Raw genomic sequence first — 72,089 nt, 5'->3', positions numbered from 1 at the left:
CTTTGGCCTCTGTTAGGAATCATGCATTAGCATAACTAATCTGTCTTAATCTGGGATGTCTAGTAGTTAACTCATTCAGGGCACATTTTCAACCTCAATGACAAGTAGAAATTAAGGCTATTTTTTTTTTTGTCTGTCCTTGCTGCAAAACTTGTTTGAAATACTAGTATAGAACTTTCCCTATCCATCCTTCCCTTTCTCCCCTTTCTACCTTTTGAATGTTTTCATTTCTCTGGTACTTATTTTTTTTAATACTCAGCTATCCTGCTAATCTTATCTAATTAGATGTTTAAGCAACAATCTTGTCAAAGGATTCTTTTCAAAGGGTGAAAGGAAATTCTGGCTCTCAGGTGGCACATCTTTTGTCTCTCTCAGAAACACTTTGTGATGCTGGTGTGAGGAGTGCTCTTCGGTCTGATGGAATATGAGGTCCTCCTCCTGATCTTGTCTCCACTAGTTAGTGATATGGTCAACTGCGTTGCAATGTCTACTTTCTCTCTCTTTCTCCCTCCCCCTCCCTCCCTCCCTTCATCCCTCCCTCCTTTCCTCATGTTCTCTTTCCTTGCCATTTTCTTTTCAGCTGAATAAAATTCTCACTGAATTGTAAAACAAAAACTTTTTCTACAAACCCTTATGATGATAATGTAACCATTATTCTGAGGAACAACGAGCGAAATAATCAGTTTAGAGCCAAGAGCAAGTAAAGACTCAAAGGAGGTTTGCTGTAGACCACAGAGCTTCATTCTCTCTGAGTCTGTTACCTAGACTGGTGAAGTTACATCCTTCTCATGCCCACACGTGTGCCTGTGCATGCGTGCCTGTGTGCGTGCGTGTGTGCGTGCATGTGTGTGTGTAGCATGCAGCACTGAAGATCTTACTAGCAGACAACTCAGCTTAAATAGAGACATTGCCATGCTTGAGGAGACTGATCCATTAAGAACACCCAGAATGGCTGACTGCGTTGGAGACTGTGTACTCCAACCAGGGTCTGTTAGCTCATCAGACTCACGATCAATTGATCTCTTATCATGAGAACTGTATAGGGGCTCCACAAAGTATAGTGGAAAGACCCCTTGCTAAAGTGTGACGCTGGACTCTCTCTCACATGTTCATATTCTGAGTGATTTCATTTTTCTCAGCCAGTGGCTCTGTTCTGGGAAGCTGCAGTCTTGAGACTGTCAGATCTAGCTGGTAGAGCAGGCTACAAGAAACGAGCCTTGGAAGGCCATAACCAGGTCTCATTTTTATTAACAAAAGTAATTGAGGGAGCAAACACAGGAAGACTTAATTTTCACACTGGCTAGTATTTTAACCAGGCAGAAAGCAAAAGTGTTGGCATTCACGTGCTCACCCGTTTCCACACACAGGAAGAACAACACTAGGTATCAAAGAGGAAGGAACAAAGTCTGTAATTCTTGTTCTTAGATTTAGCAGGGTTTTGTTTTTCAAAGCATAAAAATTATAGTGAATTATGCGAGCGAGCTAGAAAGGTCTGGTTGTAAAACAATCCAGTAGAGCTAACTTTTACCAGGCCCCTCAAGTGCACCTCCATTATTTGTCAATTTACTCACTACGTGTACACGAGCATTAATTTTTTTTCTCTTCTCGAACTGTCCAGAGATTGGAAAATCTTCACGCTCTGAAAGCATTCCTTTCCTCATGCACCGATGCGTGCTGAATAGGGCTGTCCTTTTTCTAAATTAACATCTGCTTGCCTGTGCAATTTCCATGAGCAAATACGGGTATTTGCACACGCAAATGGAAGTGCATGGAAATAAAATGTGCCTGGTATTAGTGGGCCCACCCAGGGTTTGGCTTTTGGGAGTTAAAAGCCCTCTAAATGCTTCCTGGATTTCACTTAGCAAGCAGAATTTATCAGGCAAGGCAAGAAGTTATAATTCCATTAACTAAACATCCCTCGACAAAGAAGATAGATTTGTTTATTTACTTTTAATTGAAGGTATAAAACTTTTTAAAAGGTAACATTTTACTAGGATACAGTATAAGTTATGCTTGACTCTGAATTATTTACTAATTTGTTATGGGTTTAAGTGAAATCCTATCCTTCAATCTTTCCTCATTGATTGCTTAATAGTTGTGTATTTATGGAAGATAAAGGTAAGAGCTTGAACACACAAAACTGTGTTATCACATGATATGAGAAATATGGATGATTGCATGATTCTGTTAGGATTAGTAATGGTCAAATGTTTAAACATGTCTATTTTTGGAGAATCAAACAGTTCCCTATAGTCACAATCATACAGCCTTGGCTTAAAAAGTGACTTTATATCATATTGGAGCCCAGATCCTCTGAAAGTTGCTCCAATAAAGAGCCATGAATCTCGGTCCCTTATTTTCCATGACACAGAAGAACATCTTAAAATATATACTCCTCACCTCAGTTCTTTGCCCCAAAATTGTCTGTAGTTAACCTGTTCCTAAGCATAACTTAAGAATGTTCTCTTCCTTTCCTTGTTTTGCTATTTTGCACAACAGTTTGGCCTTCTTGCTTTTTTTTTCTTTTCTTTTCCTGTTTGGCCTTTCTTTCTTTCTTTCTTTCTTTCTTTCTTTCTTTCTTTCTTTCTTTCTTTCTTTCTTTCTTTCTTTCTTTTTCTTTTTTTGAGACAGGGTTTCTCTGTGTAGCCCTGGAACTCACTCTGTAGACCAGACTGGCCTTGAACTCAAAGGTCCTTCTGCCGCTGCCTCCTGAGTGCTGGGGTTAAAGGCATGTACCACCATTGCTGAATTGTGTTTTTGTCTTTAATGACTAGTTTTTAACGTAGAAAAAGGATACTTCTCAGAATGCCTAGTAACTTATGAAAGGCCCCCAAACCAACTCAACTATCTTAAATCATGAATGATAGATCAAATAATCCCCCCTCCCTTTTACCATCAGTAGAATCAGGGCAAGGTTGCATTTTCAAAGATGGCCACAATAGGACGCTCTGTCCTGCATGTTCTTGTAGAAGTTTGCCAGCACTGTCCCAAGAAGTGGAATACAGCTCTTTTCTTTTTGAAAAGTTTGTGGGTGCTTGTGACGGGCACACCGAGGTACATGGTAGTGTGTGATGTCTGAAGCCTTGTCAGAGAGGAGAGTGGAGCTCTTGCTCTGCATGCAATGTTACTTTTGGGATACACAGGCGCTGTGAAAGTGTCCAGTCCCTTTGATGTTTCCACAGGGCAAGGAGGAAACCAAAGGAGCCTAGGGCAAGGCATAGAGCGGGCAAGACATTCAGTCTCTCTCCTGCCCACACCTAAGTCAGCAGCCTTAGTCAAGGCAGTAAGCAGCAGCTTCCACCAGGCAGTGCATGAGGATGTCTCCGGATAACTGAGCCTCCAGCTCTCTTGTCTCACAGCCTTCGGCCATCTAGCAGGGGATTCATCCCAGATCAAAGAACAGCTATTCTCGGAGAACCCTATTGGAATCATAGGCTCACAGAATCTATTAACGTTATAAAAAGCACGTCTTCACTGCTAGGTGTTGGATTAATTCACTATACAACAATAGTAACCAGGACTATCAACAAGTTACCTGAGACAAATTATTCTAATTTAAATAACAAAACAGGCTCACTGATATTGTAGTGTTTATTTAGGATAACATGTAATGCTCATTTCCAAAACCCAATGATACATAATTCACCAGAGGGGGAGAAATTGTCATACATTACTCATTTTAAGATTAATATTCTCTACTTAAACATGTTACGACTTTAAAGTCTAGTTTTTGAAGATCAGAAGGTCATCCTAGTAAATTGGTCAGCCTGGGAATTCACTATACAGATCCCTCTGAAACAGATAATTTGAACTTGGCCAGATGGCCTGAGAATGGATGTTGACGTCAATCTCCCCTCCTTTTCCCTTCTGTCAGCCAGGACCTGCGTCATAAGATTGGTCCCTGCATTTGTACATAGTGTCCGTGTGTCAGAAGTGAGGAGTACATTGGTTTAGGTTTCCTCTCATCACAAGCCCGATCACAGGGCAAGTTTTTTATATGAGACATAACAAGAGTCTTCATGTTGCTCATGAGCCAGAATGAGAAATAGCCAGTAAGTCCTCTTTACTTAATATTTTGAAACTATGAAGTAGAGAGGCGCCTAAGGAGAGTGACAAAGGCCAGACCCACCACTGGAAAAGCCTTACGTGCCAACCTTGCACAGCCTCTGAAGGTGTTTAATTCCGCAGGTGTGTTCCATGGCATTCCACACATGTTTCATGAAAAGAGAAATGACAAGGGGAATACATATCTTGCAGGAAAAGAGAAGTGTGGAATAAAGGAACAAACTCTACCCCAGCATGATGCCTCATGAATCTGACTCCAGCAGCCAAAGCAGAGGCAAGTGCTATTCTAGGAGTTCTAGGTTATCCAAGACTACAAAGTGAGGTCTTGTTTCATGAAACCAAAGGTCGGGGAGCAGAGATCCTGTTTCATGAAATCAAAGGTCGAGGAGCAGAACTCAAACCAGCCAGCCAGCCAACCAGCCAACCAACCAAACAAAAACTAAGCTGCTTGTGAGTAGAGTTCTCTCAACAACAATCTCCCCAATTCTGAGAGGTATCCGCGGGGAGACACAAAACCCCTGTCAGTTCAGGGACATGATTATGTTAATTGTCAAGTGAGGAATGCAAGGCATTATAGGAGTCAGGAAAATACTGGAATGGTCATAAAAGTTCCTGCAACACACAGTGAGACTTGCACAAACGAGGAGGCGGTGACAGAGCATAGCCAAGTCCTATTCCAACTATGGGGCTTAGAGCCGTTTAAAACAGAGACCTTTTGGGAAGTTTGGGATGACGTCTATGAGACAACCTCCTTGCTTGTAAAGGGAAGGCCAAGTTCTAGGAAGCCAATTAAAAATCGATCTTATTTCTCTCTTCAGTACCCCGTGATATAATGTCTGGCTCACAACTGTGAGTATGCCTCCCGAAACAACAGACCTTTCACACAGCAGACCTGACCTTTTTACACGTGCCACACTTAATGGAAGGCTGTACAGGCTGTCAGGTGGACAGGGAAGGATGAACTTTACAGATAAGCCTTTGATGGTCTTCGCTCTTTATTAGATGAATGACAGTTGGGTGGTGCTGCAGAGAGGGGACTACAGCTTTGCTTCTACTTCCGCTTCCGTCAGGCTGTAGGCACAGCCTCTTTCTATGGAAGACAGACAGGTTTTGTCCAGATTCGGCTGGGTTTTTGTGGTCCTTAAGTTCCCACCTTGGTCAGGACGTTCTAAGATGCTCAACTAATACTTAGCCGAATTCATTTATGCTACTTCTTTTTCCTTCTGATGCCTGGTATTTCCCCTCCCAGTCTGACTGATTTCTCATCCTAATACAGTCTAACACACTAGTTCCATATACCAGCACAATGCGACTAACAGATGCAGTGATGCTGTTCGAATTGGTTGTAGTGGCAGTCAACTCTATTAAGTGGTTGTCATCTCCTAGGTCTCGTTTTAAGTATCTGACAAGCATATCCCTAATGCTTTTCCTATAAACTCTGGGGGATTAGCACCGGAATCCCAAGGAGGGGGTGGAAGCATGACAGGAAACTAGAAAGAGGAGAGTTCTGTGGCTCAGAGACAGGTTGTCCTCTTGAGAAACCAGGCAGCATCTGAGTGGTTTTACTTTCTCTGGTCTTCTTAATTTTGTTTTATTTTCTACTGTGGATAGCGAGTCCACTCTCTACTGCCAAGTGAGCCAGTAGCCCGAGTTTGTTTGTGTGTAGAATGCTTTCGGAACTTAGAAAATCTATTGCCACCCCCTCTCCCAACACATCTGACTTTTAAGTGTATATTCTAGGAAAAGACTGTCTGACTGGGGACTTAGAGGCAGCCATTGATCTACAAGTGAGAAATGCCATCGATTCACTGAATGAGAAGGCACAAGGATACGGGATTGACAGACTATGAAAAATGCATTAGAAACTACTTCAGTAACTATTGCCTTGACTCATTAAAGGTAGAAGTGAGCAGAGATAGTTGACTTTGCATTGCCTGCTAAATATCTGTCCTTTATCAGGTAGGGTGGGTAGACCTTTTCCTGTCACTTCTCTCTGATAGTTCTGTGTTTGAGATCACACACACACACACACACACACACACACACACACACACACGGGCACTATAAAAGCATGAACAGAACATGAGTTTCAGAGAGGGTTCATGGAGTTGATATTTCGCCATATCTGTTCCTTTGGGTCTGTTTTGTTCTTGCATCCAGCATGGAAACGGACATGTAGGTTAGTTGCCATTTATGAGAACTGGGCTGTCTCCCCTTAACATCCTATTATACGTCATTCCATGTCCATTCTCTTACCCCTTCCCCCGTTCTTTTGAGATTTCTTGGCCAGAGTAGCTCCTGGAGTTTGGAAAGCCAGGGAAGTATAGGAAGGAAAAAATCAGATTTAAGAGTGTGCAAGGTGAGGGGGAAGTCCTAGAAGAAAAAAACCAGTCTGTGGCCCAGGCACAATTAGAAGAGGGAAAGGGGAAAGGGGAAGAAGGGAGGGAGGGGAAGGGGGGCAGAGGGCAGGGGATGGAGAAAGAAAGGGACCACACAGAGCAGAACAGTACAGTGAGCAATACTACCAGGTGGTGAGCTCATAGATTAAAAACATGGCTAGGAGGGAAAAAAAAGGCAGAGGTGTGCAAAGCTTGGTTGCAGATTAGCAGTGAGATTCTTCTTAGTAACCATTAAAAGAGGTAAGTGAAAATCCCAGGTCTGGGTGATCATTTATTTATTACCTTTTGCATGTTTGCTCTGACCTCAGCAATCTGGTGGGGTCGCAGGTTGTGGTGTGTTCTAAAGGGTAATGAATAAACGGACAACCGGTGCAGGAGGGCCACTTCTTCCTTCCATCCCTGCCACCAGTAGCACTACCTGCTGGATGCATCACTGAGTGATACTATTTATTTTTCATGGTGATACTTTGAAGAAAATTTGTTGCTACTGTAGAGGGAAAGACCTATCTGAGATGGGCTAAGTTGTTTATTTAAGCCACCAAGTGTCAGATATATGATTTGAAATCAATTGTACCCAGTGTCAAAGTTCACATCCTGTAAGTCTAAGCAGGACTCCTTCTGAATGGATGAGCTGACCATCCAGGAAAGATGCTCTTGAATTGAACACAGCATTTCAAATGCCAAAGATGCCGAAATAACCAGAGTGCACGGTGACTCCTTCGTCTGTAAACATGAGTCTCAAAACTAAAAATACTAAGCTATTTTGCTCTTGTGGATACCTTATACCACAAACAAATTACCATTATTAAAATTCTGCAAAATCACTTGGTATTAATTATGGTTTTATGTTTTGAAGAAGAAATGACTGTTTCTTACTTTAAAGTGTCAGTTCATGAATTTCCTCTTTGCCGTTCAAGTGAACACAAGAAATTGTGCATTGAGGAGATTTTTTATGCTTACATTTTTACTCTGTTTCATTAAAAGTAAGGAAAATGTAGGTTAAAAGGAACCTCATTCCAGATGAAAGCACACATAAATAAAGATTCGACAAATGCACAGAGAACATCTCACTCTGGTGACCGAAATGAGTTCGTGCAAAAACCATCTCCATGTCTGAAGGTGTAAGATTCACTAAGTTTCAGCAGATATTTCATCCAATAAAGGAATCTTCTTAAATATATTAAGTGTATACCTTGTGCAGTTTTGTTTGATCTGCATGGAAGTAAATTTTGATGAAATGCATTGAAAAGCACCCATACATATTCAGAAATATCACTTTTTCATGAGAGAGAAGAAGGAGGTAAAAAAGACCCTCGGCCACAAAGGATTCTCTTGTGAATCCTTTAATCAGGGGCATTAAAGATGATCTGTTCAGAGATTGCAAGGCTGCTGACTCAAGTTAACATTTTCTTGGCGTGCTTCAGGGCTGCAAGCTCTCTTTGCATGAGCATGATGCTGATATAAAATGACATTTGCACCTGTTGTCCCCATCCTATGTTAATTAGCATAGTGCCCTAAGTGGTAACCAGGCCACCACATCCAAAAAGAAGCCATTAACATACTGCAGCTGTCAGGACTAAGAAAGATACCAGAGCTGAGAGGTGGGCACATCCTGGCACACCTTGGCTCAGTCTGCTAAGCTTTCCCAACCTGAGTCACTTGGGAAAAGGGTGGAAGCATGGATTGTAGCCAGTCAGCAGTGAAAGAATACATTTTCCTGCAGGTTTACTTTCATGTATTATGCATAACCTTCAAGGTCACTGCATGATCATTTATAAGATTTTAATGAGATATCAAAGTGGAAAGAATTGAATGTAATTAATGGAATCTTATTGGAAAGATAGACAGGTGTTTAAGAGTCTCAGACTATGTCGAAATGTTTTCAATTTCAGATTGGACACCAAGAATCCAAGTCACCAAAGGGAAATATTATGTCCAGGTAATACTTCTGCCATGAAAGGCCTCTTTACAGTACTTAAGAAATTCTAAGAACCAAGGAATACTTAGGAGAGAATTACGATAAGTATTTGAGTTAGAAAAGACCTTTTACACATTCAAAGAACTGAGAGGACCTATCCCAAGACTTCAAAGGAAAGAGTTTTTATTAATAATGAACTTCTGTGGGTCATTGGAAGGAGACACATGATATCAACTCTTTCAGACCAGTGACTGCTCTAAACCCCCAAAAGGCTCAATACACAGCCTATGAGGTTAGTTTAGTTTTATGCATTTTCTTAACTTGTAAAAATTGTTCAACTTTTACAAGTGCTGACAGAAATAGACATACAGCACAGAAGAATATCAGTGTATCCTTAACAAGTCACATAGATCACCGATGACTTAACGATTTTCATCATTCTACCAGAAAGATGCAAAAATAATAACTTTACTGGACAGTAAAAATATCATGAGATATGTTGTGAGAACTGATATCCATGTTTCTAAATTATGGAGACTTTGTATCCACTTTTTGTTCAAGAGCAACTGGTATTAGAAATAATAATCCCCAGGCATGCAACAATTTGTCCAAAAACTAGATTTCACCTAATATGTTGTAACCCAAGCAATACAACAAATATTGACCAAGATTTCACTGCTAAATTTATTAGGGGTATGATGAAGTAGCTCAATCAGTTAAACACTAAATCTAGGTCAAGATTTCAGCTTCTTGAATATTCTGGCTAACTTTGTTAATTCCAACTTCTTTAAAATACAAGTTTCTTAGACAAGAAAAAAAATCCTTCCTAAATAATATTAAAGAATAAAAAGAACATCAAATATTTTTGCATTGTTCCTATAAAATTATTTTGTGAACATATTTGTCACATGTTTACATTTATAGTTACAAATGCATAGGAATTATATATATATATATATACATATATATATATATATATATATATACATGCTCACACATAAATACATATAAAATAATATGTATTATATGGTAAAATAAATGGGAAATTATTTAATGTATTTAACCGAAACGGTACTATTTTAAACTGGCTGAATGACTAATTTTTACCTTTTTTTGTAATAGTAACATTGCAGTTGGAAATACCCAACCTTTACATAATCTGTAAGGTTTCCAGAAACCAAGAACACTGCCGCTTTAAGAAGCTTATTTACTTGGCATAAATTAACCTAATAATGCATGTAGAACTGTAATAAATGTAGGCTTACTGACAAACCAGGATTATTTCTTTATGTAATTAGAACACTATGCTTCATAATTGTAGTTTTTCCTCTAGTTCAGCTATAAAAAAATTATGCTACTTTTGCGAGATGCTCAAATGAATGAAAAGAGAAAGTCCTTAGCTCTGTACAATACAGTCCTGGGATATCTGAAGATAGAGATAGAATTTATGATCATGTACTTTAAATTCTCACTAAGGCATTTGTCCTCCTTTCATACTTTCCAGACATATAAATAAATGGCTTCGTTAAAAAAAAAAAACAGTGAAAATTTTGAGGTCAGAATTTTTTCCGACTTTCTGTTAGCGCTGGGGACAGGGGGGCCTTATTTACTCCAGGTGCATTGCTATGTAAGTAGCTACCAATATGACTTCTATCTGTGGCCACAAATACCAGCATAACAATTTATATATTTTTCCTCAGCTATTACTGAACAAAATTTGGTACCGGGGAGGGGGAAGAAAATACTCATTTTAATCTAATCAACAATACTAGACAAAGGAGATAAAAATAATTTAAAATTCATGAAGAAACCATCTTCCCATTTTTAAAAGGTTAAGTTCCCCTAAGCTATGAAAGAAAAACACCCTCTGAAGACCAGGGGCAGCAGTAAACACTGGTGGCAAGTGACAGGCATTGATCCTCCTTGGCTGCGCCTGTCACGTCTTTAAATTTTATTTCCACCATCCGTAGAAAGCTATGAAAGGAGAGAGTTGGTGCAGACCATGGCCCGAGGGCTCGGCGCCTGGGTCTCTGACTTTTTCTCAATTAGGAAGCCTCTACGCCTGATGGAGAGGTGTGTATCTGACTGGGGCTTGGACAGTTGTAACATATTGATTAGCCATAATGTGAAGTCAAATCTGAATAAAAAGCTACGTGATCAAAAGTCCTTCATGGGAGACAGCTAGCCCTCTAAGTCAAGGGTCCAGAAATTTTGATGATCTCTATTGAGAGAGGGAGAAAGAGAGAGAGAGAGAGAGAGAGAGAGAGAGAGAGAGAGAGAGAGAGAGAGAGAGAGAGAGAGAGAGAGAGAGGAGAGAGAGAGAGAGAGAGAGAGAGCCCAGCCTCCTCCTAAAGGCTCTCTTGATAAGGAAATCCCTCGGACCTACGGTCAGGAAAGCCTGGGTTTTAGATTTGACAGCTGCTTGTTAGTTTTCATCACAGATCACTCAATGTTCTGCAAAGAGAAGAACAGAAGATTGCTAATATTGCAGGATGCTGTGCAAGTCAGCCTGGCACACCATCTAGGAAGCTCATCTGCCTCCTCTACATTAAAGAAAACGCAAGCCCCACTTAACATGGAGAGTGTCCTTTGCCACTGGCTTCATCCCAACACAGTGGATGGAAATTCCAACTAAATTATTGTTTAGATCATGGACAACCAACAGATGGATACTGACTGAATTTCTTAAAATTGTCCCACTTTTAAGTAACTCTTTTGAGTTCTGTCTGTGGATTCTTTACTATGATCTTATTAATTATAGATCTATTTTTCATATTTTATTACTTATTTTATTGATTTACATTTCAAATGTTATCCCCTTTCCCAGTTACCCCTCTGGAAACTCTCTATTCCATCCTCCCTCCCCCTAATTCCATGAGGGTGTCCCCCCCCATCCACCCACTCTCTCCTGCCTCCTCACCCTGGCATTGCTCTACACTGGAGCATCAAGCCTTCACAGGGCCAAGGGCCTCTCCTCCCATTGATGCCAGACAATGCCATACTCTGCTACATATGTGGCAGGAGCCATGGGTCTCTCCACGTGTCCTCTTTGTTTGGTGCTTTAGTCCTTGGGAGCTCTGAGACTCTGTTGGGTTGATATTGTTCTTCCTATGGGGTTACGAACCCCTTCATCACTTTCAGTCCTTTCTCTAAGTCCTGCACTGCTGACCCTGTTCTCAGCCTGATATTTTGCTGTGTGCATCCTCAACTGTATTAGCACTTTCGTATGTACTGTTTTCAAGACAGGTCTCTGCACCATCTACCTATAACACAGTTATGTGGAGCAACAACTCTGCCATTCTTCTTCTTTGAGGTATGCAGGAAGAAAGGTCTATGGAAAGCCAAGGAGTCATTCCAAGGTTTGAGCCAGTTGCCATTAGATTCAGGACTTGAACTCCATATTTCATTTATTATATTGTTGTTATTACCACAGAGTCAGAATAAGAACATTCTGATTTCCTAACGATGATAATGTGCAGATACAATTGTGAAACCTAAAATTGCCATAGTTTTCACAACATGCTCATTAATTACTGTTTTATCTCTTGAGTGATAAATTAGCACTTATTGGAATGATTATGGAAGACAAGTTCCTCATCATGCGGTAGCACGTGTTGGGTACTGTAACTGAGGCATGTTGTCTGACACACAGACTGATACCACTTTCCTGTCTCCAATAGTACTGCAAAGTAGACAAGGGAATGGCAACCCAGTGAGACTCAGTGAGTCCAAAGACCTCACAAGGGTGCAGCTGGTTTTATGACCCAGATTGGAGACTTGGATATACTTAAGGGGCAGTCTGAGTCTCTTGGGAGCGTTGCACTGTGTTCCTGTTAACAAATAACAGTAAGGACCACTTGAGATATGTATGCTAATTATAGTTCTGAGTTCATTGCCTGGGCCAATTAATGTAGTCCTCCCACATCAGATTTTGGTGGGATTCTATTGTCCTTGTGCTGATTTGACAATGGAGGACCAGAGAGGTTAAGTCATGGGTCTCAAGCCACACAGTTAATAGGAGTGGAAATGAGAGTGCTGACTCAGGCTTTCTCAGGAAGTGTGTGTTCACAACTGCACAACACAGCAGATGTTCTTCTTGATGAAGTTTGGTCAGCCATTGCATTTTTCTTTAATCTGTAATATTTATCCCATAATACTCAGAATTTCCTTAGTATGCAAAGACTATGTCTCTCATTTGCTATTGACCCCAAAATGTGGTAATATTTTGCTTGTAGTGGCAAATCTCCCTAACTGCAGTTTAAATTCCTAGAGGAAAGAAGCCCACCAATTTAAAGTTCTCAGACTTTAATAGGAGACTCCAAGCTTTACTCAAGGCATATTAATAAGACAAGATAACTTGAAAAACATGACTTGCACAGTTCATTTCTGGCACTTGGATATGTCTGTTAAGACATCTGGAGACTATGGTGTGGAATTAAGAAATTGTTAAGTATAGTTAAGAGGCCAAAACTATTTTGGATACAACTGAGTTATTACTTCTTAGAAACTCTGGTGTAATGAAATTTTGGTATTCACCACCACGAAACTTTACTACTATGAAGAATATTGCTATTTTCTTTAAACACATGTCTCATTTTATTAATTAATGATTGAGAATGTCTCAGACTCTAAAGAGTGTAAAAGCAAATTCAAGGAGATAAAAATACTGAAAAGGCACATTTATTAAAGTTTTTGGTACACACACACATATACACACATACACACACAATACAGACACACATACAGACACACAACACAGATACACACATGCACACACATACACACACAACACAGACGCACAACAGAGACACACACATATACACACATACACACAATACAGACACATACAGACACATATACAGACACACATACAGACACAAACACACACAGATACACACACAAACACACATACAAACACGCACACACATACACACAGACACACACACTTCCTGAACATCAGAAAATATATGGCCTGATCCTTAAAAGCACAGGAGACCCTTCCTGAATTCGCGTTGAAATATGTTTGAATTCTGGCTTTTCTTTGTCAGCCTACAATGTCAGAGCATTTTCCGGCACACGGGAGATGATGCAATAGCGTCATCTGTTTTGTTTGGGTCTGTCTATTTGTCTTTATTCACACAGAGCACCTCTTACTATCATGTTTTGCAAACTTTGTCTTCCCAGACGTTAAAACAATGATAATGCATGGAATGTCAGGACAAATGTCCATTTACATTTGTTCCTATTTGAATGGATACCAAGAAACCCTTTCAAAAAGAAATCACTGAGTTTTTAATGCTTCTTTGGCTGTTGTTAGCTTGGCAGTCAATCAGACTTCTCAAACTACAAAGTCTGTGTCAGATTTCTCAACTGCCTAATAAAGCAGTTTCAGAAGAATCTGAACATACTAACTGTCATCAGACTACTCTTTGGGTTCAGTGTTTTTCACCTGGAGTGCTCTTGCTGGACAGGGGATATCTAGTGATGTCTACGGACATTTTTCATGGTCACCACTGAGAGATGCTACTGGCATCTAATGATTACAGGAGAGTAGACACGCTGTCACACTTTGTACAGTGTGTAGGAAAGCCCCCGAAACAAAGCCTTTGCTGCTCAGAGTGTGGTAGTGCTACAACTGGGAAACTGCTCAATGTTAAGGCTCTGGCTGTGCACTAGGAGGACCGGTGTTCTTGAAATAGAGAATATGAATGTTTTAATACGTACTTCATTTTCATATTTACTGTGCACACACACACACACACACACACACACACACACAATTTGTTCATTCCAAACAATATTACCTATTTGTATGTTATTTTAGGACTGAGCGATCAACATTGTGCCTAAAAAAGATCCAAACATGGACAACAACATTAGACATGGAAGGAGAAAAATTTTATGGGCCTTCAGCAGAGACAAAAAGATCAGAGAGGGAGAAAGATAGTCTTCTCCAGGGAAGAGCCCCAAATTGTTTATCTAATCAACACAAAACAAGGTTTTGATAGGAAATTTTGATAGAATTATTTCTAGAGGTGCTCCATGCATGAGTAAAATATTATAAGAACGAATAGAATGCAGAATAAGACATTGAAAATTCTTGTATATAACTTCAGCTATGAATAAGAAAATGAGGAACAAAGGTGCTCATAAGACTGTTACATTACTGTGGTATTGGTTAATATTCTAGCAATCAGGACTCACCAAAAAGTTTTGAGACCGATACAGCATTTACAAGTTGACTTAATTGATTCTTCTAATTAAAAATAAGTTTTCTTTCTAATATGGTATTCACCTTAAAACCTGAGAACAGTCTGTGGTATTGATTGTGTCTATTCTGGCTACCCACACTTACTCCTGCTTGGAGTGTTTTCAACTTGCTTTTCTGTTTGCTTATATTCAAGACAGAAAGGAGGTCTTGCTTTCAGGTTAGTTCTAACCAGTTTCTATGGATGAGCTGAGTCCTATAAACATCCTCAGGCTTCGTTTTGGTTCATTGAGAGAGAAAACCATACTGTTTGACTCTGTCTACCTTGAGCCCAGTCAAGTCCAACTGTCAACTTGATGTTTCGGTGCTTAGCTGCTGCCTTTGTACGAAGTCTTTCCTATTGTGATCAGCTCACCCATGGATTCTCATAGCTTCGTAGTTTCTATGTCTCACTTAGCACTCAACATGCAGTTCCATCTTGTTGCCTTTGCAAGTTTTCTTTCTGTGCCTGGCTTACTTCAGTTACCATAACACATTTATTGTTACCATTTATTGTTGCACAGCATAGAATTCCCTTCTTTCTTAGGCAGAATGCCAATCCACTTTCTATTACATAACACAGTCTCTTTATCACTTCAATAGATGCCAACTCTGAAAATGAGCATTGGGGACTGTAGGGAGCCGTTTGTGCTGCACCCAAACATGGTGCCGGCTTCCCGCCGAGAACTCAGCAAACAGAGCTGTTGCCCAGCCAAGAGACTTAATGCTCATGCACCACATAAGTCACAGCCCACTCTTGGGGCACGTGATTGAGCTACAGGAGGATGCACCAATCAGGTAGCAACATGAGTCTCCTAGGCATGTATAGCAGTGCATTTTCTCCCCCACGTGAGGAGAAGAGGAAGACAGTGGGGAAATTGCGGGAGACCCCACGTGGAGGGATGGTGGAGAGATACCATTTGGAGAGAAGCCCGATAGGAGAGGTTGTGGGAGATCCCGCGTGGACAGAGACTGGACAGAGAGATCGTTCGTGGGGGACTGCGCGTGAGAGGCCGTCTAGACAATAGAACTCGGTAGGGAGTCCCCGGCTCAGAGAGAAGTTTCCTGCTTACGAAGCCCCTGCTCAAAGTGCTGTTCAATAAGGGTTATCCGCAGAAGAAGCTGTTTGTTTTGTTGCACGCCTGTTCCTAGCGGCGGGAAGCGTGGGCGCGTGACAGGGGACTACAAATCAGAAGCTATCATGTGACCAGTTCTCTGAGTACACATTGTCAGCTTCGATGGCTGTTTCCTTGCTCCTTTTATATGGATCATTCCTCAGTAACACTAGAGACAAAGTCACAGAGCACTGATTCCAATGTCATTCTTCATAGCCCATTCACCCAAAGACCTCTGATGCTTACCTGCATCTTAAAATATACACTGGTGTTACATTTACTCTCCCAACACCCTACATGTGGCTATCTGTAAGTAAATGATTTTCAGTCTTTCTGCACTCACTCTTTGATATCTCTTTCCTTTTCTTTATTAGAGGAAAATATCACGAGACTAGGACAGGTAAAAACATGTTTTATTTAATGCCAAATCCTTGACATAAAAGAAGGGGTTAGGTGATTATGAAATGCTCTCATTTAAATGGTATTGTATAGATTATGGTGTATAGGTTTTTGTATGAGAGAAAATCAGAAATTGTACAGTTTAGGGAATATCATGATCTAATCCTAATTACTACTCCCAACGTTTAGCCTCACAGAAAGCAGGAGAAAAGCATTAGAGAGGCCTCAGTAATGGTCTCTTTGACCATGGGTCAGCAAGCCTCACAGAATGTACTAACCTAAAGATTATCCACCTGCTAATGGAAGATGTTGGATTTGATGTATAAATTAGGCAAGGGGTAAACTTGAACACTTGCAATAGAAAAATTTTCAAAATTACCAGAAGATTCAGACACAATGATAGAAATGGGAACAGTTTATGTGATGACTTATGAACTCTCAAGCTATTCCAGGTTCTGAATACCTTATGCTCAAGAAATCTGACACCATGCTCTCCTAATTCTCTAGATAATAAATGTGATCACCTTGCCATAACAAATAGCTTAGCAGCTTAAGTTTTGCTTCTTTTACAGGTAACGTGATTGGGAAAAGAAGTTAACTGGATAATGTAACAGTAATCAAAGAGATAACATAATTCAAATTAATTATGCTGGTGACAGCTAGGGCAGCAAAGATCTTGGTCATAAAACCAGTAGAATAGCAGCCAAAATGGCCATAGTCATGTCATTCAGACATTTCTAAGGAACACACACAAATAGCCAACTTTTCTAAAAAAAAAAAAAGGCATTCAATACTACCAATTTTAAAGGAAATGCAAATAAAACCATAGTTAATATAATCATGTTTATCAAAATAAACAAACCAAAGAAAAGAAGTGAATAGCTAAAAGATTTGTAAAGGACATCAGAACTGTCCCACACTGATAGAATGCTGAATGGGGTGTCTGCTATAGACAGTAGAAAGTTTCTCTAAACAGATATCACATGGTTCAGTGACTCCACTTCTGAGTATATGTACAAGGAAATTAAGGTTTGCATTCCAAAAGGATTCCCTTACATTGTTATAGAAGTGTCATTCACAATAGCAAGGTTATGGAACGAGTTTAAATGTGCAGAAAGATATAAAGGAGTAATAACTCCATAGTATATTAACCTTACAATAGGACAACATTCAGTCTTTAAGGAAGACGAAAATACTGCTGTGTTGGTAACATGGAGGAGTCCAGGGATTTATCCTGAGTAAAACGGTCCAGTCATCAAACTATGAGCACTTTGTGATTTCGTTCATATGAGTTATTTAAAAAAAATCACTAAATCCAGAGAAGCAGACATAAGATTGGTGGGATCTTGGAAATGGAGGCAGCAGGAATAGGGATCACTTCTTAATGCTCAGTAAGTCTATGTTATGCAACGCAACTTTTAGAGCCCTTCTGAGCATCGCAGAACTTGTTAGAAGTCAAACATGCACTTTAAAACGTGCCAAGAGTGGAGAGCTTACATTGTTCTAGGAAAAACACAATGTACAAACTTATAGAAGGCTACAGAACTCCACCTCACACCAGTAAGAATGGCTAAGATCAAATATTGAGATGACAGCAGATGCTGGTGAGGATGTGGAGAAAGAGGAACACTTCTCCACTGTTGTGGGGTTGTAAACTGGTACAACCACTCTGGAAATAAGTCTGGCGATTCCTCAGAAAATTGGACATAGTAGTACCTGAAGACCCAGTTATTCCACTTCTGAGCATATACCCCAGAGAAGCTCTAACATTCAACAAACAATGCACCACAATGTTCATAGCAGCTCTATTTATAATATCCAGAAGCTGGAAAGAACCCAGATGTCCTTAAGTAGATGAATGGATACAAAAATTGTGGTACATTTACACAATGGAGTACTACTCAGCTATCAGAAACAATGACTTTATGAAATTCTTAAGAAAATGGATGAATCTAGAGAATATCATCCTGAGTGAGATAACCCAGTCACAAAAGAACAGAAATAATATGCAGTCACTGATAATGGGATACTAACCCCAGAAAGCTCTGAACATCCTAGAAACAACTCACAGACTATATGAAGTTCAAGGGAAAAAAAAATGAAAAACCATTATGCTTAATCTTTACACACCAAGAAAACTTTGACTAATTCCAGGTTACATCCTCTTTTACATGTACTTTATGCTCATTGCAACTAGTAAGATCTTAATGCACACTATCAAACCTTAAAAAAAAAAAAAAAACCCAAGTACTGACAAAAACGTATTCGTATACTTTTGTGCAAAAATGCTTAAAATCTGTACATTTGTCTTTGCTTTGTAAAACAATGTTGTTCAATTAAAAAAAAAAAAGAAGGCTACAGTACAAGCTACAGAGGTGATGAATACATGAATACCTTTAGTACCTTCATCCTGGTAAGGTTATCATGGAAACATGTGTATTTCCTAATAAGATGCACACAAAATACGTGCATTTTTTTGCATATCATGTATACCTCAAGAAAGCTTAAAAGACAAAACAAAATAGTATTTCTAGACCAACCCTTAGCATATATACACTTAGTTGCTATGGCAACCCCTCTTACTGTTAGGGGCCATCAGATATAAAGGAAACAAGAATGTTTTTCATATTAGTACTGAATTGTATATTCGGTTTTGGGACAGGACTAGACGGGAAAACTTTATCCAAGAGGCATATACTATAAACACTTCACCATAAAGAAAAGAAATGGTCTGAGCAGGAAATTTTGGAGCTTCCATACCTCTGATGCTAGGAAGCCTGCTGCCCCCACACTTTGCACACCCTTTCCTTAGTAAAATGCCACACAGTCCTGCTGAGGACACTGGTGTCCTCTAATGGTCAGATAATGGACAACAATAAAAGTTATGAGTCCCTAGCTGGGGTGTAGCTCATAATAGTTGGCAAGATCCATTATTAGACCATTAAGATCTACAGAGAAGCAAGGCTGTTGTCAATCAAAAACCTGCAATTGCAATCCCTCTTATCTGAGAAAAATTAAATTTACACAGAGCACGTGGCAATTTTTCTATGTATGAGTCACAATCTGTGCCCTCAGCATGTGTTTATAGAAATATCTCAATGTGCAACTGTAATTTGTCAGTGAATGTTGATGGTGTGTAAGTAGAGCGCCACATTGGATTTCAAAGTAATTAATTACAATTTTCATCATTTCAAAAGAAATGAGAGAACCATTAGGGGAAATATAAAGGATAGAGTTGAGTCAGCTTAAAAGTCTAAATGGTTCTTTTGTCTACCCAGTTTACTAGATATGCACGTCCCACAATGCAACACTTAGTAGCTTGCAAGTGCCATTCTTTAGGAAGAACTAAATCCCTTTCAATTACAAAGATGGTGAGTCATTAGAGCACTGTCATAGGAATACTTCTTTAGAAATCAATAACTTCATCTTTAGCAATTTGTTTTGCCTTTAGAGACTCTTGGTATCTTAGTTGTGGCTTCTAGAGAATTTAACAGTGGCTTGATATCAGTAGCCCTTTTAAAGAAAAGAAAGTATATGATTTTTGTCCAGCTCACATCTGAGAGTCAATGTAGCCATCCATTATCTATTGTGTGCATTAGCAATGTGAGCAGGGGGTGGGGGTGAATTGCATGCTAGTCATACACTGGATTTATAGGCTCTATTAAAATACTGAAATTGTCCCTTTTGCTTGATTGGAAAGATTATTTATACAATAGCCTTCCATATTGATGGCAAATAAAGTCCCAATTTGCAATAGTTTCCTTTTTTTTGTACTGTCAAACTCATTAAAGAAGTAAATGCTTTCTGCAGCTTATGTGGAAATTATATATGTTATTTAATGATACTTTCACACAATAAATAAGATGGCAGAAGAATTTTAATTTATTTCTGATTAAGTCTATGAGATTTCCTCTTTGTATCGCAGAAGAATAAGCTACATTCATTCCTTCCTTAAAATTCTGATTACTGGTGGGGGAATATCCAGGGTTAATACCATATTATTGAGTTGTTGTAGTGTGGATTAGTTATATTTAATTAACTTTTTGATATATTTATTTCTTGCTGACTAAAACAGCAGTGTTCTTTACAAAAAGTTCTCAGTGGGTTTTCATCATTTTATGTTCTAAAGATATAACTGGGGTTCCATAGAATGTCGTCAAATTTCTGGACAAAGGGTGGGAAGCTCATTATTTTAGATATACAATAAAACGATGTACATTTTTATAAAATGATTTGAAGGAAATAAAGCATATGGGAGAGTAAAACAACATGGCCAGTCTAACTTTTCTTAGAAATTGTTTTTTAAGTTTCAAGTCATTTAATCCTGGTTAAAAGGCGAGAGCATTATGAAGTTGCATAACAGACTGCAGATTACAATGTAGAATCACCATGCTTCAGTCATTACAGCCAAACACTGTTCAAACCTTTCGGCAACCAGCACGCCATTCTGGGCTCACATTTTACCTTGAGAGAGTTCAAAGTTGTAAAACTAGAGGGGGCCAAGTTTCTCCTGCAACAACTAGTTTGAATTTTCTTTGAGAATCATGAGTTAGGCTTTCCATTTTCTCTTATAGCTAGAGCCAGGCATGGTGACACATCTTTGTCATGCTAGACCCAGTCTGAATTAGCAGGATTGTCTTGAGTTTAAGGCCAGTCTGACCTACAGAATGACACCAGGGTAGCCCCATTGAAGAGAAAAGAAAGACTTCACACTGAAGAAAGGGATAAATGTATCCAAGAGGAGATAGTGAGAATAACAATATTAGGTTATGAAAAAAAGACTAAGAAAACTACCAATCAGCAAAATTACAGGAGTCAATATATAGCTTTCAATAGTTACTTTGAAATCAGTGGCTTCAATTCCCAAAATCAAATGACATGGACTAGTAAACTGCATTTAAAAATAAACCACGTTAAAGTGCAAGTATGTGTGTCAGGTTAGGCCAAAGAAACAGAGCATGAAGTTGCTATGGTAATATCAGATGAAACAGACTTCCCACCAAAACTAATCAGAAGACATAAAGAAAGTTGATATGGATTAAAGGCTTCATATGGATTAAAGTAAAAAACATGCCAACACATCAAGAAGCCATTATAATTCTCAATGTGTATGTGCCGAACTTCAGTTTACCCAACTTTATAAAACAAGTACTTTTCTTTAGAATTATTTATGTATTGCATGTGAGTACACTGTAGAGTACACTGCAGCTCTTTAAGCACACCAGAAAAGAGCATTGGATCCCATTACAGATGGTTGTGAGCCACCATCCGGTTGCTGGGAATTGAACTCAGGACGTCTGGAAGAGTAATCAGTGCTCTTAACTGCTGAGCCATATCTCCAGCCCCCAAACAAGTACAGGTTAACCCCATATATTAAAAGTAGGTGACTTCAGCCAGAAGCTGGAAGGAACCCAGATGTCCTTCAGAAGACGAATGGATACAAAAATTGTGGTACATATACACAATGGAATACTACTCAGCCACCAGAAACAATGACTTAACCAAATTCTTAAGAAAATGGCTGCATCTAGAGAAGATCATCCTGAGTGAGATAACCCAGTCACAAAAGAACAGACATAATATGCAGTCACTGATAGTGGGATGCTAACCCCAGAGGCTTGCACTCCCCCAGAAACAACTCACAGACTGTATGAAGTCCAAGAAATAAAGAAAACAAAAACTATACATATATTCACAAAACAAGAAGACTTTGACTATTTCCATGTTGCGTTTTGTTTTGCATGTACTTTACGCTTATTGCAACTAGTACGTTTTCAATGCATACTGTCAAGCCCTTGAAAAAAATCAAGTACCGACTAAAAAACATATTCACATGGTTTTATGTAAAATTTATTTTAATGTCTGAAAAAACAGTACTGACAAAAATGTATAATTTTAAGCAAAAAATGTTTAAAATCTTTACATCTATCTTTGTTTTGAAAAATAAAATCGTTTAAAAAAATAAATAAAAATTAAATGTGATAATAAAAAAAAAGATATATGGGTGTGTGTTAGTACTTTGAGTTAATTAAAGAATTTTATAAAAAAAAAAAAAAAAAGTAGGTGACTTCAGAACCCTATTTTCACCAAATAACAGATAATACAAATAAAAATATAAACAGAGAAATAATAGAGATAAATAACATCACAGATCAAATTGATATAGCATATTGTCTTAGTTAGTGTTTTACTGCTGTGAATAGACACCATGACCAAGGTAAGTCTTATAAAAGACAACATTTATTGAAGAACTTTATTTTAAAAAAAACAAAGATAAATGTACAAATTTTAAGCATTTTTGCATAAAAGTATACAAATACATTTTTGTCATTGCTTGGCTTTTTTTAAAAAGGTTTGATAGTGTGCATTAAGGTCTTACTAGTTACAATGAGCATAAAGTACATGTAAAACAGGATGTAACCTGGAATTAGTCAAGGTTTCCTTGGTGTGTAAGGAGTAAACATAATGGTTTTTTCTTTTCCTTTTTTTTCTTGAATTTCACACAGTCTGTGAGTTATTTCTGGGGTGTTCAGACCTTTCTGGGGTTAGATCCAATTATCAGTGACTGCATATTATGTCTGTTCTTTTGTGACTGAGTTATCTCACTCAGGATGATATTCTCTAGATGCATCCATTTTCTTAAGAATTTCATAAGGTCATTGTTTCTGATAGCTGAGTAGTACTCCATTATGTAAATGTACCACAATTTTTGTATCCATTCATTTACTGAAGGACATCTGGGTTCTTTCTACCTTCTGGCTATTATAAATAGAGCTGCCATGAACATTGTGGTGCATGTGTCTTTGCTGTATGTTGAAGCGTCTCTGGGGTAAATGCCCAGAAGTGGAATAACTGGGTCTTCAGGTAGGACTATGTCCAATTTTCTGAGGAATCGCCAGACTTATTTCCAGAGTGGTTGTACCAGTTTACAACCCCACAACAGTGGAGAAGTGTTCCTCTTTCTCCACATCCTTGCCAGCATCTCCTGTCATCTTGGCCAATCTGACTGGTGTGAGGTGGAATCTCAGGGTTGTTTTGATTTGCGTTTCCCTGATGACTAATGATGTCCAGCACTTCCTTAGATGCTTCTCAGCCATTCGATATTCCTCAACTGAGAACTTTTTGTTTAGCTCTGTACCCCGTTTTTAATAGGGTTGTTTGATTCTCTGGTGTCTAGCTTCTTGAGTTCTTTGTATATCTTGGATATTATGCCTATATCTGATGTGGTGTTGGTAAATATCTTCTCCCACTCTGTTGGCTGCCGTTTTGCTTTTTTTGACAGTGTCTTTAGCCTTACAGAAACCTTGCAATCTCATTAAGTCCCATTTGTCAATATTTGACCTTAGAGCTTGAGCCATTGGTGTTCTGTTTAGGAAATTTTCTCCTGTGCCTAGATGTTCTAAGGTTTTCCCTACTTTCTCATCTTATAGTTTTAGTGTACCTGGTTTAATGTGGAGATCTTTGATCCACTTGCACTTGAGCTTTGTACAAGGAGATAAGAAAGGGTCTATTTTCATTCTTCTGCATGCTGAGTGCCAGTTGGACCAACACCATTTGTTGAATAGACTGTCCTTTTTCCATTGAATGTTTACAGCTCCTTTGTCAAAAATCAGGTGACCATATATATGAGGGCTCATTTCTGGATCTTCTATTCTATTCCATTGATCCACATGCCGATCTCTGTACCAGTACCATGCAGTTTTCAGCACAATTGCCTTGTAATATAGCTTGAGGTCGGGGATAGTGATTTCTGCAGATGTTTTCTTGTTGTTGAGGATGTATTTTGCTATTCTAGAAAAGACAAAATTTAATTGGGGCTGGCTTATATGTTCAGAGGTTCAGTCCATTATTATGCAGGTGGGAACATGGCAACATGTAGACAGATATGGTGCTGGCAGAGCTGAGAGTTCTACATTTTCATCTGAAGGCTTGTAATAGAAGAGTGACTTCCAGGCAGCTAGAGTGAGGGTCTTAAGTTTATGCCTACAGTGACACACCTACTCCTAGTAGTGCCATTCCCTGGGCCAAGCATGTACAAACCATCACATTCTACTCCCTGGACCCACAGGCTTGTAGAAACACACAAGTCCATTGCAGCCATACCTAAACATACCATAATGCAGAATATGTTTTATATACTGTCCAAAGTCCCCATAGTCTCTAAGAGTCTTAAAATGTTAAAGGTCCAAAGGTCAAGGTAGCTTCTGAAATTCATCCAATCAGTTAACTCTAAACTGCAGAGCAAGACAGGAAATCAACTGGAAAAACTCCAATATCTGTGTCTTCATGTCTGATGTCAAAGTAGTCTTCAGCTATCCAATTACTTTTTTATCTTTGCTGACTGCAACAAACTTCTTTCTCCTGGGCTGGCCCTATTAACAGCTTTCCTGAGCAGATAGCCCATGGCTCTGGCATCTCGAACATTTTGGGGTCTCCAAGGCAACTTCAATGTTATAGCTTCTTGTTTTAATCTCTGGGATCCGCACATGATCTTCTGGGCCCCTCCAAAGGGCTAATTTCACTTCTCCAGCTCTGCTCTATGAAGCATTCTAAGCACAGGTTTATCTACTCCACCATTGCTGCTGTTCTTGGTGATCACCTCATGATACTGGCACCTATAATGCACAGGAGTCATCTGCTGCAACTGGATTTCACCAATAGCCTTTTATAGGCTTTCTTCATGGTACTAAGCCTCAAATCCTTTACATGATCCCTTTAGTCCTGGACAGTCAACTACAACTGAGGCTGCATCTTAACCAGTGACCTTCCAATGGCCTATTACAGTGTCGAGCCTCAGCTGTTCTTCATGACCTCTTAATGCCTTCCATACCAGTAGCACCTGGGTGACTCTTGCACATTACCAAGTACAGCTGCTCCAGGAGGTATAACACTGGCTATCATTGGAACATAGATATCATTGTGCTCCCAGAAAACACTTGTCAGAAGATTTTACTTCAGTGATGCTGGTCTCTTCTTAACCACCACTAATTTATTGGTTCTAGCTAACCAGCATCAATTGTCCCAGTAGTTTCTTCTATTTTTCACTCTAAAGCCAAAGACACATGGCTGAAGTTGCAGAGTTCTACTGCTTACTGGGACTGGAACATGCTTCCCCCTTATTTTATTACCAGCTTTCTGTTTTCCAACTCCCTCACTGCCTAAGCTTGTCTTTCCTGGAACTTGCTCTATAGATTGACCTTGAACTCAGAGATCTGCATGTATCTGTCTCTTGTAATGCTGGGATTAAAGGTGTGTACCACCATGCCTGGATTTAAGCTTTTCTTCACCTAGAACTTGCTGTGTCCCAGGCTAGTCTGAACTCAGAGATCTGTTTGGCTTTGTCTTCTGTAATTAAAGGTGTATACCACCATCCCTGGATCTAAACTTTGCTGGATGGAATCTTATCCCCATATCTCTTAATCTGTTATGACCTAGGACATAGGATTCAGCTCCAGTTCATTTTAATACTTGAACCATGTATTTTATGTTTTTTCTTTCTAAGCTTGCTATGTTTATTTAAAATGCTCTTCATAATACTTAACCATAGCACAACATTTCTTTTTAAAAATTTTTTCTTAGATATTCTCTGTATTTACATTTCAGGTGTTATCCCCTTTCTGCCAATCTCATCCCCTCTCCACCTCTTATTTCCTCCATGAAGGTGCTCCCTCTCCCAGCCTTCCTCTCCCACCTCAACACCTAGGCATTCCTCTACACTGGGAAAATGAGCCTTTGCTGGATCGAATTCCTCTCCTCTCATTGGTGCCAGAGAATGATATCCTCTTTTGCATATGCACCTGGAGCCATGGGTCTCTCCCTAAGAACTCATTGGTTGGTGTTTTAGTCCCTGGGGGCTGTGGTGTTTTTGGCTAGTTGATAATTTAGTTCTTTCCATGGTGTTGCAGACCCTTTCAGTTCCTTCAGTCTTTTCTCTAGCTCCTTTGTGGAGGTCCCTATATTCAGTCAAATGGTTAGCTGCAGGTGTCCTCCTATGTATCAGTATGGTTCTGGCAGAGCCTCTGAGGAGGCATCCATATCAGATTCCTGCCAGTAAGTACTACTTGGCATCAGCAATAGCGCGTGGGTTTAGTGACTGCATATGGGATGGATCCCCAGGTGAGACAGTCTTTATGATCTTTTCTCCAATCCTTGCTCCTCTATTTGTTCCATTATTTCCTCCCATTAGTGTTTTGTTTTCCCTTCTAAGAAGGTCTGAGGTATCCATCTTCTAGCCTTCCTTCTCTTTGAGCTTCATAATTTCTATGAATTGTTTCTTGGTTATTCTGAGCTTTCTGGGCTAGTATCCACTTAGAAGTGAGTACACACCATGAGTGTTCTTTTGTGACTGCATTACCTTGCTTAGCCACAATCTTCACCAAACCACCACAAAGACAGTCTCTAGGCCACATACTAAAAATTTTCTTCACTGAAACCTCTTGGATCTGCACAGTTCAAATTAATCTCATCAACAAGTCTTCCATATTTCTACTAGGATAGCCCATGAAGCCTCACTTAAAGCATTTCTCTGCTTTCCCAATCCAAAGACCCCAAATCCCCATTCTTCTATACAAAATCATGATCAGGCCTATCCAAGAAATACCCTACTCCCAGTACCAAAGTCTTAGTTAGGGTTTTACTGCTGTGACCAGACACCATGACCAAGGCAAGTGTTATAAAGGACAGCATTTAACTGGAAGTGGCTTATAGGTTCAGAGGTTCAGTCTATTATCATGAAGGTTGAAACATGACAGCATCTAGGCAGACATGATACAGGCAAAGCTGAGAGTTCTACATCTTCATCTAAAGGCTGGTAGTAGACGACTGACTTCCAGGCAGCTAGGGTGAGGGTCTTAAGTCCATTCCCACAGAGACAAACCTACTTCAATAAAAACTACAACTTCTAATAGTGCCATTCTCTGGGCCAAGTATATACAAACCATCACACATATCTACAAAGCATCCCATCCATGTTTAGAGGGTATACACCCTTCTAAGTGTCCCATGCAACCTTCATTACAATTAGCTACATATGGAACATAAAGCATTTCTCAAGAAATATAAGGAAACTAAAATAATTCCTTTTAACTTATCTGATCATAGTGGAATAAAATAAATATCAACAGCAACAGAAATCAAAGAAAATACATAGGCATAGAGATTGAATGACAGTATTGAATGAATAAGTAAGTAATAATATTTTTTAATTAAAAATTTCCATAATTGGACGAAAATGAAAATATAGCATTCTAAAATCTATATAAACAGTGCAGCTGGTCTTAAAAGAAAAGCTTATAGTTCTAAATTCTGCATAAAAATATCAGCAAGAGTGCAAATAAACAAACCTAATCCAAGAAAAGAAAAAAATTAAATAGATACCTCACAAACAATAACCTGAATTGATAACAGCTTCCCCTCCTCTAATTCCAGGACCAGTGGATTTACTTAAGAGTTTTATCAGATTTTTAAAGAAAAAAATGAAATGAGTATTTCTCAATATATTCTGTGAAGTAGAAAAGGAAATAAATGCTTCTAAATTATTGTCATGTACCTAGCATTACATTGACACCTAAAGCAGACAAAGACAAAACAAGGGATGAAATCATAGGCCAGTCTTCCTGATAAATGTAGATGTAAAAATTCTCAGTTAAATACTTGTAAATGGGATTCAAGAACACATCAAATCACTACAATCAAGCCAACATCATCTCTGAGAGTCAGAGATCATTCAATGTACAAACATTAAAAATGGTAATCCATTACATGAATACACTTGAATATGATCATCTCATCAAATGAAGAAAATGCCTTTGATAAAAATCTAGCATCTATTCATGATAAAAGTTCTGGAGAGTCTAGGGATATGAGAGACATATCTCAACATAATAAGGAAATGTTTACAAGCCCACAACCAACATCATTCTAAATTGGAAAAAATAAATAAAACCTTGAAGCATTTCTGCTAAAATTAGAAACAAGGGAAATATGTCAACTCTCCATATTCCATTTCTACATAGTGTTTGAAATATTACCTAAGGAAGTAAGAGAAGAGAAAGTAAAAGGATACAAATAGAAAAGAAGTCAGTGTCCACCTTTGCAGACGATAGCATTCTATACATAAAGGACTACAGAGAGTGCACCAGAAAGCTCCTTTGGATGATAAACACCATCATCAAAGGGACACCTTACAACTTTTCACACAGACTCAGTAGACTTTTTAATATACAAACAACACACACTGAGAAAATCAAGGAAACAACCTACCTCCAAAACAACAGCAAATATCACGGAATAAATTTAACCAAAAATGTGAAAGACTTGCACAAAGAAAATGTTAGAATTCTGAGAAAAGAGATTGAATAGGACCTCAGAAGGTGGAATTTACTGCACAGATGATTCATTTATTGTGAGGATTAATATTGTGAAAATGCTCACACTGAAGGAGCAATCTAAGAGTCAGTACAACCCACATTAAAATCCCAATGCATTTCTTTTCACAGAAATAGAAAAATAAAGTTTTAAAATCAATATGGAACACAAAAGACTCAGGTTAGCCAAAACAACCCTAATTGATAAATATATGATTGGAGGTGTCACCATTCCTGATTTCAAGTTATATTAAAGAGCCATACTAATAAAAACATAGTACCGTCATAAATATACACATTTATTAATAGAATAGAATCGAGGATCCTGATGTAGGCCTATACTCCTGCAACAAGTCATTTTTTGTAAGAGCCTCAACAAATAATGCTGTTCAATTGGGTAGCTACACATACAATGAGTACAGATATATATCCCTCACCCTCAACAGATCTCAACTCCAAGTGGAGCAAGGAATTTAATTTAGGACTGCCTAATCCAAACATGATAGAGAGTAAAGTGGGAAATATGCCTTAATTTATCTGTATAGGAAAGGCCCTTCTGAATCAGACTTCAGAAATAGGAATTGCTACCAACAATTGACAAATGGGACCTCTTGATGTTAGCAGTTTAGAACAGAAAAGGACAATGCCACCTGAGTGAATCTGCAGAGTGCAGAATGAAAGAATTATTAACCTGCTATACATCTGACAGAAAGCCAGTGTATAGAATGTACAAGGGACTAAAAACTCAAGCCTAATAATGTAAGTAACCAATATGGAAAGTAGGAATAGAATTACTGTTCTTAAAAGAAGACGCACCAATGATCTAGAAATATATTTTAAAATGTCTTTAGCACCCATAAAGTGCAAATTTAAACTACATCAAAGTTTCGTTTTGCTCCAGTAAGAATGGCTTAGGCCAAAATTCGAACCAAATGAAACAAACCTCCAAACAATCCAACAAAATCTCCACAAACTAAAGTACTACAAATGCTACAGTGATCGTGGGAAGGGGGTGCTACTAATTTACTCTTGGTGGAAGTGTAAATTGGTAAAGCTATTATGAGAACCAGTTTGGAGGTTCTTCAAAATGCTAAGGAGATCTACCATATGATCTAGAAATACCTTTGGTCCCGAAGGTCTCTATAGTCTGCTACAGGGATACCTGTCTATCCGTGTTCATTTCATTTCTGTTCACAATGTCTAGAAAACCAAATAGATGTTCATTAGTGAATGCAGGTAAAAAAACATACACAATGTATTATTATTAGGCAGAAAAGGAAATCAAAGTTATGAAATCTGAAGGTAAATAGACAGGGCTGGCAATAATTACTTTGAGCTCAGTAACCTTGACTCATGAGACAAGTGCCACATGTTCTTGATATGTGGATGATGGCTTTGAATATTGTTGAATATTGAGATACGGATGTACCCATAGACCAAAGAAAGTAGTAAGCTGCATGTGGAGGACTTTCAAGGGAGATGAGAGAGAATACAAATTATATGAATGAGGAACAAGGAGGTGAGATGTAGTAAGTGAGGAGGGATATGGGAGAGCAGAGCAGAGGAGGTGTAATGGATAGTCAGCACTAAAGATCTCTGATAAAACCATATAGAATCCTCCTACTGTAGAACATCCTTAAAGCCATTCATACAAAACCAGAAGGAGTTTGAACCAGGAGACAGTGCTTCTCTCAGGCAGCATTCAGTTTCAAATAAAAAGTTCAGCACTAGGTCAGGATGTCAAGGTTTTAGTCAGAGAGGGTCCATAGACATCAAAACATGACAGGCCAGTGTCATTGCTCTTGACTATTCTCTATTAGTTCATTTAATCCCCTATTTCTGAATATCTGAAATGCTCGAATCATAGACAGTGGAGACTTGTATTGACCTGGAAATCACCCCTCTTCAAGCCTTCACAGTGCTGGAAGAGGTTCCGTGCAAGCTATTGGGGGGGGGGGGATAAATCAATCATTAAGCTAACCCATCTGTGGACTATGGATGCTAAACTAGTGAGTGGACTGGAAGACATGTAGTAGTTACATAGATATCATAGAATTAACTAAGGGCTTTCTGAATGGATTTAAGTGTTCCTACATAAGACAGAACTCATGCCCGAAAAGGCTAATGAAAGTAAGAAACCATATCTTTGTAGATAATAGGCCCTACGGGAGAATCTATGATGATTATTTTGCTAAATGTACTAGTATTAAACCACTTCCTGATCATGTTCTCTTGGGTGGGAGAAAAGGACTGAAGCCCTGAAGACCAGCAAAAAGAATGGAAACAGTCAACCTCAGGAGGTAGGAGGTTGGGAGGAACCCCCAGAATGTACCAGAAACTTGGGATGTAAGAAACTCTTAGGACTCAAAGGGAGGAACCTTAGATGAAATGCCCTACCGTGGGGAGAGGGAACTTGTAAAGTCCAATCCAGTAGAAAGACAGAACATCACGTGAGGGATAGGGTTGCCTTCCCACAGTCAAAACTCTGACCTATAATTGTTCCTGTCTGAAAGAACTGCAGCGATGGAAATGGAGAAGAGTCTAAGGAAAAGGAGGTTCAGTCACAGGCTGGAAGTGGGATCCACCTCAAGGGGAGGCCCTAAGGCCTGACACTATTATTGAGGCTATGGAGTGCTCACAAAAGGAGGCCTATCATGATGCCCTCCAAAAGACCAACAATCAGCTGAAAGAGTCAGAGGCAGATATTTACACCCAACCAATGGACAGAAGCTGCTGACCCCTGTGGTTGAATTAAGGAAGAGCTTGAAGAAGCTGAGGAGGACGGTCACCTGTAGAAAGACCAGCAGTCTCAATTAACCTGGACCCGTGAGATCTCTCGGACACTGGATCACCAACCAGGCATCATACACCAGCTGATATGAGACCCCCAACACATATAAAGCATTGGACTGCCTGGTCTGGGTTCAGTCAGAGAAGATGCACCTAACCCTGAAGAGACTGAAGGCCCCAGGTAGTTTAGAGGTCTGGTGAGGTGGAGTAAGGGGTTTGGGGACATCCTTGTGGAGACAAAGGGGCAGGAAGGAACTATGGGATGTTGAGCAATCAGAGGGTGGACCAAGAGGGGAATAAAATCTGGAGTGTAAAAAAAAAAGATTAAATAAAAATTAAAAATAATGAAATAATAAAGAAAATAAAAAGCCACTTCTAATTACTTATCTGTATAAACGTAGATAAGTCAATCTTATCACATCAGAGATGCGTTCTTTCTCACTTTCTTGCTTTCCTTTCTGAAGTAGATCACAAAAATCCTAGCATGAATAGGCAAGGAGCCATGTCACAGAGTCCCCCTCTTTAGTGGTGGAGCAGTTGGGCACTGCTGGCTGCTGGGAGAGGAGGGTCAGTTAGGGATGCAGCCTTTGGTGCTCCAGCAGATGTACTCCACCCATGCACATACTGGCACCACCAAGTAGACTGGTGGGTTTTATAAAAAGAACTGATGGAATTAGAAGTGAATAGTTGTGGGAGGAACAGGGCTGATATTGTGAGGGAGGGAAGAAGGATGATTTAATCAGCACACACTATATGCATACATAAAAGTTTCAAATAATAAACATAACTAAAAATCTACATTTTGACGTTTTACATAATATCTCTACATTTCAAATTGGGGGTGTGGCTTATAAATCATGCATCATATTTCTCTTGGCCAGCAGCATAATATGCCACAGCATCATAATACAGTAAAATCTCCTTAGCCACTTGTTAAAGCAAGTTTTCCTCTGGCATTATTGTATTTTCTGTGTTTAACCTATTAGAAATCTGAAGTTGGTAGACTACTACTCTTAGAATTCCTAGGCATTCTCATTTTAATAATAATAATTATCAGTATAATCATAAAAGTTTTCATGTTCCCCACCAATAGCAGGCATTGCTTGCTGTCTTCCCTAAGGAGTTTGGGCACATGGTCCATGTGTATGGGGCAGAACTGATGTTCTCTGAATGCACATGTGAACCTAGAGTACCACACCCTGAAGAAATGAGGAGACATTTGTGCCTACCATAAAGTTTCAGGGTACAAAAGGCCTATCCTCTTGCTTGGAGAACAAGACACATTATCTTCCATTTAACCTCTCAAGACCACGGATAATTGGCTACTGTAGAAACTTTTGAAATGTAAAATTCTGTATAAAAATGTTATGAACTCTATGCTTTATAACTGTATGTCCCATCAATGTGGAGACCATCAGTGTCAACGCACTGACCTGCAGGACCTAGACACACAAGGTGAATATAACAGCTTGGTGGCTCGGCCTTCTTCCCCACCTTCCGCTTTCATAGGCATTCAGATAAAACTAAAGGATTTCTGCCAACAGTGTGAGTATGGATCGCCAAAGATGTCTCAACATAGTTCGTTCTCGTAATATATTTCACCTTGGGGTCCCATCTTCTGTGTCCTGGCCCCTTCAAATGACAGTGAGAGTAGTTTCCTGTGGGAGAGATGGAAACACTTGAAAGCCCGTCTACCTTTCTGAGGGAGCCCATTGCCAATGTGAAGGCATAGAATGATCGTCATCATCCATGCAACTCCTTGGGGTTAATTCCTTGTGTGCAGAGGGTGCAGCTCAGTTCTTCCTGTTAGGGAACAAGCCTGCCGTGGTCTTGGGGGAGACAACACAGACAGCTAGCTGAAGAACAGTAATTATAAGGAGGTGGGGGAAAAAAAAAAACCTTTCCACCTTTCCATTTCAGGATAAATCATAAGGTACAAAGTATTTTGCTAGTCATATAATATTTAAAGTTTTCATGAATAAAATGTTGATTTTTATTAGGGAAAAAATGAACACAGTGACCAGTTTAAAATTCATGCATCTATCTTCCTCTGCGGTGACCAGTGACTTCTTGATTAGAGTGGGAAAGAGGGGCGGTAAGCCAGGAGCCACTCTGCTGAGCTGCTATATATTAGAGGCCAGCAAAATTAGATTAAGGTGAAGGGAGGAATGTAAATTTTGTTAATAAGATTTCTATATTTAATTCAAATCCAAACGCCCTGTGGGCCTATTGATGATAATCCCAGTTAATCTTGCAAAAAGCTTTCCTGGTGTCCAGGGATCCACTTCTGTGCTGCCTTTTATTACCCAGTAAATGAAGAATTTCTGTAAACCTTTTCCTCGAGGTAGTATAAATGTAGTGACAGAGTTTTAATTCTTTTACTTTTTCGAGATTAAAAAAGAAGTCATCATATTGTGACGCACTCACAAATAAAACACTGCACAACTCTGTAGGCAAAAGAACATATGTGATGATTAAAATAACCCAATATGAAAAAGACTATGAATAAATTCAAGCGAGATGTTATATATGTGTTACATATAAATACCTATCACCAACATATCGTAGGTTGTAGGAAGAGTTCAGAACCTCTTAAAATTATTTGGTTTAAAAAAAAAAAAACTTGGCTATTAAATGCTTGCTGACAGGAGCCTGATGCTGTTTCCTGAGAGGCTCTGCCAGATCCTGACCAGTACAGATGTGGATGCTTGAAGCCAACCATCAGCCTGATCACAGGGACCCCAAAGGAGGAGTTAGGGGAAGGACTGAAGGAGCTGAAGGGGCCTTATCTGGCATCAATGGGAAGGGAGGCCTTTGGTCCTGTGAAGGCTTGATGCTCTAGTGTAGGGTGTAGGGGAATGCTAGGGTAGTGAGGCAGGAGCTAGGGGGCACCCTCATAGAAGTAGGGTAAGGTGGTAGGGAATAGGAGGTGTGCAGTGGGGAAACTGGGAAAAGGGTTATAACATTTGAAATGTAAATAAATAAATAAGATATCTAATTTTAAAAACTTGGCTATTCAATTGAATGCAGTTCCCAGCATCCTTAAGGGACTTTACTTCTTCCCTTCCCAAAGCTTTGATGTGCGGACCCTTTTCCTTGGGTATCACTCTCTGCTTTCTTCTCACAGTTTCTATCCCACAGCTCCTTCTGGGCCCTCATCACAGTTCATTTCAAAATTTTCCCTGTATTTGTTCTCTTTTTGTGTGTGTGCTGATTGCATCTGTCTTGAACTACATGCCAAAGCATTCTGTAATCAAGCTATTTGGTATCTTAGACATTTGCACACATGTGTGTGTATACACACACACATACACACATTCTAAAGCTACAAATGCTTAACTCCTAACAGGTTGTTATAATAAAAGTGTGAAGGATGTACATTTGAGAACCAGATGAATGTACACGTACTATACTTTTCTCCTTCCTCCCCCAACCAATGCATCTACATAGAAACTGCTTGTCTTTCTTACCTTGATCATAACTTTCATCTGTCATTATCATCAGCACAAAGTATGTAATACTGATTCACATCTTTTAAAAGGTTTGGGCAGTAAAAATGTCTGTCTTCCTTGCTAGACAGGAGCCCCAATGACCACAGATACTTGCTTGTCTTAGTCAGTACACATATCTAGCACTTAGAATAATGCCACTGTTCTGGCAGAGTTTTCAGCAAATATTTGCTGAATGAATGAATGAATGAATGAAGAGTGAGTAAATGAATGAGTGAGTGAATGAATGAATGATATTTGGGTCACATCTTATGCTCAGTCAATATTGGTTCTTACAATGAAACTGAAAATCTTTTGAATGTTTTTATTCATTAAATGATAAAAATTTTGAATAATTACAAGCATGTCTAAAAGTATTATATATATATTGGGAAAGTTGGAAGAGTTAACATGTATAGGTAGAGTTGGGAAGATGTGTTTAGTGTCCTTGATAGTCTACTTATGTATTACTCTTTGAATATGGTACTGAGATTCTATCCTTATTATCAGTGCACAGAGTAGTAGACACAAACTTATACAAAACTTTTATTCTAACCCAGAATATGTTAAAACTTTTGTTTCATTAAAAAAATTCTTGGCTAAGTACATAGAGCAAAAACTAGAGTTGATTGGAACTACAGAACATATGGACAGATGAGCCCAGTTTCTTCTAACAGGAGTGAATTTTCAAGTATTCCTTCTTTTAAATTTCTCCTAAAAGAAGACTATGAATAAGCAATGTGGAAATATTTGATTCTGTTAGTTCAATGCAATTGCCATGTGCTCGTCAGAGTGGAAACAGAAGTAACCAGTTTTAGGACAAACACAATGTGCTTTTCTTTCCAAAGCACAGGACTTTCAGTAATAGTTACCTAATGATAATCTTATTATTAATAAGTTAATACTTGTATATAAGCTATTTTATGGCTATGGTTAATGTCTAGTCAGATCATGAAAGTAAAGAAGATGTATTTCCATCTTAGTAAATGCTACATGAGGTTACTCTCTTTTCAACTTCTTGCATTAGAGCCATCGCCACAAACAAACAAACAAGAAAACAAACAGAAACATCACTGGCCATGTTCAATCATATCCATGATTGAACAAGTTAGAAGGGGTAGACTTTTTAAATCACTTTGAAAAATTAATTGAAGACCTATTACTTCAATATTAGATATATATAATTCAATATAATTCAAGGAAAACTATACATTGATGTTATTAACAAAGAATAAAATAAGTGAAAAATAGATAACCTGAAACAGTTAATTCAAAGGCAATTATTTTGATTTCCTGGGTTTTAAATCAAGGAGATATTTATTATAAATAAGTGATATTAACCTTAGTCACCACTCTGCCTTTTATGGGTCTAGCAAATCTGATTCTTCCTGGTTTTGATATCTCTTTGATCTACTGATTCTGTCTCTGCCACCCTTGCACAGTGGGAGCAGAGCCCTTCCATCATTTCATTATGAGAACTATTTTATGGCTGCAATTTTAGGCTGTGTTTTTGTCACGGTCAGAAGTAGCATCTGAGGTAGACCATCCCTTATTCAGGCAGATGCTTAATGTACATTTATTGTGTTTTGTCTTTTAGATACTTAGGCAATTCTTATATCTCATGCCCAAGCTTGATTTAGAGGTCTGTGTTCATCCCTTAGGCTATAAACATGTCAAATTCCTATAGAAAGGTCACCAACTCTGCACTGTACTGTAGATAAAGAAAATCTGATTTTCACCGTTCTCTCCCTCATTTGGATTAGAGAGCCCAACTTATTACCAACACAGTTTTTATTGTTTCTTAAACAGATGTGTCTGAGTGGCTCTTGTAATGTTTCTATTAATAAATCTATCTCTAGTCACTTACAATATACTATCATGGGAACCCTTGTGTGAGGTGTTAGTCCTATTATCCTGCCACCCAAGGCAACTCCTTATGCAGGAATGATCTACAATGCCCCAGGGAAAGCACCTTGTGGCAAAAAATAGCCTTAGCCCTCCAGTCATGGGCCCCAAGCTGCTGTCTCCTTTCCCTAAGCAATGAATCCATCCATCTTTCCAAAGCATTTGACTTGCATTTTCAACATGATGCAAAAGGGGCCCCTTTTGACAAGTGGATGGTCATAGTGCAGGTTTTCTGCAAGCCATCATTTATTTTGTTTTTCATAATTTTTTATTAGATACTCTGTACTTACATTTGAAATGTTATCCCCTGTCCCCGCCCCTCTCTTATTCCCCCTCCACCTCCATTTGCCTTCACAAAGGTGCACTCCCTTCTGATCGCCCTCTCCACCCCATTGCCTTGGCATTCCCCTACATTGGGAAAACATGCTCTCCCTCCCTTCTGATCACCCTCTCCACCCCATTGCCTTGGCATTTCCCTACATTGGGAAAACATGCTCTCCCTGGGCCAAAAGCCTCTTATCACATTGATGGCAGACACTGCTATCTTTAGCTACATATGCAGCTGGGTCAATAGGTCTCTCAAACTGCTCACAAAGGTTGGTGTTTTAGTCCATGGGAGTTTTGGAGGTTTTGGTTGGTTGATAATGTTGTTATCTTCACATGAGGTTGCAATTCTTTCAGCTCCTTAGGCCCTTTTTTTAGCACCCTCACTGGGGTCCCTGAGTTCAGACTGGTGGTTAGCAGCAAACATGCTTTGCTGTATCTATATGACTCTAGCATAGTCCCTGAGGAGGCATCTCTGTCTGATTCCTGCCAGTAAGTACTTCTTGGCTTCAGCTATAGTACTTGGATTTGGTGACTGCATTTGTGGTGGATCCCAAGGTAAGGCAGCTTCTGAGTGATCTTTTTTTTCAATCCCTGTTCCTCTATTTGACCTTGCCTTCATTTCTGAGACAGTGAAGCTATCAAAAGACTTTGTGGACTTCTATTATTTTTGTTGATGTTAGTAAAAAAAACAATAACTCATTGAGATTTGGAATTGTCCATGAAGAACCTGCTTAGAAGTTAGACTTGCACTGTATTTGTGGTAAGTCACCATCAAGGGATCACCATCCACCACAGAAGGTTACTATGCTTCTCCTTATTAACATGGTTTAATTCTCTGCCTGTAGCTAAATCAACCCAGCTGGCCAATAAGGCCAAGGCAGCAGGTTTTTTCCGTAGGCATATCAGCTTTGCCATGTTTTCAGGCTAAAGGAGAACATTTAACTGGGAATCAACACCCAAGTAAATGCTTTCAACTATAGTCCTAAGCAGAAGCCATGGGGAAAGTCTGGGGGTATGATCAAAATATAAGCACCACTTCTACTCAGAATAGTGATAGTGTATACAGATTGTAGATTAGTGGAACTTTAGTATATACACAGGATTGATATTGTATCAAACCAGATCTTTGTTCTTATTACTCAGTGTTTTTGGATTATTTTATCTTTGGACTTCAGCTCACCAAAGAATACTTATCTAATCTTTTACCACCTGTTATGCAGATATGGTGAGGGAAAAAGAAAGTATGTACTATCATAAAACACCCATTAAGAAATATATGGGCTTGTTATCTGCAAAATTCAGCTGCTTTTCTAGCAAATGTGTCAAGGGAAGGATTAATCTCTCTTTACTAGAGATTCTTCAAGGAATAGCAATGAGGCTCTTTTCTCATTGGCTGTTTAAAACAATATTTATTTTATATGAGTGTAAGTGTATATGTGTATGAACTATGTATGTGCTTAATATACACAGAGGCAAAAAGAAGGTCCTAAATCCACTGGAAATGGAGTTTCAGATGGTTGTGAGCCTCTTTGCACTGTGGGAATCAAACCCAGGTTCTTTTCAAGGTCTGCAAGTGTTCCTAATTACCACGCCATTTCTCTAACCTTATTGTGTTGTTCTAAAGAGTAAATAAGGTGGCACATATAAAAAGTTCATGGCTCTACTTGGCATATTCCATATTCCATATTTTACCCTTTGCAATGGTTTGTATATGCTCGACCCAGGAAGTGGCAGGATTAGAAGGTGTGGCTCTGTTGGAGTAGGTGTGTCACTGTGGGTGTGGGTTCTAAGACCCATTCTAGCTGCCTGGAAATCAGTATTCTGTTAGGAGCCTTCAGATGAATGTCTTGAACTCTCAGCTCCTCCTGCACCATGCCTGTCTAGATGCTGCCATGCTCCCACTTTGATGATAATGGGCTGAACCTCTGAACCTGTAAGCTAACTCCAATTAAATGTTGTCCTCTATAAGACTTGCCTTGGTCGTGGTGTCTGTTCACAGCAGCAAAACCTTAAAGAAGACACCCATCATTAAAGATTTCACTAAATTATCTAATAGATGGATTTGAAGACCCTGAAGAATATTTAATAGACTATTTGAACAAATTGTAAGTCAATAGAGGTCAACACCATTTTTAGTAGCACTAAGTATATTCCATTGGTATACAAAGTAGACCTTTGACATTGTGAAGAAGAACCTATTTGTCAGTTTAATTTTATATTTTAAAATACTATGTGCGACATTATTCATTTTAAGGCTATGAGGCCTCAGAAGAGGAGGAGGACATCTAAATCTAAGTATTTCTGATGATCTAGTGTAATGTTTGAGCATACAATGGTAAGATACACCAGCCATGTTCTAGAATTTAGTACAAAAACAGAGGGGCATTAGGGTTTTTATTAGGACAGTTTTGTTGGTACTGTAACCTGTCTGTAGCTCTAAATAATAAAGACGCTTGCATTTTCAGCCTGACTGTTCCATTTGAAAAAGAACAATGAGATAACAGTTAAATCAGTCCATGGAAATTTAACAGTAATGGGGTAGTTATGCCTCAGCCACAACAGAGTTTTTCCTTCTGCCATCAGCTATTCCCTGTTGTAAAGTCACCTTTTCCCACTGCACAATGAATGTGTCTAGACAATTGATACCCATGAAATGACCTCCTTTAATATTAACATTTATCGCAGTTACTAAAGACATGCCGTCAAAATGCATTGTCTGCTCTGTTAACTCTTAGCCCTTTCTGAAGTTATCCTTCCACTTATGTGTGTTCAGCACATGAAGTTGCAGACGAAGAACTGCCACAGTCTAAGTGAGCAGCTGTGGGAGTAAGGGGCCCCGGGTATTTGCATATAATACGGTATATGTTCATTGTTCATGGAACTATTTAGGGCTCATTATCCTTTCCTGATGTCTTGCAGAGTTTCTGTAGAAGAAATGACACAAGTCTGAAGAATTTTTAATGCTCTACTTCAAGTGATAAGGTTTTACTTGTTATAGAAAGTCAAGATACTTACTGTGACTATCTAAGGTTCGTCTCTCTCAAATCTATTGCCCCAAACAATTCTTTCTTTTTTCTGTTCTCTTCCTTCCCTTCCCTTCCCTTTCCTTTCCTTTCCTTTCCTTTCCTTTCCTTTCCTGTCCTTTCCTGTCCTTTCTTTTCCTTTCTTGTCCTTTCTTTTCCTTTCCTTTCCTTTCCTTTCCTTTCCTTTCCTTTCCTTTCCTTTCCTTTCCTTTCCTTTCCTTTCCTGTCCTTTCTTTTCTTTTCCTTTCCTTTCCTTTCCATTCCTTTCCTTTCCTTTCCTTTCCTTTCCTTTCCTTTCCTTTCCTTTCCTTTCCTTTCCTTTCCTTTCCTTTCTTTTCCTTTCTTTTCCTTTCTTTTCTTTTTTCTTTTCTTTTCTGACAGTCCAGTCATTAGCTCCTCCCTGCCTGCCCTCCCATAGTTCCTCATCCCATCCCTCCTCACCCTCTGCCTCCCCCATTCCCAGGGGCATGTCCCCCACCCCCTTCATACCAGGCCTCCACACTCCCTTGACTCAAGTCTCTCAAGGGTTGGGGCTAGGTGTGTTTTCTCTCACTGAGGTCATACCATGAAGTCCTCTGCTATATATGTTTCAGGGACCTTGGATCAGGTAGTGTCCGCTACTAGGTTGGTAGCTCAGTGTCTGAGAGATCTTAGGGGTCAGGTTAGTTGAGACTGCTGGTGTTCCTATGGGGTAGCCCTCCTCCTCAGCTTCTTCCAACCTTTCCCCAAACAATGGTTCTTAATCATGATAACTTTGGATCCCGACCATGTTTGGGAATGTCTGGAGGCATATATGCTTGTTGATGCTGGATGCAGAGGACACAGAGATGCGCTACTGTCTTTTAATGGACAGAGACCAGGGAGGTACTAAAGATGTATAAAGCAGCCCTTTATAATAAATTGTTGGCATGATCCATCCAAAATATTAATATTTTCAAAAACTTTTCTTTAAAAATGATTATCTCAGCGTACAGTGTATATTTCAAATATTCACATGAGACTGCTTAATATCTACTTTTAAAGGGTTTATTTTGTTTGATGACTATATGTAAATGTGTATGTTTGCATGGGACTATGTGTACATAAGTTCAGATGCCCTAAGAGACTAAGGGTATATGATCTCCTGAGCTGGTTCTGGAACCTGGGACCTGAACTTGAATCTTCTAGAAGAGCATCAAGTGCTCTTAACTGATAAGCCATCTCTCCAGCCTCACCTCTACTCTTTAAACAACAAAGAACCAAATATAACTTTTAAGTTATTTTGACCAAAATAGCATTGTTGGAGCATGTGTTTTGAAATAAAATGTGTGTGTCTGTCTGTCTGTGTCTGTATGTTTGTCTGTCTGTCTGTAGGCAAGTGCTTTCTTCAAAGCAGTTTTTAGATTACAAAAATGAAGATGGAGCCTATAAAAAGTCATTTTCATAAATTATCTTCATAGAAATAATCTAGAGAATTATTTCCTTTAGGACCTATTGAGTAGGTAAGATCAGTCACTTTACAGAATTGATTTCCTGGTTCTTTTAAATGCACTGCTTATCTCTCTTTAAAGGAATGAGTACAGCTTAGAGATGAACAATTGAATCCTTCTAACTGATCTTTGACCAGGATTACATGCTGTGTAATAAAATGCAGTTTATTGACTCATACTGAAAAACACATATCAGAGACACATACAGAAATGAAGAAACAATTTATATACTCAACCTAGGCTTTTTAGAAAAGTGTGTGTGTGTGTGTGTGTGTGTGTGTGCCTGTGTGTATGTGTGTGCCTGTGTGTAAGTGCTTGTGCTTATATGTGTGTTTGTATGTGTGTGTATGTGTGTAAACCAGGTATAAAACACTCTCCTAAACAATTTTCATTGAACATCCAAGTTGTGTGGAATGCTCCATTTCTAACTCTTAGGTCAATTTATGGGAGGGGTGTGTAAAAGCACTTTACAGGAGAGAACCCATGATCACAATGCATCAAAGTTAAGCAGTAACAGGGTTACCGCTGTTGAAAAATCACATAAACATTTCACATATAAAATATTATTCATCGAGGCAATACCTTCTTCGGGGTTGAAAAATAACACCAGGGTGAGGAAACTCTGCAGTTCAGTTTTCTTTCTTTCGTTCCTTTTTTCCCCCTTGAAGAAACAAATCCGCCATTGAAATAGAATCTGGAATCATGCAGCCGATTGGCAATACGGTGGGTGTACGTGGGAGGGAAATGCGGCAGCCTTCGATGTCCACCTCTGCAATATCATTACTCACCAACTTGCCCTTTTCCCACCCTCTTTTCCCCAAAGACCCATGTCCCACATCTGAATCGAGGGAGATGTGTGCTTTTAACAGCTAAATCAACAAGGTCTCACATGAGTAGTGCTGTGCAGTGTGGTTGACTGATTTCATGAAAAACTAATCATGTATTCATCATTGAGATCAAACACTTCCTAAGTAATTATCATCTGAAGCCAGTTGGAGAGGACCGGAGAAAGTGGCACTGCTGATGTAATCAGCCGCTGAGTGGAGTCATTCTCTTAGCTTCTGTAAACCTTGGGTTGGAAGGCTCAGAACGAAAATTGTATTTTATAATTAAGAAAGGCAGACTCGGCAGGCTGCAATCTTGTTTTGCCATCAATCATAATGAGATTGCCCGGGTGTGGATGGGGGCACATTTAAAATCCACTTTTCACGAACGGTCTCTGCACCTTTATTTATTTATTTTTTTAATCTCAAAAGAAGGGGAAATGTGATGATTTTTAAAATCACAACGTGATACCTCCATGTGTGTGTTATCTCTACAGTCAAATCAAATCACCTCCCCAGCTTCCTTATTTGAGCCTATGGCATTTATGTATCTGATGAAGGGGCATTCCTATATTGAAATATGTGTCATTACAGAGTGACGGTTTGCAAAACACCTTATTGTAGCTTTTTATCCATGATTATAAATGAAGATGAAGACGGAATGATGTAGCACATCAAATACATTACAGGATTCTGCACTCTCCCTCTTATGTGCCTGGCTATATGCTTTTTTTTTCTGTCTTGCTTCTTTCCTCAAATATCTTAATGAAGAGGGTAAAAATCTAACCTCCATTTCCAAATGGAGAAAACAAGCTGCAGAAGTGCCAAGAACCTTACTGACACATGTCTTCATCTCTTCGGCAAGAGTCTCACTGTCAAGTCCTAGAGATTAACCAAGAGGATCGACAATAGCCCATAATGTTTGAGGCTTGTTGGGAATTCCCTAACCTACAACTCTAAAAGGGTTAACAGATTTATGGAACTGTGAGTTTGTGTTTTGATTTGTTAGATGTCTTCAGGCAATTAAGGAGTTTAAAACTGAGTTTTAAGAATACATCTTTTCAACCACCAGCCTAGCACCACCAGCCCAGGAGGGCAGATGGCCCCTGCCCAGTACAATACTGCATTTGTGGGGCTGTAGCAATCCTGAGAGAACCCTGAATACTCAAACGCCCAGCATGTCACCAAGATGAGCAAGTAAGAACATGAGAGATGAGAGAGAGGGAAGGAGGGGTGTGCACAAAATAATGAGCGGTGAAATTAGAAACTTGAGAGTAGTAGACAAAAGCCTGATCGGGTGAGTAGCAGACAATACCACCCAAGGGCATGCTGAATCCATGGCCCTGCAGCAGCAAGGCTTGTTGTCACAAAAGGACAGGCAGATGTCCCTGGGCTGACGCTTGGGGTCACATTGATTTCTGAAAGCTGAGCAGAGCTGGCCACACCCCTCAGCAGCTGCAACACCTGGCTCAGGAAGCACCATAGAGCTGGCCCTGGTTGCAGGAAGGAGATGTTGCAGGTGAGCCAGCACCAAGAAAAAAAACTCAGGATTGCTGGGTCCTGTCCTTCACTGAGGCTGAGACAGAGGTTTGCTTCCTTCACCCATCCCTTGAAGCCCAAGGCAGGTAGGCTGGAGAGTGAGCCATACCTTGTCTGGGTAGCACAATGGAGCTGGTTCTGGAGTGAGCCAGTCCTGAGGACATAAGAAAAGGAAAGCTGGCCTGCCCATTGCTGGTTGTAGCTTTAGGTGAACTAGCCAAGACAGTGCTGGGTTGAGTGTGGACGAGCTGGTGGGCTGACCAGATCAGCTACCAACCAGTCCCCAATCTAGGGCTTTGATTCCAACATCTACCCCATGTATGAACTGCTGGAGCATGTGAAGGGTTGGTCTTGCAGATCCAAGACAAAAGGATCTCCAGGATACAGGGCAACAACAGTATATCTGAAAGAAGTACAGATAAGGATACAGTGTTGATAGTATTGGTGGTTAGCAGGAGCCAGAGGTCTCTGACCAGACCAATAACTTATTGCAATGGACATTTGCAAGTAAAGATGTGCGGACAAAAGGTTATACTTTGGGACACACCGTAACATAATATAGCTTCCACAACAGGATTCTTTTTCTTTTAGAGGGAAGATTGCAAGGGAGAGGGGGGTCAGTGGAATTGAGGTGCATGATGGGAATTCACAAATAATCGATAAAAAGGTTTCTTTTTAAAGCAAAATCATACAATTACAATAAAAATAAGAATAAATCTACAAAGCCAAAACCAATTGGTGGATATCTAGTGTATTTGTGTAAAAAATTGCATGAATTGATTGCTTTTGATTTAGCTTTAGAATGGTATAGGCAGTTTGTATATCTCCTATACATACTAAAGTATTTTTGTGGTGGTGATGTGTGTGTGTGTGTGTGTGTCTGTGTCTGTGTGTCTGTGTGTATGCTCTTGTGTGAATGCAGGTACAATATTTACTATCAAGTGGAGATTAAAAGATTGTTATAAATTTTGTCCTCATTATGTAAAGAGATTATATATATATATATATATGTATATATATTAAAGATTTACTTATTTTATGTAAATGAGTACACTGTTGTCTTTAAACACACCAGAAGAGGGAATTGGATCCCATTACAGATGGTTGTGAGCCACTATGTGGTTGCTGGGATTTGAACTCAGGAACTCTGGAAAAACAGCTGGTGCTCTTAACCACTGAACCACATCTCCAGCCCCAAGAGATTATATCAGGGAGCATATTTGTTAAGGGAAGTAATACGGGGCTTACAAAGCATAGCTTGTCAGCATTTACTCTCGTTTACATACAGCCTTGGAAACTTCTTATCTGCTTAGTTTTCTGAGTTACAGAGCAAAACACTGGTTTATTTCTATGATCTTCCCAGCATTTATTGCTTGCTCAGTATCATCTAGCATTGTGGCTCTTCTGGTGGAATAGCTAACACTGTCTCCAGGTGTCCCCACATCCCTGTCATTACAACATTTGCATAATTGAAGACTCAAGACATTGGGTCTGAGACTACCGGGACCGACTATCAATGAAACTAAGATAACAAACCAGAAAAAGGTTAAATAGCTATTGGTCAGATGTATTGTAACACAAGTGGAAGATCACATACCAGGATCAGGAAGAATATTCAAGATGTATACTGGGAAAAATTGGGAGTGTTATGGATATTTGGAAGTTTGGAGAAACCCTGAAATGAACAGGAACAACAAAACAGAATTTTGTTACACAGAAAACATGCACAACACAAGGAGAGGAAATGGTTCTGTTACGGTAAAAGGCTAAGAACCACAAGTCAGCTGGAAGAAAGATCCACGTGTGTAGGAGGCAAGAGATGCAGGAGGCGAAGACAACAGAGATGCAACGATGCTTTCTCGCCTTTGACCTTTAACCTAAACCACCACAACTCACAGAACAATAATCAGAGGTAGACTTCCACTTGTGTTTCATAGGATCACATTTTGTTTCATCAGTTAATTGGTTAATTTCTACTTTCTTCAAATTTCATGTAAAATAAAATACAACCCCTCTTCTTGGACAGTATTGGTGGTCATACCTTGCTGTAAACGATGCTCTACAATTCTCAAGCCATCTTCTATTTGAAGATCCACTTCAGGATTCTATGCTATGGTAACCCTGTGGTTTATCCACTGAGGAAGAGAAATAAAAAGAGAGCAAACAAGATTCTGTGTCTAATGGGAGAAAACAATGTTTATTTTTCTCTACTCAGTGGATAGCAAATTTGCAGCTTGTGGATGTCCCCTTAATGATCTCACAACCTTTTGACTGACACTGGGTAGAACTTACGACTTTTAGTATGTAGTGTTCACATCAACCTTTTTTTTAATGATAATTCATTTACATTAAGTTCTAGTCCAGGTGATACAGAAGGAAGGTGGGGGAGTTTGAAAGCTCATGCCTTAATGACTTTGCAGAAATGTTTAGGTTGGTCCTTTCATGATTGAATGTTGAATAACACTACACCTGTCAATTGAGGGTTCCTCACATATGTATTTACCGCCTTTTAAAAATGTATCTTTCTTTCCAGGTACCTCTCTCCCCACTTGTGGCTGCTTTATTTTTCCTCCCAAGTGGAACTAAGGCATCCTCATTGGACTCTTTAGCTTGTTGACCTTTTTAAGTTCTGTGGACTGTATCTTAGGTATTCTGTACGTTTTTGGCTAATATCACTTATTAGTTAGTACATACTGTGCATTTCTTTTTGAATCTGAGTTACCTCACTCAGGATGATATTTTCTAGTTCCATCCATCTGCCTGCAAAACTCAAGATGTCCTCATTCTTAATAACTGAGTAGTACATGATTTGGTATTGGGTAAGGGAAAAGGACTGAAACCCCGAGGAACAGCAGAAAGAATGGAAACAAGCAACCTCAGGAGGAAGGAGGTTGGGAGGACCCTCTAGAATATACCAGAAACATGGAAGGTAAGAGACTCTTAGGACTCGGAGGGAGAGACCTTAGATAAAATGCCCGACCGTGGGGAAAGGGAACTTGTAGAGCCCACCTCCAGCAGAAAGAAAGAGCATCCAGTGAGGGATGGAGTTGCCATCCCACAGTCAAAACTCTGACCCATAATTGTCCCTGTCTGAAAGAACTTCAGGGATGGAAATGAAGAAGAGCCTGAGGAAAAGAAGGTAGAATCCATCCCCAGGGGAGACCCCAAGGCTTGCCACTATTACTGAGGCTATGGAGTGCTCACAGACAGGAACCTATCGTGACTGCCCTCCAAAAGACCCAACAAACAGCTGAAAGAGTCAGATGCAGATATTTGTACTGAATGAACAGGAGGAGCTGGTGAACCCTGTGACTGAATTAGGGAAAATCTGGAGGAAGCTGAGGAAGAGGGCCACCCTGTAAGAGGAAGAGCAGTCTCAACTTGCACTCCTGAGATCTCTCAGACACTGGATCACCAACCAGACATCATATACCAGCTCATAAATGAGACCCCCAACACATATACAGCAGAGGACTGCCTGGTCTGGTTTCAGTCAGAGAAGAAGCACCTAACCCTGAAGAGACTGAAGGCCCCAGGGAGTTTAGAGGTCTGGTGGGGGGTGGGTTGGGGATGGGGTCATCCTCAAGGAGATGGGGGAGCAGGGAGGAGGTATGGGATATAAAACATTAGGGTAGACCAGAAGGGGAATAAAATCTGGAGTGTGAAAAAAAAAGAAAAAGTAATAATTTGTGTCTTAATTTAAAAACGGTCACTGCAGATGGTGAGAAAAGCTGAGATAATCAGTGTGTCCACATGTTACAAGACACAGCAAAACATTTGAAGACATTTGTAAAATAACTATCAACAAGGGAGTCCACATGTCACTAGGGAAGGATCATTATTCTTTGGACTGTTGGAAAAAATCAATATAAATAACTTATATTCATGGTAAACCACTGTATTGTACTTAATACTCACAAAAGCATAGCTCCAGCAGCTTAACAAAGTTGCTTTTGCATTTTATTGTAGCCTAGGTTTTCCAAAAGACAGACAGACACACACATACACACACACACACACACACACACAGCAAGAGAGAGAGGGAGGGAGGGAGGGAGGGAGGGAGGGAGAGGGAGGGAGGGAGGGAGGGAGAGAGAGATTGAGATTATCTGTCTTTTATTTATCTAGCCATATGCCTTTTTTAAATAGTATGTGCCAAAGTAATGTATGTACACTGTACTTTGAACCAATAGAATGCCATCCATTTAGATGGTATGTGGTCTGGCTTCCACAGTTTTATAAATTCAATCTCTAAATAACAGCCAAAGGACTCTCAGCTCAAAATTGTCAGTAGTTTAATAATCTTCACCCAAACAAGGGTTGTTCACTGGTGTTCCTGGAGTATATATCAGTGAGTAGGTGGTTTAGAAATGAAATAGCTTTAGTGGCTGCATATGGGATGGATCCCCAGGTGAGGCAGTCTCTAGATATTCTTTTCTTCAGTCCCTGCTTCTCTATTTGTCCCATGATTTCCTCGCATGAGTGTTTTGTTCTCCTTTCTAAGAAGAACTGAGACATCCACTTTCTTCTGGTGTTCCTTCTCTTTGAGCTTCATAATTTCTGTGAATTGTTTCTTTTGTATTCCAAGCCTTTTGGGCTAGTATCTGCTTATCAGTGAGTATATACCATGAATGCTCTTTTGTGATTGGGTTACCTCATTCAGGATGATACCTCTAAGTTCTATCAATTTGCCTAGGAATTTCATGAAGTCGTTGCTTTTAATAGCTAAGTAGTACCCCATTGTGTAAATGTACCACACTTTTTGTATCTATTCCTCTGTTGAAGGACATCTGAATTCTTTTCAGCTTCTGACTGTTATAAATAAGGCTGCTACAAACATGGTAGAACATGTGTTCTTGTTAAATGTTGAAGCTTCTTTTGGGTATATTCTCAGGAGTGGTATATCTGGGTCCTCAGGTAGTACTGTGTCCAATTTACTGAGAAACCGCCAGACTGATTTTCAGAGTGGTTGTACTAGTTTACAACCCCACCATGTTCCTCTTTCTTCACATTCTTGTCAGCATCTGCTGTCACCTGAGTTTTTGATTTTAGTCATTCTGACTGGTATGAGGTGGAATCTCAGCGTTGTTTTGATTTGCATTTCCCTGATGACTAGGGATGTTGAGTATTTCTTTAGGTGCTTCTCAGTTATTTGATATTTCTCAGTTGAGAAAACTTTGTTTAGCTCTGTACCCTATTTTTAATAGTATTATTTCATTCTCTAGAGTCTAACTTCTTGAGTTCTTTATATATACTGGATATTAACCCAGAATCTGATATGGATGCTTCCTCAGAGGCTCTGCCAGAGCTATACTGATACAGAGGAAGATGCTCGCAGCTAACCATGGGACTGAACATAAGGACCCCAATGAAGGAGCTAGAGAAAGGATTGAAGGATCTGAAAGATTCTGAAACCTATGGGAAAAACAAAGTTATCTACCAACCATACCCACCACAGCTCCCCAGGACTAAAACAGCAACCAATTAGTTCACATAGAGAGACCCATGGCTCCAGGTACTTATGCTGCAGAGGATAGCATTGTCTGGCATCAATGGGAGGAGAGGTCTTTGGTTCAGTGAAGACTTATTTTTCCTGTGTAGGGGAATGCCAAGGTGATGAGGAGGGAAAATGTGGTTGGGAGAGGGAGCATCTTCATGGAGGCAATGGGAGGGGAAGGGGAATTGGATTGGAGGAAAGGGATAATATCTGAATTGTAAATACAGAGAATATCCAATTAAAAAAAATGAACTAGCTTGTTTTCCTCAGCATTGGGTATTCATGGCAGCTCCTGCTTCTCTTTCATATTTTAATGAAGTTAAAAAGCCATAGATTTGAGTATTACTATGTTAGGACACCCCTCTGGAGTGCCTTTCCTTCTATTGCATTCTTGTGAGGAGGAGAAAGTCCCAGTTTTCAGGCCTGCATTATGTGAGGCAGTGTAGTTTCATTTTATTTAGATTTTACATAGTTCTTAGTTTTACAGTGTTTATTTTCACTGTCTGGTGAAAAACAGTTACATATTTATACATCCTAAGGATGTAAATAATTTCCCCCCCCCAGGGAGTCACTCTGATTCCCAAACAATAATTCCTGAAATGATGGCCTTTGAAACATAAATAACATCACGTTCTTTAATTCTTATGTAAGTAAAAGAAAAGCACACGAAAAATAACAACATTTTACTTTTATCACTGCTGGCCATTCCATTATTTATACCCGTTTTCAGCTGCAGAGCTCTGACAGTCACTGGTTAGCTCTCACACGTGCACACTGACTGTAGAGTTTGGAACCAGGACAAGTACCGAGATGCTCAATCTTTGTTCGGAGCCTCTTTTTCACTGCATGTTGTGGACACATGCATCTAATATGAGGTATCTTTTATTCTTCATGTTGAGCCTGGGTCAGTGCACATCTCTGTGCTCCTCTACTCATTTAAGAAAAATGTCCACAACTATTTTTTGCATATTCCCCAAGCTCACTTCATCATCACATGCCCGTGAATGCTCATTATGGTCTGGGGTCACCATCTCCCAAATGCAGTCAGTCATTTGCTTGGACACCCATGCTATGGGGAAAGCAACCTGCCAGTTCAAGTTGGAGAAGACAAGTACTGTGGATAAGGGATCCCTTTACACCATGAGCAGCCCTTTCCTGGTTTGTTATTCCCAGCGTTTATTATACCCAACATTTTTAAGGCAGAAGTTGTCAGGGCTGTTATTGACTTCCTTGAGTGTTTTCCTCACGACTCTGGGTTGAACTTTTCCAGATGAAGTCCTGGAGGAATGACTTGGTCAACTTGGTGTCCTGAGAGTCATGAGAGGTGAAGTTGACGCAGCAATTATGATGCCGCTGCAACTGTCAGGCTGTTTTCCCATGGAAACACTTTTTCACCTTTGCACCTTCCTCCTGGTACATCAGGAGGAGCTAGCTGTGAGTACCTTCATGGTGACATGCTGATTTCTTATTGTATACCTCAGAGAAGAGTGTGTGTATGTGTGTGTTTCCTAGTTCCTTTTTAGATTCTGCAAGCTTTCAACATAGGAAGCAAGATTGTGCCTAAATTTCTCTTAATGTGTCCGACAAGTGAGGAGGAGGAAGATTATCTGGTAAAGATTTACAAGGCGAGCAAATGAGGCCAGCCACACTTGGCTCAGACTCACATCACATAAGAAGCTGAGAATTTTTTACTCTAAAGTGACTTTTTATTTTGTTCTTTGGAGGGGGTGGTCAGATTTTGTAGAAATAGGTATTTCCATTCATCATGTTTTTTTTTTTTTTTTAAATCAACTCTTGATATTCTCTCTTGTGACAGAATGAGAAGGAAAGCATATGAGCCTTCTCATACACCATAAGCTTCCGCACATACATTGTGCTTTGTAGAATAGGATTTTTCTTTTTGAGATTTGTGGTTTAGCTGGGTGTGATGGTATACACCACTACTCTCAGTACTTGGAGCCAGATGCAGTGGATCTCTGTAAGTTCAAGGCTAGCCTAGCCTACATAGTGAGTTCCAGGGCTATGTGGAATACAACCTGTCTTGCTTTGCTCCATCCCTCAAAACCTAAAATAAGACTTTTAAAATCTCCAATGTAATGCACTTGTGTGTGTCTTTGTGTAGTGATGTGCATGTGAGTGCAGGTGCCTGCAGAGGATAGAAGAGGACACTGGATACCTCTCCTCACCCTAGGGCAGGTGGTGAGTTTCCTGACGTGGGTATTAGGAACTGAACTTGGGTCCTCTGGAAGAGGTAGCCTCTACCCAGCCTCAGAATTTGGATTTAACTTCTGCTCCATTTTGTCTTCAAAGTGACAAACTTATGAAGGAAGATGTGAAGTGGAGAGAAATTTTATCTTCAAGATTTTCCAAGTGGATGTAATGGGTGACATGTCACCCCACACATATCTGCATCATCTTCTGGGATCTCAGAGTAACAAAACCTGAGCTTGAGAATGCAGAGATTTCCCATCTTGCATCTCAACATCAAGGCTGAACTAATGTGGACACACACACACACACACACACACACACACACACACACACACTCAGAGGCATATATGCACATATCAGATCTGTTACTGTCATACTATTGAATAACCAACTCCTTATGTTTTATTGGAGTAGACAACAGGTTTGGGGACTGTCAGAATATTACTACTATACCAAAGGAGGAGTCAAGAATAATTAGTTTTATTTTTGTGGTAGAAGCATTATTTGTAAGTAAAGAGAAGAGATGTCACATACTTAAGATAAGGTACTTAGTAATAACTGATTAAATATAAGAAATGAGTCAGCAAGCCAATGGAAGAATTACATTTAAAAATTAAATTAAGAATTAAAGCAGGCTGCTTTCTCTGGACAGAAAAATCATTGAACTTGCAGATTTTTCTGGAATCCAGTTTTGACACATTCTATGGTTGACTGACATATCTTTGCTTCATGGATGAGCAAGTAAAGCTAAACCAGACTTTCCTAAGATAAAGGTTGTCTCCCCAGTGGAAGCTGTATAGTGCACAACTAGATCCCAGTGGTTACAGCATAGTCGGGGGAGAAATTCCCAGCTATAGCATTAAGCTATGGGGAGTCCTGTGCCTCAGCTATGACCAGTGTATAAACCCAACCAGCCATCAGTGTCTACACCTCCACTGTCCTCTATAAAGCCAGGAGGTGGACATAAGAGAAAACATATATTGCTGTAAATGGCACTGGCTTCACAACTTGTACAGAGGATGGGTTGAACAACTTTGGCAAAGCTAGGGTAGCTTCCGACAAATGAGGTTTGGATGGAAGACAGTTTAATCACACAGACAGGTAAGCTACCACAGTCATTGGCACCACTGAATCTGATGTATGCATCCAAATGTATGCACATAGGTACTTGCTATATTCGGGGTAGAAGCTCTTGTTAGAAGGCAGACAAAGAAGCCATAGCTTGTTGAATGAGTCTAAATACTAGATACTCACACTGTGATAGGTCCTTCTATGCCTCAGAAATGAAAAGCCTTGAAGGGCAAGGTTCAGAAGCAGATTATATCAATCTGTGTGGTTCCGGTTATTTCCACAACATGACGGCTCATCTCATCATTTTTATATGTCTTGTAGGCAATATTGTGACCTACACAGATGAATAACAGAAAATGCACTCATGAGTTCACTGAGAAACATGATACACAGCTTAGATTCCACCATTCCTGTGGGTGAGGGATATATCTCATTGACATGACTATGTTTCTTACAGAAATCAAGGTGACCGGGAAGAGGGATGACCCAAGAAGAGCTTAGGTGTTGTGTTCCAAGATCACCCTGCTTTCTACTCTAACTTCCAGGTCTGACGTGTGTGTGTGTGTGTGTGTGTGTGTGTGTGTGTGTGTGTGTGTGTGAAAGAGAGAGAGAGAGAGAGAGAGAGAGAGAGAGAGAGAGAGAGAGAGAGAGAGAGAGAGAGGTGGAGGAGGGAAAGGGAGGGAGAGGAGGGAGTGAGAGATGGAGGGGGAAGAAGGGAGAGAGGGAGGGGAGAGGGAGGGGGAGGAAGGGAGAGAGACAGGGGGAGAGGGAGGGGGAGGAAGGGAGAGAGGCAGGGGGAGAGGGAGGGGGAGGGAGAGAAAAAGAGAGTGGGGAAGGATAGGGGAAAGAAAGAGACAGAGGAAGGGAGAGAGAGAGAGAGAGAGAGAGAGAGAGAGAGAGAGAGAGAGAGAGAGAGAGAGAGAGAGAGAGCATGTAAGGGAGAGACAGGATATGTGGGGTTTGAGAACACTTCATAGACTATTTCCTTTGGCTGAGAAATGAAGACAATGAAAATCTTCACAGAATGTTGCACGGGGAGTGTCCCATGTGTCCAATGTGTGCCTACTGTTTAGCACAATACTTGTCTCATTTCAAGTACTCAATGAAATATCTCAGTTAAAATTTTATGAGAGGGAGCCAGAAACTTGAAGACAGAGAAGCCATGTCTGCAGCCCTTTTTCTGTTGTTCAGATGCCTGTAAACTCTGCCCAGTTGTTTATGGCATTGGCTCTATGATCTATAACATGAAGATAGTATTGGTATATATTTTGCATAAGTACAAAAGGGTTAAATGGCTCTAAAATGATCAACAAATGAGCATTGATCACTTTCTGTGGTTTTTCAGGTTAGAAAGTATAAAAACCCCAAAGGTCTTTTATAAAAATCTCCAAATACTAACCACCATGAACTATCAACAGAAACCTGCTCACAAGTCACTCCCATACAGCTGAGCTTCTGTAAGGTCAACACAATGTTCTTTGCAGTAATTAGCATTTGTCTGTATGACTGGGAATGGTATAGGAGATGAAGCTCTGAGACTTTTCATTGCTAGTTTGATCACAAAGGTATCTCTTCTGTGTGACCATAAGGGCATTGGTTGACCCTCCTGTGCCTTAAGGCGTGTAGACATATGCCTTCTGCCTAGCTTCAAAAGCCTATCACTTACATGGCCCCTTTGAAGTCGGCTGTATGTTCTACAGAGTGCAGAGTGTGGCCAGAGGCAAATCTAGCTCTTTGTGTAAAACAGAAGAAAGGCCAAGAGAGTAACATATTGGTTGCAGATCACATGAACACAATAAAGCACTCACATGAGTCCAAATGTGTCTGTAAACCCATGTGTGTTTGTAGATGTGTAGTGTATGCACATGTATAAATTACAGAAACATTTGTATTTGTGTGTACATATATACACTGCCACATACTTACAATTACACAATTATAGTTCATGGAAACTATACATTAAATATAATTGACGAGGACTTTTTAATTTTTCAACTTTTAAGAATAACATGTAATAGCATTTGAAAATGGAAAGTATAATGTGATATTTCTTTAAATATATTTACAGTTGTACATATAATAAGAAAAAAAGCATAAATAGTTTAAGTCTTTGGAGTTCAAACCTTCAAAGCCTTGAACAGCCTTAAGGTTTTATTTCATGTGTTCCCATAGAGTGGGAGATGTTCCAAAAGTACATTTTAGGACAACTCATCCTAGATGGTAATATTTTCTTTAGTCATAGCTACAGAGTAAAGGCTTTTTGATGAGGAAGTGGTACTTTGCTTTACGGATGTCAGATTCTGCTACCATTTGCAGACCAACCACTGCACAATTATGAGACTGAATCTTTCCTTCAAGTATTTCTTTGTTAGTAGTTGGTTCACAGTATGGAGACACATAGGCCTACTAAGCATGACAAGGAATAGATTTACTATTCTCAGTTTTATATAGCTATGGCAAGAATTAATAAACATCAGTTCACTGACATACAGAAACATTAAGAATCTTCCATCCTGTACCAGCCAGAGAAACTTCCTTACAATGTTTCCAACCTAATTTCTACCTTAGAGATAGGTAGGAAATATGAACAAATGCCTAGTCAAAACAGCATGTAATATTTTTATTGAAGTACCTTCCTTATGGCTAAAACAGACCTCTGACCTATACTTCCTTGTTATTCACTTACACTAACCACCTTTATTTCAGGTTCTGATTTTTGAAAGCAATGCAGAATCTTCAGAATTCACATGGTGGTTTTTGTCATCCTTTTAGAGGGCCTCATGGCAGTGAAAAATCTGTTCAGCTCTTGCCATACAAAGCCGAGGAGCATCCTCTCACATGTGGCATTATGAAATATGGAACGCTGCTATACCTTATTGAGGTTCAGCTTCAGAATGGGCAATTTCTTTTATGTTCAAAGCTAACATTTCAGAAATTTCAGAAGTTTCAGTTAAAATGTGTCGGGTTTTTTTTTTGGAATGATTCAAAAATAAATTTGGAAATTCCTTAGTTAGATCTAAGACTTCAGTCAAACAGAGATCTGGCTTTTTAAGTAGAGCATATTTTCTTGGCAGTTGCTTTATTTGGTGATGTTAAATTTGCACCATAAATAAGCAACAAAATTTCAGCATGCTGACACTCCAGTATCTGTTTCTTTTTTCCTTTTAAAAATAGAAAGCAAAGGAATCAGATGAGATTTATAGAGAGTGGGCAAAATTGAAACCTCTTTGCGAACATCTTTCCTGTGTTTTCTTTTAAATGAAGGAACATGTGGATGGGTAATATCAAGCTTGAAGCGCACATTAGAATATATTTCTATAAAAACACATCACACAATCAGCATTCATAAAGCACCATGGCTCAGCTCTGGAAGACTTGCAAGCCCAAGGCTCATCCCTGGGGAATAGACTGTATATAAATACTGACTGCCGGTAGTTCCCAGCCAGTGTGAATATGGAGTCCTGTAGGTCAAGATACATAGTGTGACACAGCAGTACCAGGCTGCATTACTGCAGACACCAGTATATTTCATTTTTGATGGTATTCCCTTCCCACTAAAGCAGCATGCTGTTTTCAGACAGTGGTTAAAGGACAGTAACTATAAGATATATGGAGTAAAAAACAACGGAAGAGTAACGCTGTTTCAGTAGTGCTGGTGCAGAAAGTCACACAGGGAAGAGACTCCATGAGTTATGCATCACGGAGGTGTCTTCAGCCTTAAGCACCAATGACAGCCTCACCCCCAGCATCTGAGAGATGTGCTCCTGGTAGGTCCTTCAGGAATACTTGTGGTAAAAGTGAAAATGTCTGCTGTCTCTAACTTCTCCAACTCAGTAACTCACTCCCTTGCTCCATGGCTAGTGCTGATTCAGTGCCCACGGCAACTTCATTAGAGGGATATGGAAACAGTCTCCATGATGTGATTTCCTGGAATCTACAGTCTACACTCCTATCTTGTCATTAGTGACCGATTTAAACAATCTTTATGACTGGTCACCTACCACCTCTACTTCTAGTAGATTTGCTAAAATTATTGCCTAGATTTGCACCACCATTCCAACTTCAAGGTATTTGAAAGCAAAATGTCAAGACCAGTGTTTTCCAAGGAGGCAGGCCTCTTTCTCTAAAACAGCTGTTCCTCTTAAGACTCAAGATGACTGTTTGTATATGTTTTTAGAGGGCCCTTTGTCTTTTTGTTCTTTAATGTAATCGTTTTCTATGAAATTCTTATGAATTATTTTCCATCAGCTATTAATTTGAAGGCAAGGGTTGACAATTTACTCATCTTTGCAGCTCTTATGAAATACTTCTCTGAGATTCCTTTGTTCCCCAACCCAGCTAGCTTTTCATTTACACTCTCATCCTACCTGCACTCCAAATAGGCTTCTTTTATTGTGATTATAGTTATACAAATATTTGTTTTTAATGCTACCTCCCTTCCAAGTATGCATCACTGAGCTTTCGTTGTCCTTAAGTATGAACGAGATTCTCAATCCAAGCATATAATAGTTGTGATCATAATACACCCTTAATAACTACTTCTAGTAAAAGCAAATTGTAAAACATAGGGTTTATAGGCATAGTCTCTAGTATATATCTTATTTTTGCCAAGTATTCAAATCAAACACACACATGCACACAACACACATGGATAATTGGATAGATAAATATATGTGGATAAATATATAGATGATAGATTATAGATAGATAAATAGACAAATGGTAGATAGATAGGTGATAGATAGGTAAGTAGGTGGGTAGATAGATAGATAGATAGGTAGGTAGATAGATAGATAGATAGGTAGATAGATAGATAGATAGATAGATAGATAGATAGATAGATAGATAGATAGGCAGACAGGCAGGTAGATAGATAGATGGATAGATAGATGGAGCTGAGACCCACAAATTCATACATATTCATCCTCATATGGTCATACTGCTTTGCTCTCCAAAGGATTATGATCCAGAAAGCATGAATGAGCAATGCCCAACACAACTGTACCAAACTCTTACACTTTGTCCCCGTGAAACAAAAACCTACTGTCTTCATTCCCCATGATATCTACCATCTCATGAGTACTGTATATAGTCAAAGAATAGCATTCTGGGGTGTCTTGGACTGACCCTGTGTAACCTTTCTTGACTTTTAGTAACCTAGACTCTAGTAGATTATAAAACTTCATTTTACTCATTACTCCCATGTGTTAATAACAACTTGGTTTCATGCAACTGGTTGCATCTGAAACTGTCTTGTCTCACCAGACTCAGATAAGTAAGTAATCAATCAGCATACAGTAAACTGATTAGTGTTATTTCATTAGTGTAACAACAGTTTCTGAATATTTGTCTCCATCAGAACATCTCCTGATTCTAGAAGTCCATTTTTTTTCTAGACATCTTTTAGATGTCTAATGTTATAGATTGGCTATTTATTTAATGCCAATTATGCTATTTTCTCTGTATCATGGTTATGTCTCTAGACACACTTCCTTGCTTTGAGTTCAATTAGAAATAGCCATGTGATGAGGTTTCATACTAGGGTTTTCTTAAAAGTTATATTCATCTCTTCTAGGCCTTTCCCATAAAACCTGTATTTATCACTTACTCTTTACTGCCATCTATTTATGCTGGATTTTCAAGATTTCAAACAGAGCTGTGTATCTCCTAGAATAACTGTCTCAGAGTCCCTGCACTTGGATCTGAAATCTCTGCATTGACCTCTGTCTTCAGTGCTTGTTCCCTGGATTTTAGCACCATTTGAGAGCATTTGGAGTATTATGTTAGATCTGGAAGATGGGACTAGGTGCCTAAGGGCAGTATTTTGAAGTCTCTACACAGCCCTGGTTCCATCTCATATTTTTCTGCTTGATCATGGTAGATACATGCCTGCATATCAAGAGGCAAAGTAAACTTTTTCTTCTTGATGAGTTTCTTTTGGATAGTTTGTATATTGCTTTCTCGCCTGCACTCATGCACTATTGAATTCCTCCCAGATATCTCCCAATTGACTATGGAATGCTAGGCCAAAGCACCTGTCTTAATTATTCTAGATGTTGCCTGCTTACTTTTGTGAGTGGCAATGGGACATTCAAAACAGGTTTGTTGAATTAGTTTTTAATGATTACATAATTCATTATCAAAGAAAAATATGGCCTTACTTTTCACATAGCAGAGAACTTGTGATTTGCAAGAAAAGGTGTGTCTATTTTTATAACAGTCATATTTGCTTACATTTAGTAAATGTTTATTGTGTTTCATACTCTATTAAAATGTCTACGTAATTCAACTTGTTTAATTCTTAGACTGGCTCTATGAATTGGTGATCATGGCTGTAACACTTTAGTTTAATGTGTGAATTAGTTTGTAGTCATTAATAAATAATAGCTGTTAGACAAGCTACCCCCAGGAGTACTGAAGGAAGGTGTAATTGATTTTTTTCTCAAGGTAGAAAAATTTTTGAGAATCTCTTGACTTATTTCTTGACTACTACAATTTAATGATGTATAATATGTAGAGAGAAAATAATATATAACATGGAAAGTCACATTTGATATTTTCAAGATAAAGTTTTGCTATTTATAAGTATTCATAAATATATGCCCTGATATATTTTGAGACTAGTAGGTACATTCTAAGAAAATTATCATTAGGCTTAAGAATGTTCATAAAAATACCAGGGAGTTTTGCTTTTTTGACTATGTTAGAAATTCTCTTGATTACATTCAGAGTAGAGCATCAAAAATAAATAAATAAATAGTAGGTCATCAGAAAACCGTTGAACACCACTAAATATTCATTGATAAGCAAATCTTTTACATCTAAATACCTCATCCTAATGATGTCACTCTGCCTGATACTTATGTGGTAAACAAAAATGTTGTGTATTAATAACAATCAGTGTGAAGTCATGGAACCAGTTATAACATTCAGTAGAAAAGATAACAAACTATTCATGATACCTTAATAGACTGTTACATGCAGCAGGTCAGAAATATGAGTGTATGGTTATTTGGTTCAGAAACTTATAGTTGAATTGAGAGGTAACACATACACAGGAAGTCTATATCATTGGCTTGCATTATTTCTTTACTCTGTGTCTCTGTCCTAAAAGTCTAACACTTGTTCTAGGATTATTGGCCCTATCCATGGTTTGCATATATACTTCTTCATGATGGTTCCTGCCAACCTCTTTAGTCACCAGCTAGTAAAGTCATTCTGGATATCTCTTCTCTCCCCCTCTAGCAAACCCAGATATATCCATTCATTTCCCTTGCATCCCTCCTTCTTAGAAAATTTCTCCTGATCACATCTGTTACCAACCCTCTTTTTCTTAGTTCCAGAGGCTCTATTGCATGCTCGGTTGTCACTTTTCACTATTGCCTAATGTATTTCATCTCTGGAGGAAAGGTCTCATATTCCTAATTAGATTGCAAGATCACAGACTTTGGGCCCTGCATCTTTGATGTACCAGAATCCCCCACAGGAAAGAAGAAGGGAAACTAATATTTACTGAGTTCCTGCTGTGTGCCAGGCTCTATGCTAGATTCCTCATAAATATTATCTGGCTCAATTCTCACAGCAAGACCATGGGTTATGCATTATTAACTTATTCTCAGAGATAAGGAAACCAAGGCCTCAAGAGGTAGTATATTAGTCCACATCACACAGCTAGTCATTAATAGAGTTGGTCTTCTAGCACAGTCCTGCTCATTCCCAAAGTTCCTGGGTTTTCCAATAGGTATTCACTTTAGATCCCTCACTCTCTCAACCACAAGTTTTATATTATTTCGTTACATTTCCTAGATTTAGAAAACACACTACTTATATTTATTGAATGACAGGTAGATTGCCAGCCCACATGGGCAAAACTGTGCCCTATGCTTTGTGAGTGCACATGTGTGTTCCTCTGGATTTAGAGAACCTTTAATATATACATGTAAAATGAATAACCAAGGGCAGTCTAGAAAACCGAATTGTAGCAGAGATCTCTTTAGCCTTCAAAACTGTTAGCCTCGATTACACTCTCCAGGGCACTGATAATTTTGCCAACACTCCACTTAAAATAAAATGCCTACATGGCAGTATTACAGAGCAACTGAAAGACATTTAAATCTCCTGGCAAACAAATCCCCAGAAAATTAAACAGATACATAATAAAATTGTAATGAAGGATGAAATTGAATGAAATTTTATTATTTTCTTCCTTTTAAAGTCTTTTATGGTATTATCTATTGGTTAATAGAAATTTTCATGGTATCCATTGTAATGTAGTCTAAGTACAATCATGAAATCGATTAAAATGTTGCCACTTTACTTACCTACAAAGTTCCCTTAGTTTAGTACAATATTTTGTAACAATAATTTGTAAATAATAAACTTCATGCTCTGAAAAAACATTACTGATCTCTCTTTTGTGTGTGTGTGTGTGTGTGTGTGTGTAATGTGAGAAATGCTGGCTGGGGTTGGAATTCTACAGTGTGATTTCTATGAGTCCGAATTTGGAATCTTATGCTGTCATCCTGAGCTCATGATTTCAAGTGGGAATAAGACATAGCACATGGACCCTCAAGCAAAGGAGATAAAATTTTCATCCGAGTGTCCTACAGAATAAAAATGATGTAGATAAAACCAGAAAATATATGACACAGACAAAGTTGTTTCTAACTAGAACAGTTTTCAAAGTTTTCTGAGAGCATCGACAGCTCTCTGTGCGAATTGTGTAGAACAGAACTCATGAGAGCATCAGCAAATGATCTTCCAATTTAGAAGTGTAGTCAGGCATTTGCGGCCTGGAAAGTATGTCGTTTGTATTCCAGAAGAATCCATGTGCCGTGAGTTTTCGAGAAAAAAGTAAAGAAAACTACTGAAGCATGAACCAACTATTACACACACACACACACACACAGACACACACAGACACACAACTATTTAAAAAATTTTAGCTAAAATGCAATGATGTCATTTCTTTTCCCATTTCTTCCTTCCAATTACTCCCGTTTTTCCAATTATCACTTAACTACCCTTTAATTTAAAAAAAAAAAAAAGTTTTATTTCAGAAAACAAAAGAAGATATAGATGCTGCAATGGAAACGTTCTTAAACTTAGATTATTAAATCATTGCTTTCATAAGCACCATAACTATTTTTCCCCCTTCAGCATGTATATGTATCAATTACTTTCTCGGTTATCTGTTTTAAAAATTCTAGGAGATTGGAAGCACATCTAGTGACCTTTTATATCCATATCATAGTTGTTCTCTTCATAATAGGTAGTAGGTTTTATTTAAAGTCAGTGGAGGGCTGGCAGCAAGGAATGGGTTGTGCTGGACAGTGTGTGGGAAAAATAACTGCTTTTACTACCTGTTGAATTCCTCCTGATCTTGGCCTGCATCTGGCCCAGAAGATCATGATGGCTGTAATACATCTGGAAATCTCACAAATACTGGACCAAAAGAATGGGGAAATAATACAATTCTTGACTTTTTTAAAATTCTTTAAACTCTGTTACTAACCATAACTCTAGTAGATATCCTTGCTCTTAATTAAAAAGACATCCACTTAACAAAATAAAGATAGTGTCGATTGCTATTTGGAAAGTATATTTCTTACTATCAATTTATTTCTTTTATATTTGCCAGTATAACACATTGCAAGTTCAACGGGCTTACTGTGTAACTGTATTATCAGTGTTTAGGAGTTTAAAGCAAGAGAATCAATTCTAGGACAACCTATGCTTAATTTAAAAAACTCTGTATCTAAAAACAAACAAACAAACAAATTAATAAAAAGGAAGAAAATAAAAGAAAATTAAATTACTATTCATTACTGTTTAAGAAACACAAAACCAGGAGAGTTTTGTATGAATTTCAGGCAACCTTTGGTTGAGTAGACCTTACAGTTTATACCTCCTGTTTGCTTTGTACTATTCACAGACTTGAGAATGATTGCATAAATAAAAAGGTTTACTGACAATGTAAATCAAATATTGTTGAAGGTGGTTTGTTGGGTTTTTTGTTTTATTATTATTATTTTTTTTGACATTTAATGAGCAGACTCTAGTATAGTAGTTTCCAACCTATGAGTTGCAATCCAAAGACCATAGGAAAACACACATATTTATAGATATTCAAAACAGTAACAAAATTACAGTTATAAAGTAGTAAAAAATTATGGTTGGGGTCAGCACAACATGAGGAACTGCATCAAAGAGTTGCAACCTCGGGAAAATTGAAAAACACTGCTCTAGAGTGTTCCTGGGTTCATTTTTTTAAGTGGATATTTTCTGCATTTACATTTCAGATGTCATTCCCTTCCTCCATTCCTATATCTTCATTGCCTTCATGAAGATGCTCCCTCTCCCAACCAACCTCTCTCACCTCAGCACCTTGGCATTTCCCTACACTGGGAAAATGAGCCTTCCCTGGACCAAAGGTCTCTCCTCCCATTGATGCCAGAGAATGCCATCCTCTGCTGCCTATGCACCTGGGGCCATGAGTCTTTTCATGCAAACTTATTGGTTGGTGTTTTAGTCCCTGGGAGCTGTGCTGGGTTTGGTTAGTTGATAATTTTGTTCTTCCCGTGGGGTTGCAGAGCATTTCAGTTCCTTAAGTCCTTTTTCTAGCTTCTTCATTGGGTCCCTTGTGTTCAGTCCCATGGTTAGCTGTAAGCATCCTCCTCTGTATGGTTCTGGCAGAGCCGCTAAAGAGGCATCCATATCATGTTCCCACCAGTAAGCACTGCTTGGCATCAGCAATAGTACTTGGGTTTAGTGGCTGCACATGGGGTGGATCCCCAGGTGAGGCAGTCTCTGGATGATTTTTCTCCAACCACTGCTCTTCTATTTGTCCCTTTATTTCTTCCCTAGAACATTTTGTTTTCATTTCTAAGAAGGACTGAGACATTCAACTTCTGGCATTCCTTCTTACTGGAGAACCCAGCTCTACCACTCCTGGGCATATACCCAAAAGAAGCTCCAATATACAATAAAGACACATGTTCCACCATGTTCATAAAAGCGTTATTTATAATAACCAGAAACTGGAAAGAACGTCAGAGGAATGGATACAGAAATTGTGGTACATTACACAATGGAGTACTACTCAGGTATAAAAAAAAATGAGTTAATAAAATTCCTAGGCAAATGAATGGAATTTGAAGCTTTCATCCTGAGCGAAGTAACCCAGTAATAAAAGAACAGCCATGGTATGTGCTCACTTATAAGCGGATACTAGCCCCAAAATCTTGAATACCCAAGAAGCAATTCACACAACATATGAGGTTACTCAGTTCTTTACAAAGTGATTCAGACCTAAATCTCAGATGCAGACCATAATCAATTCTTAGTATCACTCGAAAGCTTGACCAAATTCTGAATAATGTGACCAGTCCCTATTCTTGAAGCACAAAAGTCTTCTATGCAGCCAGATCTACACAAGTCCCCCCACACACTAGTCTCGGAAGAAAGACTTTCCTTTTCTTCCTCACTACAGCTCAGCAGTTCAGTCTAAGTTCTTGTGCAAGTCACATATCTATTATACAGTTCTCTCTAGTCAACTATCAGTCATGGGTCACTGTTCCACTATCCATGTCTTTGGGTAAAGCTTTTCCTATCTCAGCTGTCCCCCTCAAATTCTACTATCCCAACTAAGATATGGGAAGACTACAAGGTAGTCTACACTGGCTTCAAACACATAGTCCTCCTACCTCATCTTAGTGCTTCCTTTACAGTCAATTGCCTGCGTGTCCAACTCAACTAAATTATTTCTATTGTGGCCTGTTTCAAATAACATCTTCTTTTATAAACCTCACATTGTTCTTTGACTCTTCCTGGTTTTGTCATATAATAGATTATTTATGTTACCACTGTGAATAAGAGCACAGAAACAATGTTCTTTTGAGTTGTAGTATCTATTGAACCCAGCACAGCATCTACCACATAATATATGCGTAATGGATGCTAAGTAAATCAACAATTGCTTTTGCCCTTTAAATAAAGCCATCCTATAGTTCATTAGGACAAGTAAATCCAGTTTAGTGTATTAACAGCTCCTAATTGCTTCAAGGTTATTACTGCCTGGATCACATTAATATTAATAATGATAATTCCTACAAGATCTACAGGATTTTATTCCATCCAAAGCACCTCAACATTTAGACCATTTAATCCTTACCACAGTCCTGTGGGATGAAGCCTTTATTATCCCCATTTTACAGAAAGTAAGTGATCTGAAAATTGTGAAACACTAGAAAACAGAGACATAGATTATGAATCCAAGCTCTGTTTTGTCTCTCTGAAGCATTTACGTGTCACACATAAAGGTAAAACTGTTTTTCTAATGCTATCTGTGTTAGGTATCTCAAATGCAAATAGTAACAAAACTACTGAAATGCTGAAGTCAGATATGACAATGGGATAGTCCACATGCTTTGCTAAAAGTTGGTGTGATGCTAAAGAGGAAGGAGAGATACATTTCAATAGGTACCTGAAGTTTAGAGCTTGGGTTCCTGGAAGCTTGTGATGTCATTGGTGAAACATACACAAGTCTACAGAAAATATGATTTTGGAACATAGAGAGGTAGTGGTTCATTGGGTTCACATCTTTCTGCTTCACTGGACATGATACTCATGTTGAGTTGGAGGCTAGAACTGGATAATTAGTTTGCTCATATTCCTTGTCATATGAGTGAGAATTAAATCCAGTTAAGACAATCACAGCCTTTGGAACTGTGAGTTGATGTAGCAGCAGCATCTCTATTCCAGGCTAATTTGATGCACAGATATTGACAGGTGGCTGACAAAAGAATATTCAGTTTTTTTCCCACTCTATTCTCATTTGATTGTCCTCCCAATTGCTGTGCATGAACACTGTACCATGTTTACAAAAAATAGGACCCTTGGTTGCCTGGTTCTAACCTAAAGAGGCTTAGAATTTGGAAAGAATTGGAAAGAATTTTCATCTACTTGTTTATGGTGCAGAATAGAATGATCTAGGATCTGAATTCAGAAGTCCTGAGACAGACTCTTAATTGCTATCTAACCGTCTTTCTGGGAAAGTTTCTTAACTGGTCTGCATCCAATTTGTTAGTTATTAATTAGTTGAGCTATACTAAGTAATGATCTTGTATATGTATGTGAATATAATGTATGTGTATGTGTATGAATATAAGTATATATGTATGTGTATGAGTATGTGTATGAGTATGTGTATGTGTTTATATATATGTATATATGATGAACAAAGGATAAGAAGAAATGTTTCTGAAAAAACAAATATAGATAGCTAAAAGATATGAATTAAAATAATTAACACCTCCCATAACTATGGTGTAAATGTATCACATTTCATTGTGTACTCATCCTTTGACAGACATCTAGGCTGTTTAATTTCCTACCTACTATAAATAAGGCAGAAATGAACATGTATGAGCAGTTCATTTCTATAGTAGAATATAAAGTTCATGAGGTATATTCTCAAGAGTAGCATAGCTGGAACATGTGCTAGACAGTTTACAGTTCTTTAAGAGACTTCCATCCTGACTTCTTTCTTTTTTTTTTTTTTTTTTGACATCGCTCTGAACATTTAATTTTATGTTTTAGAGATGTGATAGTTAAGGGGTTCAGAGAGGCTAAGGATGACTTCTGTTCTGGCTACGTCACTTTGAACCCCCATCAACAGTGAGTAAGTCTTTTCTTTTCTCCACATCAGTGTCTGCATTTATCTTAAGTTTTTTTTATAGCTATTATGATGGGGATGAGAGAAAATATCAAAGTAGTTTTAATTTTCGTTTTATTGATGACTAAAGATATTAAACATTTAAAAATTCTCAGCTATTTGAATTTTATTTTTAAGACCATATTATTTAGTTCTGAGGCTCGTTTTGATAGAGTTGTTCTTTTTCTTGATGTTTAACCTTTACATATTCTAATTCTAATCCCCTGTCTGATGTATAACTTACAAAGATAAGAAGTGATATAGCCAATAAATGAAAATTAAAACACAACCAGAAACCAAATACTCTGTTAAGATGGCTATTATCACAAAACTGAAAGGTGAGTGTTGGATAACATGGGAGGGAGGAGTCTTTGAACATTTTGGTGTTTTTTTTTTTTTTTAAGTTTGGAAAATAGAAGTTTCTTTTTAAAAAGCATGATATAATGTATTTGCATACTTTTATGCAAAAATGCTTAAAATCTGTACATTTATACTTGTTTTTTAAAATAAAGTTGTTCAATTAAAAAAAAGCATGATTTTCATTTGATGAAACAATTCTACTCCATCTGAGTTTATATCCAAAATTAGTACCTTAAAGAAATGCCCTGATCCCATCCTCCAGATAACAGCTTACCAGTTTATCAAGGGATGAATGGATTTTAAAACTGTGGTAAAAAAATATACGGCAGAATAATATTTAACTTTCAAACATTATTGGTTAAGAAAGCCTTGAGACTCCCAATACAATGCAGACTATTGTTGTCCCAGTTTTCCCACCCATGGATACAGTCTGAACCACAGCAATGACTAGATCAGCAAGATTAAGCAATAGTGGCACCATTGCTGTGGGTAACCAACAAGTGTAGTTGCACTTAAAGATCACACAGCAGGAAGGACTGGCTGGAAAGGCCATAGACCTTAGAAGATGATTTCTGTCACATTTCTGAATATAAATAAAATATCTAAATCATGCACAAAGTTCTCAAAAATATGAAATTACTTTGTTTAAAAAATGGAGGATTATTTTTCTTTTATCTTTGAGAAGATGACATAATTACATCATTTCCCTTTCCCTGTTTTCCTAAATACCCTTATACCCACAGACAGCCTCATCTCTCAACCCTTGTCAAGGAAGTATTTTTTTTTTTTTTTATTTTATAATGATAGAATTGATCTCAGAAAATCACAACTAATCAAAATGCAGACAAAACACTGTGGGGTGCCAAACTCCAACTCATATATCATTATCTTAATGTTTATATCTAAGGCTCAGAAAGATGGTAAGATTCAGAATATCAGGGTGTCTGCTGTGAGTGTCTTTTATGCATGACCAGTAATTGGCACCATGAACTGTCAATATAATTGTCTGAACAACCTGGACAACTACCAGGTGATACATCAACAATACCAGGGGAAATCTTGCAAGACTCCACTTTTAAATGAGGAGCTACAAATAATCAGTGCTTGCTAAGAGAGGGTGAATCAGTTTCCTCCAAGCATGATTTCCCACATGTAATGCAAGTAGTCATTCCTCGACTTATATACATCCTAGCTGAGTTAAATCAACTTAAGTTATATACACATGTGAATATACATATATGAGCATGAACATATGTACATGCACATGTACCTATATGTATGTGTGTGCACATGTATGTGTGTAAAAATAATAATTGAAGAGATCATGCATTTTGAGGAGATATAAAGTGAGTTGCAGTGGAGAGAGAAATGGGGAGGATGATATAGATGCATGGCTCATGTATGAAGTTCTTGAACATATGAAATTACTTGGTTTAAAACATTTTCAAGATTATTTTGATTTTATCTTTGAGAAGATGACATAATTACATCATTTCCCTTTCCCTGTCCTCCTGCTAAGCCTTCCCATAAACCCCTCCTTGCTTTATTTCAAAGATGTGGCCTGTTCTCTAAATAATTTCTTTTTCATTTTTAAGATATATTTATTATATATTAGCACACTGTAGCTGTCTTCAGACACACCAGAAGAGGGCATCAGATCCCATTACAGATGGTTGTGAGCCGCCATATGGTTCTTGGGATTTGAACTCAGAACCCTTGGAAGAACAGTCAGTATTCTTAACCACCAAGCCATCTCTGCAGTCCTCTAAATAATTTCTCAACCACATGTTTTTACATATGAATATATGTTGTTATACATACATTTTACACACACACACACACACACACACACACACACACACACACACACACACACATCCTTAATTAAAACTTACTTAGTCTGAATAATGTTACTTGTGTGTATGTTCTCGAGGATGACCATTTGGTATTTGATAATAAATTGTGTGGATTTTCTCTAGGAAAAGGAAAAACCTTCTTTTTCAATTCTCACGGTAGTTACTAAGTTTAAGAACAAGCTTTGAAACAAATACCTAGGCATATTTGAAGATGAGCCACCGAGGGCCCACTAGAAGGTAGGAAAAATGGCCAACATGGATGCAAACCATAAGCTCATCAAATATCTGGTACAGATGAACTGTCTCTAATTGATAATGGATCCAGGCCCCTAGGACCAGGTAGATTATTATAGATTCTAAGTCTTATCATGTTTTTTTCATCCACAGGGAAATAAAGTAGTTTTATTTTTCCGCTGCTGAAGCGCTGCATTATTTTTGAAATACAAGCACTCATTTCTTTATTTCTCCATTTTCATTAAGTATGCATCAACTTATAAAACACACTGAGATTTGGACACCATTATTTTAGATTTGCTTGTTTTTGTTATTGTTGCTTTTTTTGTTTTTTTTTTTTTTTTTTTTTTTTTTTTTTTTTTTTTTTTTTTTTTTGGGTTTTTTAGATCCCCAAGAACTGTTTCTCATGAGTCTTCTCTCCTGACTTCTTCCTGAGCCTCTCCCCATTCTGGTTCTCTTCCAGTTGCCAGGACTTTGGATCTCACCAAAGGCCACTTCTTCCCCCCACACACTTAGGTTCCTCATTGCCTGCAGACGCTGTCTCAACCTCTTCATCAACCATTCCTTCCCCAAGCAGGTTTCCCTCTGTCCCTCACATCATGAAAATGACTCCCGTCAAGGTCACAACTGACCGTCATGATGCTAAATCTGTCAGACAGTTGTGCCTTTTCATCTTATTTGGCCTCTCATTAGCATTCCACACAGCTGGCTGCTGTGTTTTTCTTGAAGCAGTCCCTTTGTTTGCAATGTCACTATTCTTCATATTCTTGCTTGCTCCCCTGACCTGAGTGGCCATTCAGCTTCTGCCTCCTTGGCTGACAAGTCTTGTTATCTGTAACTTAATGACAGGACCTCACTACTTCCTGTGTATTCTTCAAAGGCAGGATTTGCCATCTCATGCTTTTGAATATGTGTTGATACCGCTGGGCTTATATCTTCAGCTCTGAGGACAAAACTATATGTGATGTTTATTAAGGGGCATCTAAAAATATTCCTAATTTTGGCTTCCAATAACATGGCATCCCTCTTGAAAACTCAAATCCACACTCTTGTGTCTGAGTTCCAACTCTGTACTCTTGGTTAGATGTCAAATTCACTTTCTTACACAGCAATATTTGCCAAGCCTCCTTCGATATGATATTTTTGAGTTCAGAAATTGGGTCTAGGTAGTGTCTTCTGGAGGACATTAGAAGAAAAAATAAAGAAGCTTCACAGTTCATGGCAGATGTTCTTCCGGCTACCTCCACTCTCCAGACAATGTACAAAATTATCTTTTGAAAAATAGATTGTATCTCACTTAAAACTTTATAGTACAATTTAGCTCTTAGTATAAATGTTGCTTCCTTGCAAGAAGCTTCCCCTCACATTCAGTTTAAAGTCTTCCCTTAAGAGATTTTCTCTCTCTCAACCATTCTCTGTCAAATTTATTGCATCTTTCCATCACATGACATGAGATTCTTGTCTTGGCTTTTTTTTTTTTTTTTTTTTTTTTTTTTGATAGTAAAAACAGCAGCAGCAGCAATGGTGCTGAAAACAAACATGAGTGCATACATCAATGCTTTTTCCTTACCAGTATCCTTTGTAATGCGTTGTAACTTGAATACTGTTTGTCTAGTAGTTTAGGAAACTTCACAACTACTTGTGATTAGTGATTTCACCAGCAATTGGAATACATTATGTGACTTCCTCACTCTTGTCTATGAAACAGTAGTGCTTTACACAGCAATGATTTGCTTCATTTATGTTACATAAAGTTCAGAGATAAGTCACCTTTGTAATCCTCTTTCTCATCATCATGCATGATTTGTTAGCCTTAAGAGGCACATGCAGAACTGAAGTATGAGCAACTTTGTTTTTATGCAGGTTTTTGGTGTCTTCACTTTTTTGTACTTACCTAAGCCCCATGGGAAGAACAACATTATCAACCAGCCAAACCCTCCAGAGCTCCCAGAGACTAAAACCCCACCCAATGAGCACACATGGAGAGACCCATGGCTCCAGGTGCATATGCAGCAGAGGACAGCATTGTCTGACATCAATGGGAGGAGAGGCCTTTCATCCAGTGAAGGCCTGTTTTCCCAGTGTAGGGGAACCCATTGTGCTGGGGTGAAGAGGGTGGTTGGGACAAGGAGCATCTTCATGGAAGCAAGTGGAGGGGAGGGGGGATGGGATTGGGGGAGAAGGGGAGAACATTTGAAATGCAAATACAGAGAATATCCAATAAAAATAAATAGAAAAGTAGGTTATGGCAGTGACACATTTTAAAAATTAATTTATTATTCACTTTTCCTTTTCTAAAATCACAAAAGGAGTCAAATAAAGATCAAATTTACTGGATATGTCCAAGTATAATAATGGACATAAAAATAATAAATAGGTATGGCTTTTTTTTTAAAGAAAGTATAGCATTAATTCTTCCAAACAATGTGTCTGTACCCAGATCATTTGGGGGCACGTTAGATACGGTCTTCGTCCTTGGCATCATTTCAATGTACAGCTTCTTCCTTTATGAGCATACTCCACAGAGTTTTAAAGCCCTGGATATTGTTATTTGGCGTGCCTGTCTATATATGTGCCAGACCCTAAAGGTACTGGAGGAGGCCTGTCACATGTGCACCGCAACAACTTAGCTTCAAACTGAGCAGCACCTTGACCGGCTGTTTATTCTCCACACAAGAGAGACATTAGCTATTTCTTTGCTTAGGAGTAGCATTCTTATTATGTGTTTACTTGGCTCTTACCTCTTGGCCTCAGCCCTGTATGCCCATGACTTTGTATCAGGGTTTGAAGGAACACTCACCTCAGCTTCCTCCACATTTGATCTCTAAAGCCTCCTGTGAGATTCTCCAAGTATTTCGAGTCTAAACCACGTGTCAGTGAAGGCCACATCTTGACTGCTGTCTGAGCCACTGTTGTTGAATAGAGGGTACCGACACAATGCATCTTTGTCTTGCACTGGCTAATAACCCAGGGTACAGCAGGCCTGGCCCGCCATTAACATTTAGCACGGTCACACTCGCCTCTACTGTATAAAACTCTGAATGCCTGCCTGGCCCTGTTCATTGTTTTCAGAACCTTGACTCTCCTTACCATTCTCATCATCCAAATTTATTTAAGGATGAAACTATTAGAAACACAATTGGTGAATTAATGTCATAGGGACTGCTGCTGGCAGCTCATCAATTTTTGATATGCCACTCAGACAAATGAAACATAAGCCACCCAGAACAAGGGGACCTTTTGACACTTCAAAGGAAACCCCTATGGGTGGTT

Source organism: Micromys minutus, assembly GCF_963924665.1.
Source record: "Micromys minutus genome assembly, chromosome: 5".
NCBI classification, from domain to species: domain Eukaryota; kingdom Metazoa; phylum Chordata; class Mammalia; order Rodentia; family Muridae; genus Micromys; species Micromys minutus.
Note: the sequence above shows the minus strand (reverse complement) of the source record.